Below are 65,578 nucleotides of genomic sequence, written 5' to 3'. Positions count from 1 at the left end.
TTAACTGCTCAAGTGAGAGCTAAAGCCTCCTCCCTCCTTCCTTCTAAGGTCTAAAGCTGCATCGATACTTGAGTGAATACCAACAGGAAACTTTGGTTCGTGCTTCATTTTCTTCCTACTATTATAAGGGGAAAGCGGCCATGCCGCTCGACCAGGGATTGACTGCCTACTAGTAACGAGAAAAAAATGCTTTCTACAAAATAAGTGGAATGGAAACTAGAGGAACCAATTCCTCTTCCAACTGTTCCCATCTACCGGTCTTTAGCACATAGTAAAACATTCATAACACTTAGATATTTAGACAATGATAATCCAATATTTGTAGAAAAAGATGGAAAGACATATTACTCAAATCATTGGTCTAGTATTGCACGTAGCTGACCTGAAATAATCAATTAGAGTTGTTAAATGACTGCTCGTTTAAAAAGGTGGTAGGTGTGGAGGCTTGCCTAGAAGCAGCCACCTTATAAGTTGTGCAAGCCCATTTGAATCGTATAAAGTATTATTTTTCTTTGGTAGTATTCAAACTCGTGTGCCAATCAAAGGATGGTGACATGATAAAAGGGTCATGTTTAGCTTATTTTTTTTACTTTTCCCAACAAAAAAAAAGTATAGTTTAAATTGATGCAAGAAGCGTTCAGTGAGATAACTAACTATATTAGGGTTGAACACTGGGCCGAGCTGAGATAGACCAGACAGGGGCCTAACAAGCTGAGATAGACCAGACAGGGGCCTAACAAGAGAGTGTGTGTATAACCAACAAGTTGGCAACAACCCTAACCTGAAAAAAATCATAGGAGGCATCCCTTGGACCTAACACTCTATCACCAATAAAAGAGTAACACACATGAGAATCAAACAAGAGATACAAGGGAGAGAAAAAGAGAGAGAGAGAGGGTTTTGGACGGTTTAATGTCATAGATATTGGAATACGGTGCTGTTTTCAGGGATGCAAGTTGATTGGATACAAGAGCGGAGCCAGGGTAGGACCCACAAGGGCCATGGACCTACATAAAAAAAAATCATTTGTCATATATAAAAAAAATTGAAAAATGATATTTTGGCTGAGGCCGAAACTTAGAAACTTTAATTCGGCTCCCCTCATGAAAAATTTATAGTTCTGCCCCTGATCAGGTATGCACAATTATTGATCAGATTCTCAATCGGTTGAGTCGACCCGGTGAGAGAATTTGAATGCGATTGCTTCTTTCATTGCATAAAATTTTATAATCGAATTCAAATCCAAGCTCAGATATTTGAAGATTGACTAACCTTCAACCCTATTACATATAAAACATCAGATCTTATGGTAGTAGGATCCAAATCCAGCTTTAGAAAAAGGTCATTATTTGATTACATAGGTAGGTCCGATTGAATCAAATTCCATGAGGGTAGATCTGACATGGACCGTTCATATCATCCTGTTCCTATATATATTGCATTTAAAAACAATTAAGCATTAATTTAAGTTAAGTAAGACACCAAGTAAATAAAGATGCTGTTTAAAAATGATATTGGTCACCATCGGTTCGGTAATGGTCTAATGGGTCAGTGCCCAAGGTGTCGGTTCTACAAACCCAAACCCACCGACACAGCACCAATATAATTTACTTATGACATTGGTTTTTACTCAAAGCTTTTTACGGGCTTTCACTCAATGCATTACACAGCTGCAATACCGTTATTAGAAAAGCATGGGGCAATACTGGGAGACAAATCTAAAGAGCCATAATGCAATTGGGTGGCTAGAGAGTTCATATCAAAGGTTAGTGTTTCTAATCCATAGTCGCTGTCATGCTCCGGTGTCTTACTCTTATAAGCTACAAACTGTGGCCAACACAACAATCGAGTTGAATGGTCATACAGTATACCATAAATTCATACATAACCGAAAGCAAACCAAAACTTTGGAGATATAAGAGTATAACTTGGGGAGTTTTATGTACAAAATTGTTTCCCCTAAGTAAACACATTAAAAAGCCTCCTGGGTGGCCATTGGGCAATATACTTGTGCTTTTTGATATGACATCAGTTTTTTAATCATATGTAAAGTGAGCAAGATGAATTAATCATATTGCTTGAGTGAGAGACCGGACCTCATCCCTTCCTTTTTTTTTCTGCATCGATGGTTCAGGACTGCATTGGTGGCTAGAGTAAAGTCTAAGCACATCAACTAGTGCATTACTTCTCCTATTATTGTCACAAAAGGCATGGGTGTTCATGCCATTTGAATGAGGGACCGGCTGCCAACCAGCCATTGGCCCAAGCCAGTGCACCAATAGCCCTCAACTATTGTTAATCATTTGTCATTAGGATAAAATGGTAGGTCTTCATACTGCTGTCTGGAAGTTCCAGGACTGTTTTCTCCATATCTTTGCATAACATATTAAAGTTTTTAAATAGTAAAGGATCTTTGTATATGCTAGTCAACTAGAAATTACAAGTATTGGGCTAGTCATGACCTTACATCAGAAGCAGAGATCCATAGGATTCATATGCAATTAAATACTTTTGATGACCATTTTTATGCAACCAAGTTTAAAGAGTACAAGAATTAAATACTTGATCAGATTCGCATCTCTTGAGATAATCTGTCCGAGTCATCTACCTAACCGTAGCTTGCGTATATTTAAAAGGAAAAAGAAAAAGATTGGTTGATCCATTGGGTCTTGGATGGAGAAAAGTTATTGCTAATTGGGAATTTAGCAAACACTTGGATTTGAAGATGTATCAGAATCAAGTAATATACCATTAAGCATGTTGGTGGATTATTTATCTTTTTGTGTGCAACGGCAAATGCTTGATCAAACAAATAAAGGTTAATAACTAATGGAAAGAATAAAAAAACTTAACCTCGAGGTACCTTCATGATTAAGAAATTAACAATGATTTAAGCAGAAAATCGAGAGCGATAACTTATGAATTAGTTAGCATGTCATTGTCACATATAGTTGCATTAGGCATTTAACTCATTCTAGATGTCAAAGTAGCATATGGCTTGCCTCTAGTTTCCAAGTAAAATATATGGTGGGGATTGAAAATGACTCACTGATCAAAGTTTTAGCAGAATCATGGGCAGTATTTCTGTCAAATGCAAACAAACTGGAGCTGGGAATAGCTAACTTGCAAGTTTAATTAGTTGGAGATTAAATCCAGTATGTGAAAACTCGAGAAAAACCGGAAAATTGGTCTTTCCCACTTGATGACTATAAAGCAGGGGTTTAAATCGATCTCAATTTTCACAAGTATTGAGAATCATAGGATATAAGCAGTTTCAGCAGGAAAAAGTGTAATATGACACATTGGGTAGTTCGTAACTGGTCTCTCACCGGCTCGGCAACCCGACCTGCTATACTACACCCTTTGAGGTAACAGATACTACAATGGTACCTATATTTATAACACAGTTAAAAATAATAGCAGGTGTGATTGGATTTAGCGTCCAAGACAATCTCATGACACATTGTCTCAGAGACTCAAACACGCTCTCAATGATCAGGACAGCCATGATAGAGGTAAAAACATGATAAGCATCGGTTTGTAACATGAATTTCACATGATCAGAACATCTAAAAGAAAATCAGAACACGCAACCCTCCAAAGTTGAAAGGATTCATAGTAGCCTTTCACAAGATAGCCCATAAGAAGGTTTTTTCGAAGTTTTAAAGAGCATTTGCCATGTTCGCATTTTTAGACTGGTAGAGAGATGACTAAGAGTGCAAACAATTTAAATGGCTCTTTCAGGTCAATTTGATCAGCTTGGCCGTATCCCACTTGACAAAACTCAAAGCTCTTTGAAAAGGAGATGAGCGAAAATTACTACGGCCATTTTAAGCATGAAATGCATGTCGTGGTATATGAAGCACCAAAGTTAATCTGCAGATGTCTCTACTTGGCCAAAGGGATTTTTTTTTCCAAGTGAAAATTTTCTGCTTTCGAAGAGGGCGGGTGACGAGGATGACAACTTACCTAATATCTCTAGGCAATTGTGTAACGCACACGAACTCCGTCCCCGGTTAGGTCCGGGACGCAAAAGCCCGTCCAAACAAGACACGCCAACGGCGCAATATTTCAACCTTATTTGTTTGCACTCGCATTATGGAGCCAAATTATTAACGTAGAACCAACACCCATTTTCTATCTTTATCTATTCTTGCGTTTCTTGATGATTTTTATTACTTTTGTTATCATTTTATTATTTCTAAAGTTTGAAGTTAGTATCCAAGTCAAACAAGGAAAATCGATCTACAGATGTCAATGTTATTTTATTATTTATAGGTTCAGATTTATGGTCAATTAGTGGGAACAAGGGAGATACTGTTTTATTGCCTTGCTGGTTAGATTTTTCTTCAACGGCTACGTATTTGTCAAAGAACAGTAGTGGCTCTTGGGGGTCATCTACTCTTGATCGATTGATCCTAGTTGCTTCCTTATCTCTTAGGTTGAACTAGAAGCAAATTCAATTGCATCTCCTTCGTGCCAGCGTAGTAGTCATTCAGGTTAATGCCCACATTCTTTCTTCCTCTTAGCACAGAAGCAAAGCAGCAAATGTCAATCACTTAAGATTTTTTTTTATGATGTTTTGATGAATTAAACCCTCTTGATCTGCACATTCCACCAATCGAACGGTTTGAGCTACCGGTTTGGACCAATTGCTGATTCGAGTGACATGAGCGTCAACTTCTAAACAAAGCCGCAACCCTGTTGGTTCTTTGTCAAACACCTCCTTTGAAAGGTTTCACCCGAGTTGGCGGAACCAGTGACAACTTTTTTGTGTTCCACTCCAAGGGGTTGTAACGCATTAAGCGGTAAGCTGGTCTGCCTTATAAAGAGACTTGGGCTTAAATCATGTAGTGGTTACTGTCACAACTCAGTACACTCTTTCCTAATAAGTCATGAAGAAAGATCTATAAACTCTTCCAATGGTGTGCATAAGAGAACAAGTGACCTTTTCTAGGGACCATGAAAAAAACCACTCACCCTTCATAAAATAAGAACTTCCACGCATGCCTCATGCACAAAAGGGACATTTTTGTTTGGGTAGCACGTGGGTTCCACTGTTTGCTGGAACATTGTTCCCCCGGAACGCAGTGTTCTGGCAATCAAACATGGCTTTTGTGGCGGCGGCTGGACGCAGAAGTTAGACTACATGAGGGCTTATGGGAACACTAACGGCGGGCCTTGTGTTCAATTCCTTCCTTCACAAGGGTTGGCGGTCAGAAAAGCTACATTGGAAAAATGTTTGATTTTCCGATCACCGAAGCTTCTCACAAGGTTCGTTTTCCAGCAAGCCAGATAAGATCTAGGGGTGACCGTTCTCACCTCTTCCCCGCGTTGTTTCTTCTTAATTCGGTCTAATCCAACGTGCTCTCTGGTATTACCTACGACTTTTGAATTCAAAATAATAACAAAAATTGAAGCGAAAGAACGGATCAAATTTTATACAAGTAAATAATATTATAAAATATCAAAAGGGCATTTTTTGCGATCCGTAAAATCTCGGAAAATATCTCGACAGAAGCAACACTTTCATTATCCAAATCATGAAACTCAAGCCACATAAGTAGTTTTTCCTGGGAAGCCCAACGATTGACTCAAGACTCTGCGGTGATGTGTCTCAGTAACGGATAATTTATTCGAGAAAGCGATTTGTCAGGGTACCATCCTCCTCAGAAGCTAGTCTAGAAAACTTATAATCAAAAGGAAAAAGGACGAAAAAGCAGGATTTGGTAGGAGGGTAAGGTTGGAAGCCTCTATCAATCTCCTTCCAATGACATAATACTGCTTTGAATTCTTCCTCTGGTTTCCACAGAGCTGTTTAGCACTCAAGCTTCGATTTTCTTTGCTATATATATGACTTCTCCCCAACGGAGCAGAGCAGAAAGGTCTATTACATATCAAGTTCAAAGCCCTCTGTTTCTCCTCCTCTTCTCATTCTCAATCTGCTTCATCTTAATTTCATTCAAATGGAAGGCCTGATTCCGTTCCTCTACAACGCAATCGTCCAGTCCAGGACCGGCAACTATGGTGGTGCTCTTGGTGCATCGTGGCTGGCTGAGTCTCCTTCGGCATCTTACATGAGGCTCCCCGGTGATTCCGGCCGGTTCCAAATAGAAGTCCCGCTTATTCGTCCGGATCTTGGCTCCACTTCTACGAGCACCGCAGTGCAGTCCCCTATTCGTCGATCTGCATCTCGTAGGACAGTTTCTGGCCATTAAGTTAAGAGCATATGGGCTGGGCTACGATAGTTGTTCAGTAATGGAGAAGGTGATAAATAAGTTTGGGCTGCTCAAAGGGGTGCCCTGCGGCTCAAGTGCAGAAGTTGTAATTTGTACATACCAATTTGCGTTGTATAAACAGGAAAAAGTTCCTGTTCTGTTCTCTGTCTTGTGGTCATAGTCATGTGGTACATAGAGAAGGAAGAAGTTCCTCTTTTTATTTGGTGTCTTTCTCATTTTAAACTCTAGAGTTTGAAGATCTTACTCTGGAGAATTATAGCATCTGGTGTAACAGCGTTGAAACTCCTTGGCAGAATTTAAAGCTCAGCCATTCGTTTTACTTTCTTTCCATTTCTTTTGCTTTGATGATCTTCAATGTTCTGCACGTAGTTGACAAAGAATTCTCTGTTTTAATTTGGTGTTGTTCCAGAAGACTTGTTTTTTCTCTTCTGATGGCAAGAAACAATCAGGGTTGAGGGTGTGCACATAGGAAGATAGACTGACACATGATTCTGCTTCATCTTTGTTGCAGAGCTTCTGGTTCTTTACCAATTCCTAGGAGTTTATAACAATGAAAGCACCGTAATTTGCCTTCAAAATTCATGGTTTGGTGCCGGAAAAATGCATGATTGGTTTCAGAAAAACAAGCCTGAATGCGTCGGCAGGCTGCCAGTCTGGAATTTTGCTAAATTTGGTTTTTGGTCCTGAAAGAGCTTCAATGTGCTCGTTTAAGCAGGCAAACAGAGTAACTAGGATTAAGACTCAAGAATCTCTTTGCTCCCTTGAAATAAATCGGTTGTGCTTAAGATTCTGAGATGGATAGAGCCGAACAGAACTCATCAAGATCTTACGGATGTTGCCATACGAAGAAAGTTTTCATTTACGAGCACTAAATTCCTGTACCCGGAAACTTATCAGGAAGAAATCGTCTAAACATTTGAATAGCCTTAACTTTCTGCAGAAAGTATATTTGAATGATAATGATATACATGAATAGAATGAAGTGAAACTTCTTTATGAGATCTCAAAGTTACAAACATCATATATATATATAGAGAGAGAGAGTGTCGCCAGAACATTTGAATAGTTTAAACTTTCTGCAGAAAATATCTATGAATGATAATGATCAGCATGAATAGAATGAAATGAAACTTCTTTATGAGATATCCATACAAACATCAGAGAGGGAAAGAGTCGTCTGAACATTTGAATAGTCTTGAATTTCTGCGGAAAATATCTATGAATGATAATGATATACATGAATAGAATGAAGTAAAACTTCTTATTGAGATATCTAAACAGACATCAGAGAAAGAGAGAGGGAGAGAATATCCTATGGTTGGCTTTTTTGTTTTTCAGAAGCATACCATGTCTGGAATTTGTCAAGAAAGTCCTGCCAATGCATCAATTGGGAGTGCATACATTCATTTCTTTATCATTTGAACAATATATAAAGTTCTTATTATTATTATAATTATTTTTAATAAAATATTCTCTAATTCAATGATGCTTGATTAGCATGATTGTCCTTTTGCAATTGCAATTAATTATGAATCAAGAATGGGTTTTCCAGAACCTCCAGATTTGTCGCATTACTCATTAAAGAAATCAAGGGAGCATGCAATCCTGCCAACTTGAGCGTAAGCTGGAACGCGAGATCTTCGCCTACTTTGTTTTTTCCTTAAAAGAAACATAAGTATGAATGGAAAAGTAAATATATTTTATTGATTTAAAAAACCGCTGCATAATCTTGTGACGAGACTGCTAACCTTGGGTTTTTATGCTTATGAGGGGGCCATGAAATCTCTCAGCTTTGGTGCGGTTTTCTTACAAAGAAGAACCAGAAAAAGCATATTTTGAGTAATTTTGATGATGTATTCACCTGCAAAAACGCTGTGATTCAGGATTCGGGAGAGATAAGAGATGGAATAGAATGGAAACTCAGATTGGTCTAAAGACACGAAGCCAAGTTTGACAAAAAAATGGCTAAATTGAAGCGTGAATGATTCACATATAGTCCGAGACTCAACACCAATCCAGACAAATTCGATAAGCAGATTGGCAATGATATTGGAAGTTGGTATATGATTTACTTATTAGATCTGATGTAAATTCAATTACTGAGTAGCAGGTACCTGATCAGTAAGATATTATGACTATTACATCCAAATCTTACCAAACGTATTCAGGCGATAGATGAACGTCTAATCAAAATCTCTCCTCCCCACTTTGATTCCACCTGTATGTAGTGTGTACACGGAAGATTCTTCCTCCCACTGAAAACAAACAAAGGCCCTTAATTCTCTCCCCTTTGTGCACAATATTAATTGTTTATTGGTTTGGCGTTCTGTTTTAATAAAATATCACAAGAATGTTTTGAATGCCAATGGATTGAATTAGGATTTTTCATATCCGACTAATTAGATATGCTTGTACTCAGGAGTTGGATATGAGTTCGAACTCAAAAGAAGGAAACCATATGCAAATGCTGACATCTCATGCCCGTCAAATTCAGTAACAACTCTATCTCATATACCAAACTGGAATTTGATTAATAAATTAATCATAATAAGAAGAAAAACTACAACATAGTTATAAAGTAATAACTAAAAACTTGAAGCCTTTGTATCTGTTTAGGGTCCGGAATCTATTTGCCACCTACCAGATCCAAATCCACCGATTCACAACACTGGATCTTAGCCCGGCAAGAATTCCGAACTGCCAATTAGCCTTGCAACTTGCAAGGGCAAGGCGATGAGAAGCTCAAGCTAAATGGTTAATGAGTTTTGCGCTTAATAAGAGGGTGCTTGATCAGAAAAACATTGTTCTCAAAAACACATATTCTTAAAACATTTATCCCGAAAGCACCATATATATGAAATATAGTCTTAGAACCAACACGCCACAGAAAAGGAGTTTTTACTGATTGAAAAAGAAAGGTCAGTAAAGGGGAGAAAAGTGTTGTACACTTGAAATCTTGGCATATTCACTCAGTGTTTCGAACAACAAAACTCTGATGCTTTTCAGAATGTATTAGCCACAAACATCGTACTCGGGGTCTTTATTGGAGAGGTTTTTCTAGAGTATTTTTTGTTAAGATTGTTTTTTAGGAAAAATCTTGGAGTTTGCAAAATCAAAACTTTAGGTAAAGGTACAAGAAATGAAAAACTAATAGATATTGTATTGCATTTAGCAGAACAAATTAAATATCTAAAACAAGAAGAAATCAAACAATGATACAGAAGTTGAAAAAAATAAAACAGAAAATGAAATAAAAAATAAAAGAAAAAAATCATGAAAAAATCGCAATGAATTGATTTTAACGTTTTAAAAGTATCGCGATGTTTTCACGCTTTTTTCGTTTTCTTCATTTTGTTTGGTTAATATCACGATATTTTTTAAAATACCGCTATATAAATATCGAAACATACCTTCTAATCTAAGAATACATAACAACGTTCTATCAGAAGTTCTCCACGAGTTAAGACCATGCGCGAGTTAGTCCTGATTACCATGCTTCAGGCGGATAACACCATGAAAAATATCAGGTTGAAGAACAACAGAAGTTTTGGGAGATCAGGCACTGTTGTCAATATATACGACATCATTATTTGCCATGCCTTGAAACGAAACTTGCCATTCAGTTGACCTTCATTTGGAAGGTCGACAGCGGTTCCTCCTTTTTTCTTTTTAATTGCATTAAAGCTGTAGTTGGTGAAATACCAATGTCACGAATTGTGCCTGCGGATTCATATGACGATGGTATTAGAGATGTCTGCGTGTTAAAATGTTTTAGTCATTACTGGTACTCCAATCTCAAGTGCGCATATGCTGGATAGCCATTGATTGAACTAATTTCTGCCTCCATCAAGTTTGCATCTTGGATTGGACAGTGGTGCTTAAAATATTCAAACTGAATCTTTATGAAAGGGAATTCGCATCCCTAACCTCCATTTGTTGCCTGCAGATGTTTCTATCATTCTATGAGTGGAATAGCTTTACTTACAGAAACGAATCAAGTGCATTTCCGTTGCATATTGAGTGGAGGTGTAGATTCTTTGTGGAAAATGCCAAAATATTCTTCTATTTTCCCCTTCGCTACTTTCCCTTTCACTCACAGGTCAGAATATAGTTCCTTGCAATTTCATGCACATAAACCTGAAATCTATCAAATGTTGCAGTCTAAAATGTGACAACTAGGATTTACTGATCGGAAGTGTTGTTTTTATGTCAAGAATTGCTAAGCTGCAGATCCAGTCGTTGATAAGCTTGTAACATTATTTGGCAAGCAGATTAATAGGTGATCTGCTTTTTCACGTTGTTATTGTTAAGACTGGGAATGAACTTACAGAGGGTAACCATTCTATAGTTGGTGCTCTAGTTTACTGCTTTAAGATCTGTTTTAGGTGCTTGTAGATAGTTTAATTTGGACAAGCTGCTTGCATCGATTTGTACCAAGGATTTCAAATGCAAGAACTGAGATTCTGAAATGCGATGGTTTTTCTTTTTGACAATGAAATAAGGTTCATCATTCATGCTTCAAACCTGACAAATATCACAAACTTTACAAGAATTTAATAACTTTAATGACAAAACAAAAAAAGGGCCAGAAACTCGTTCTGATTGGATTCTCATTTTGTTAAACTTCAGAAAACTCAATACTGGTAGAAAACTATTATTTGTATCAAATCAACACAAGAGTTAGGCATTTGGATACTTTCTTCTTTCAATTTGAATAGAATCTGCCCATGGAACTTTGACTCACTGCTAACAGAATGTTTTAAATCAATTTTTCAACAATCAAACGTACATGTTGCTTGAAACCAGCAAAGACCGTGCACGTACTTGCAATCCTGAGCCAAAAGGTTTAGAAAAAGCATAAAGGAAAAGTAAGTTTTGTTCTGCATTTGCTAAACATTCTTGTGAAGCAGTAACATATGTTCTTTTGAGCTTCATTTTGATGTAAAGGTTGGAGATTGCCCAAGACATTTTCATAATCCCTTTCATTACAGCATCTCAATCTGTACAAGCTGCCCTTATAAAAAATTGATCATATACACGTAACCACAGCTGAAATGTAAAAAAGAGAAAAAAAAAAGGCAAAACATAAAGGGACAAACTTCCAAAATTTTTCGCCAGACTAAAGAACTTGGTGAAAAGATGCCTCCCTAATTCGATCACTTGTTCTGTTTATCAGTCTTTGTAAGCTAGAGGAGCTTAAAAGGAGTCATTCTCTTGTACTGCGGCAGCAGCATTAACTACATCGTAAAGACCGACGATATAGCCTAACTCCTCTGTTACTTCTTTCATGGTCGGGCGATCTTGTCTCCTGTCCTCCAAGCAGCCCATTGCCAAAAACCCAAAATTCTGCATTGTCTCTAAGATCTGATCCGATGCTCCTGCCTTCAACTCCTTATCCACCATCTCCATCAATTTCCCTTCATTTGCTCTTTTCTGCACATACACAACCAAGTTGGCTTCTTCCAATCCTCTGTCAAAGTCAACAACCTTTTCGGAAGTTAAGAGCTCAAGCAGAAGTACTCCAAAGCTGTAAACATCACTTTTATCAGTTAGTTGGAAGTTCCTGTAATACTCTGGGTCCATGTATCCTAGTGTGCCCTGTGCACATGTGGATATATGTGAAAGTTCCGTATCAACAAGCCGTGAAATCCCGAAATCGGAGACCTTTGCATTGAGCTTCTCATCAAGAAGAATGTTGCTTGATTTGATATCCCTATGATAGATGGGTGGGTAGGCAGAGAAATGAAGATAAGCAAGTGCCTCTGCAGTCTGGTGGGCAATAGTTAGCCTTTGCTTCCAATTAAGGAAGTCGTACTTGCCATCATGAAGATGATCATAGAGGTTGCCGTTGGAGGCAAACTCATAAACCATCATTGGCTGCTCGAGCTCAACGCAGCAGCCGATAAGCCGGAGAAGGTGCCGATGATTGACCTGTGATAGGATTCGAACTTCATTGAGTACTTGCTCAGTGCTCTTGATGTTGCCAATTTTTGCTGTTTTGACGGCAATCACAGTCCCATCCTCAAGGGTACCCTTGTAAACTTCACCAAAGCCACCCGCCCCAACGAAATTTTCCTCAGAACATGAGTTTGTGGCTTTCTTGATCTCCTTGCCACTAAAGAGCTTGGCACACCTTCCATCCGTGCTGTTGGATAGCAATTCTTGCCTCTTTCTCGCCAAGCTCTCCTTAGCCTCCCTGACTTTCAGGTGTCTCTTGTATAACAAGAGGGCAGTCATTGTTGAGATCAACAGAATAAAGGCCGAGACTGTCAATCCTGTACCATGAAGTCAAATTTTCAGTACAAAACATTCAAGATTGATTTGTAAAAAACAAAACCAAACTCTGTGTTCGTAAGATGCTCTCTGGTTCCATATAACCGACCTGTAATGAGGCGAATGCGTCTGATCCGGCATATTCCAGACCTGTAGCATTCTTCTTTTACTGCACAACAGATCAAAACAATAATCAAACTCTAAAAATGAATATATGTATACTAAAATCCTATACACTTCAATATATAGGGATTTTTCAGAAGCTTTATTATTTTACTTAAGAAAAAACTGCATGCATTTGATATACATGATTATTTAACATCTACAGTTGGATCGCAGAGAAAGGGACTCAGCTCTAGGTTCAAGGTCGGCAAAACCCATGTTAGACCAATAACTTCTATTCAGAATTTGTATCCCCTAATTTATTACTGCCCACTTTCAGCCATAGGATTCGCCTGGCCTTCTTTTCCAAGGCAGATCAGGTCAGTTGTCTATGCCTCATCATAAATTCAATCCCTATAACATCTTACAATGTGATTACTGTGAAGGGGCCACAAACATCTTAATTAAGTTCCTGAACATATGGTCTCCCAGACCTTCACATGGCTGACTATTTTCTGATTTGTTCCACCATTAAGTATGATCTTCTGTCATTAACAACAAGATCAGACTCTGCATCAATTAATGCCGGGCTGGCCTGGATTTGCACCCCGATAATCAAAGTGACAAGTGGGTTAGTATTGAATATAACTAACCATATTTAATATGGCCTGCCATATGGCAGTGAACAGACCTAGTTGGTGACTTTCACTCTTCCATATCCATTAGCCTATTCAAATTTCAAACTCACAAACCAGAATCTAAAAGTTCAAAGGACACTTTTACATTTCAAGGAACAGCAAGTCGAAACCCAGAACTCTAGAAAATGATTGTGAATGGTGTTGAGGTGAAGATACCCTAGATCAAGTTATCACTTTTATAGTATTTGTGTCATACTGCATGATGGTCACGGCTAGCCAGAGGTTTTTACTTAAAAAGCAGACCAAGTTGTGGCCTTTGGATGGATCCTCATCACCTTCTTTACACACACACACCTCAGACTTCTATGAACAGTCTGTCGTTTGGCATGTTTTTAGGTGAGTTGGGAACAGAATACACCAATAGTTTTTGGTCAATGAACAGCAGAAGCCATGTGCTAGTTTAGTGGGCGGATGTGAATGCCCCTGTACATTCCAAACAGCTTAATTATCAATTTATCACCCTAAATTGTCAAAGCACAAAAGAGAAGACAATCGACTGTGGCTTCTGCTCTAATATTTTAAGGAACCCACTGTTGCACAAATAAGATAATGAACCAAAGGCACTTAAAAATTAAGAAAGATCAGCGCTGAAGAAGTCATTTTTATTATTTGTCATTTGGACTTTAGGAAGCCGTTGATACTCTTAATTTAAAAGCGATTGAACTATTCAAAGCAAAAAGATGCCTTGATAGTAAGGAGAAATTCTCATTTAGGTGCCAATTTCTGGATCCAATTCTAGAAATTGAATTTTCTGATATAGAAAGATACCCACGTTGGAACTGCAAAATAGTTGTTCTCCCTTATGCAGATATTTCACTTATGCTATTCAATCCAAGTAACCATGTGTCTAAAATCAGTAAGACTGTGAGTTGTATTAGAAAATTCACAAACTTTCTATGGTTCTCTCTCTCTCTCTCTCTCTCTGTGTGTCAGAGAGAGAGAGAGAGAAAGAGAGAAAATCGGGTCCAACCTGTCTTTGATAGAAAATGGTCCAATGTGCTTTCGACGCCGTCCATCTTGAAGATGAATGATCTTGAAAGATGTCAGAGACTTCACCTTTTAAAACTTGACTACTACGGATCCCCATGAATTACAAATTTGATTAAAAAAGTTAAGAACTTTTGGGTCTCATGTGCTGTTGTCAGTATTGGCTGGCATCTAATAGGTACATATCATATTTCCCGATCAAGAAGACAAACTGATATTCTCTTCTCCTATTTCTCTTATTTTGTAAGGTTTGCTAACTTAAGCTCAGTTTCTATTTATTTGTTCAATAAGAAAAAATAGCCTGATCCACAGAAAACTGATGCACCTAAATATCGCCGGATTCTGTGTCCCATTTTGTACAAAGAAATCACATACATGAAATTGGTCCATCGTATTCATAGTGTGAGTAAATAAATTCCTGTTTCCTCGTGTTCATTTTTCTTCTCTTTCTAGAGGATTTTCTCAGGTAGTTTTCCGGTGAAGTACTTTTCATATGGAAGGTTGCATGCCAAGAATGTTGAACATGAATCTGAGACAACGTAGCTGCAAAATTTTGTGCTATTCTACTCAAAATTATTTTTTACATTGTTCTTAGAAATCTGTAAATGTGAAATTTTCATGATACGAAAAACCTAAAGGCTAGTTTCGTTAGGCGTTTTTACTTAAATACATGCAGAGAATTTTATAAATATTAAAAAATCCAGCTGCCTAACTTTTTTTTCCTTGGAATTTTGATGCTCCTAACTTTTAAAAAAGAACTACAGATCCAAATATCGTGATCCAAGAAGAGCAGTAGAGTCGCATTAAGAAAAGTGGATGCGGTGCCAGTGCTCCCGCATTTTCCTTCCTGTTTTCACATAAAATTTCTTTCACAAACTTTCGATCAAAAAGGGGAAGATTGCTTGGAAACTCATGCCCTTTTTCAGATGAAAAGACAAAGGAAAGCGGGGAGATTAAGAAATGGATGTCTTCCAAACACGCAATTTTCCTATGAATCAGTACCAGCAATGAGGAAGAAATCCGAAACAAATTCCTACGGCTCTCGACTCATGGGAATTCATGTTCCACCAAACAGAGATCAAAGTAGGAATCGGGAACTCACAGTTTATGCAGGTTCCGGTTATGGGGTCCCAACGGAAGCCTGAGTTGCAGAAGCACCTCCTGATCCCACTCGCCGGCGCCAAAGGGTCAGCCGAACAATTGGAATTGGGTATCGCACCATCGCAGTCGCTCTGGTTCCTGCACTGCAACTCCCTGGGCAAACTCCACTGTAACTCCATCCCCCCCTGCGGCCACTGCGGCCACTGCTGCCCGGACGAAGGCGGGCTGAGGCTGACGAAGCTCTGGTACGCGGTGCATTGGCTCGCGTTCGACAACCGTACACCGGAGGCCGTCGCGGACCCTCCGGCCCTGAATGTGCAGCAGATGTTCATGCTCCGGCAGCTCTGGAACTCCGGAACCTGCCGGACATAGCTCCAGCACAGGCTGGTATTCGAGCAGTCGAGGGGAGTGGTCAGCAACCGAGGGGCGCAGTTAAAGTACATGATCGTGTTATCGCCGGACAGGTTGAACGGCCCGCTGCTGTTCAGCTTAATTCCACCTTGCGCGTAGTCGGTAGCGTAGCACGAAGTCGAGGAGACCGGCGGCGGCCTGACCACGAGCTTCTGGAATGCGGGGTTGATTTTCGAGATCGGGTACCGAAACCCATTTATGCTGGAGAAGTAGAGCTGCCCGGATGAGGAGTTGCAGAAGATTGAGTAGTTGGGGTCGCCGCAGTCCGTCGCCGTGCTCATGGGGTAAGGAACCACGGTGGAGCCGCAGGCCTGACATTGTTTTCCGGTGGATTTCCCGGCGAAAAGGGAAAGGAGGAGGAGGACAAAGAAGGTGGAAACTGAATCCATTGCAAGAAGAGCGAGGTCGAGCTGCACTTTGGGGCAAAAGGAAGTGGAGGAGGAAGGTTTGGGGTGGGGAGCTGCAGATAATGGCGGTGGCGGAGTTGTGGCCTGGCGGGCTTGACTTGTGCACTTCTTTTATGACTTTCGGAACCACTCGCAATAAATTTTCGACGCGTCATCTTGTCCCATTTTAGAGTGAAGGGAAAAAGAATCTTAGGGACAGGAGATCACATGCTGCTCAATCATTCATAAGTCTCGTCTCAAAGAGTAAAAAATTGCATATACGGGTTCTCGTTTGCGGGGCAGGTTATATTTGTCCTGCCCAAGTGAATGAATGGCATGAGAAGTCTCCCCTCGGATTGCAGGCAGCCTTTATTTGTGTATGTATAGAGAAAGAAGATTCGTGTATTTGGACTTTGAAGTGGATCCAGATCTGTCCGTCTTATCCAACTGTTTTAAATAAAAAATAAAATTCAAAATTCCATGATCCAACTAAGCTTCGATGCCGATGGTTATGGTTGAAAGTCTGATTTGACAGAGCATGGGTGAAATGTGGGAGCCAGATCGAAAGGTAGGTCACGAATGGGAGTGGGTACCGTGCTGGAGGCTTATCTTGTTTGAAAGCGGTGTGTTTGATCGGGGCCGCCGGATAAGTCGTCCAGGACTTACAGTCATTAGATAATTAAACCTGATTTGATATATAAAGGAATTCAAATCAATCGAGGTATGTGCATGCTGTCGAATGGTTAAAAATACAGTAAAACTGAGTTTTTACAAGTCAATATCCAGGTGAATAACAAACCCAGGAGAGCCAATACCGACTAAGTTTTTACAAGTTTTCAAGTTGTTGGATCACTTGAAAAATCTCCCAATGAAATTCAAAACATATCACGGACTCAACTTGAACGTGGTTTTGACTCGTCCCGTGACTTGTTTGATGCTCTTACACGGGACGTCACCATGAGATATTGCTGGCGTGTACGATTTTAACGTTTCTTTTCCAAGAAAACGTCAACTTCGGGTTCATATTGCCGGCGTGTACGATTTTAACGTTTCTTTTCCAAGAAAACGTCAACTTGGGGTTGGCGCGCGCAAGTGTGAACTGTGAAGCTACTTTTCCTGCCTTTTGGCATTCACACTTCACGGTCTCTTCAGAAAATATTTTTCCGTTTGATGGTCTTCCTTTTGACCAGAATTCCAAGCGACAGGTCATACGGTTGAAGCTTTTGGGAAGGCAAGGCTGAAAAACTTGGCCTCCACTATGGCAGTAATCAGCAAAAAGTAAAGCCTGCAACCGGAAAGATAAAAGGTTGCTAACCCATTTTGGAAAATACAACTAAATGGCAAGGCTTAAATAGATATTTTCGGTAAGAAGACAAGTAGGACAAAGCTTTGATAGCGATACACCGAGAAACAGCTGCCTTTACTCGAGAAATCGCCGTCTGAATGCTCATGGTATCGGCTGTCCGCTGATACAGATTTTAAAACATTGGAGTAATTTTTGTTCTATTAAATAATTGAAAATATTTATCAAATATGTTTTAATAAAAAATATAAAGAAAAGCTCAGTATGGGTCAACATGAGCTAATGTGTATCGGCTGAACTAATATATTAATGACCAAATCTTTAGGGGTTGTTTGAGAAAAAGAAAACATTGCGAGAGTGCTTCGTGAATTTGACCAAATCTCGTGTTATGTGAATTTAGCTTCATCTTTATGGTAGATTCATAACGACAAATAGAATTAGAAATTTGATTTGCTACCCAGTCTATTGTTGTTGAGTGTGTAATAGAATTGGATAAAGATTTCAACAGTCATGTTTTCTTGTTTGATAGCATGAGAAGCTATTTCCATAACCCTGAAATAATCAAACTATAGCCATTAATAAAAAAACCGGTACGGTTGAAGAGGAAATCCTTCAATCTTAATCAAAAGTCACTATCGAAACATGGAAAGAAGAAGGAGAGGGAAATCTTTTTGAAACAAAGCATGAAACAACCAAGAAATGAGCACAAAGCCCCGACCCATCAACACGAACAACACGAACCAAAACAACAAAAAACTTCAATCCATAGAAAAAATACATAAATATGAACTCATCAAGCCATCAAGTAAAATCAGCAATGATGCAGGTATTGCAAATATTTTGGGTGGGTGAGAGACAATAAAGTCGCGGAGTGAGTGAAGGCCAAAGTTTCTCCCTTTCTCCTAGGAACCACGGCTATTTTAGTGTAATAGGAGTTAGAAGTTTGAAACAGAGACTAACCGTCTATCAATCTTACCCTAGCCATTGGATGATCTTAAAAAAAAAAAAAAAAAAAAAAAAAAAAAAAAAAAAAAAAAAACTCTTAGCCTATGCTGCACTTCAATTGGGTCGGGTGAATTGATTACTTACAACTTTCCACATGGGCTCCCCCACCTTGATTGTGAGAACCGGAGCGACAAACCAAAGAAGGACAACCAAACCACTTTTAGAGAAAAGTCACCACTGCATAGCGTGACGGCCCATATAATACCATATCTGCTCACTATGATGTAAAGGCTTACTTTCAAAAATTAGTTTTTAAATTTATAAAAAATAGAGCAATGTGGGCTGATACTTATATGTGTCAACTGTGACTAGTGCCACCTGCTCCTTGCGAAAGCGGACATAGGCCGAGACCAAGAGAACGAGGAATGGATGTGAGAGAGCCAGGAATAGCCGTTAGAGTTTTACACCCAAAGCAAGCGACAAAATCTTTCAACCTGAGGCGGTTTTTTGAAGTAAAATACGAAAAAAAGAGTAGCCGTTAAGAGTTTTACACCCCAAGCAAGGTCTTTCGGCCTGGGCCCTGAAAGGTTTTCCCAAGTAAAATAGTAACAAGAAAAATAGCTTTGAGCTTCGATGGTGCTAATTTCTAAGTTAAAATTTGGCAGATCTCTAGATGCATGTTGAGGTTTGAAAGTCTATGGGGGTCCTTCTGCGCCTAAGACTTCAGTTCAGCCCCTTTTGGACTTGTGGATGGAACTCCAATTCGGCGACGCTGTACGTTTTTGTATCTTATCTCATTGTCGACATCAGCGTTACTTATTATTGCCTTTATCATTGTGGAAAGCAACGCTTTGTTTTGGGGACGTCAATGTGAAAGGACTAGCAATGGATCAAGTACTTTTCTTCCCTTTCTTTTTGGTTATCGGGATCGCAAAGAAGCTTGGTCTCGGATGTCGTCCAACCATAATAAAAGGTCATGTCTGCTCAGCTCTTTGCATGGTCGATCTATCTGTTCCGGCCGAAAGGTCTGGGAAATAGAGTCACGGGCACGGCTGAGCAAAGAAGTCAAGGAGCAGATGAGTTTGCAGCATCGAACGTGGAACTGCAAGGAGAAATGAATATCTGAGTAGAACAACTCATTCCAGGCTGAAAACTTTTCCACAAGAAGACAGAAGTTGCCATCAACGTCGCCAACTATATTGAGAAGCAAGGTCAGATATGGTTCCATTTTCAATTGGGTGGTTATGGGTGCGAATGGGCTGCAGATCAATCTGTAGTATATGAAAAGGAAAATCGACAAGTTCTTGAACGCGACAACCTTGTTGAAATGGGAAATGCGTGTTCAGAACCATTGTCTGTTTCAGATTTAGCTTCCATGTGGAACCACAACCTACACTTCTTCTGGGTCTTTCCATTGTTGGACCATGGATCGAGCCCTCTAGGAGCTGAGCCAGGGTAGAGCCTGCATGGACTTTGGCCAAATAATGCAAATTCGGCTGCATTTGGTGGTACCTGATGAAAAAAAAAAACAAAATCATTCAGATCTAATTACCAACCAGATTATGTTATGTAGTTTCATGGCCAAATCCAACTTTCAATCTTGTAGCAATATAAGAGTGGATTGCATAGGATCGATCCAAGTTTAGGGAAACAAGCATTCAAATTTACATCTCGTTATAGACAATACTTATTAAGTAAAATTTGATACCCGGCCTGACTTAAAACCATTTACATCACTAAATTTGTGTATAATCTAATTAAGTAGTATTCAATAAAGGCTGACCAATCCGACCCAAGTTCGAACCATTTACATCATTAATTTGGTGACCTTTCAAGCAAACAAAGGCATGAATTGAGGACTAGTTCAGTTAAAAGGAAGATGTGCGACGTTGGTAGTTAGGAAATCACATACATTTTCATTCATTATGCTGATATTTAGCTACCAAAGATGAAAGTTGTTCTCTGATAATATATGTTTCACATTCTCAAGTTCATTTCTGCTGTCCACTATGTCAAAGATCTTTCCTATTCTTTGATGCACATTTCAACTGATATCGTAATACAGTTTTGGCCTACATGGAAATTCTTGTTAAGCAGGCCCCAAAGACTTAATTGCATGTTGAAGTTGAGACTTCACATATTGATGGAAAGTTACTTGCCAGTAAAGCTAGTGCAAATGGAAAGTCGCAATCGATTTCAAAAATCGCCTAAAAAGTATTTCATTCATTTTTTTTTCCAGTGAAAATGATTATTTTAACTTATCACAATCTTTTTCTCTAATCAACCTGTGGCTGTGCAATCATTAATTACTTATTAAATTATACCAACAGAATAGTTTCTTTGTCTTAATGACCCTAAAATTGAACCCTTCTATTACTTAGGACTTTAGGTGAACAGAGTGCTTTCTGCTTTCTTTTTCAGTAGTAATTTGGCTATATGTATGTATAAATAAATAAATGTATGTATGTATTTATAGAGATTCAAATATGCTATACATGTATGTATGTATATATGTGTATAATGCTGCACAATGAGCCAAGACAGCTCGAGCTCGACTTGAACTTAAAACTCGACTCATTTATAAACGAGTCAAGCTTGAGTTCAAATGTATGCTCGAAGTGTTAAACAAGTCGAGTTCTAGTTGTAAGAACTCGAGTTGTTTAAACTCACTCATTTGGTTTTAAGAGTTTAAATTGAACAATCTTTGCACTTAGAGCAGCTGTTGAGCTAAAACCGAGGAGCGTCAGTTTAAAATTTTAAATTAGATGGAAGAAAGTTTTTCAAATTTAGTAATGTTTTGGCTGTCATTAAATGTTGATGAGCGTCTTGTTGTAAAACTTTCAGTTAAATTTACTTTAAATTACGTTTGCTCCTGTAATGTTATATATTAATTTCTTCATATATTCATATACCTCTATACAAAAAGAAAGTTATGCAAAGGGACGTGATCAGTTTGTTTGTACAATTTTTTACATCAATAATTATGTACCATAATTAAAGAACAAAAATAAAAACTAATCCAAGAAAAAACCTTGTGTCAGCCTAATACTCTAGAACTTAAGTAACATCCGTCGTGCCTTCAAGGGCTTACGTATGTTGAATCTTTTGCAAAAGGTTATCTGAACAACAAAACATTATCAAATTTTTATTCACACTTCAAAGCCAACATATAAGGCTGGTTCATAAGACCAATACCAAAAAATTGAGCAGTAGGTCGATCCAATCACTTACTTTTTTTTTTTGTTATTTTCTTGATTCGTATGTATATATATATTATAAATAAATTCATTTATACATGAATTTGTATTAATTCCAGTTTTGCCTTTATTACAGAGGTTTGTTGGTTTAATATCATTGTTATTTCTCAGGCGCTTATAACGCTTATACCGTTATAACGTATACCGTTATACTTACACGGTCTCATGTTAGTGGCCCGACGTATAACTTCACCCCACTTTATTGATTTTTGCCTCCATGTAACTGTTGCTAAACTGACCTCCGTGCTCTGTTTTAGTTGACGCCGATGTGTTTCCAACTTTTTGTAACTAAACTTTTAGTTAATATATATATATATATATTTAAAAAATAAATTATCTAACCCGAATCATGTTTATCGGGCTAACCCGATAATGAGTTGGGCCGGATTGGGTTCATTTTTTCTAGGCCCAAGTCGAATGGGATACCAAGTACTCAGAGGTGGCCCGACCTAGTGTCCAATCTTAAGGGGGAATGGCATTGGCGGCCGCCACTCTTCCTTCTACAACCCTCTCTTTTTCTTCCTTGGTTAAGATAAGATGGTTGGAGAGCCCCCAACGAGCCCACCAGTGTTATGAATAGCACTGGTGGCCACTAGCGTTGGTAAATAAAGTTGGAAGGATGGGGGAATTGAGAGAGGGAGGAAGGGAGTAACGGAAGATGAGTGCATGTGAGAAAATAAATAAATAAATAAACAAATGGACAGCGTGAGAGCCGTCTGATTTAGATCGAACGGCTTTGATTAGCCGTCCATTTGAGAAATAAATCATGCAGCCATGGTTTATGACATTTATTTGTCCAATACACACCTGACCGGAGCGGTCCGATCTTTATTGCTATCTATTTGTTGTTTTCCCCATCATTTATTTATCAAATGGCCAGCTGATCACACTGCCCATTTTTTTATATATTTTTCGGCGCTCTCCCCCTCCTATCCTATCCTCTCTCTCTCCCTCTCTCTCTCCCTCACTCTGCAGTCCCTTCCCTAACTCCTCCCTCTCTTCCCAACTTCCTTTACCAAAACTGGCGGCCGCCAGCGCCATTCCTCGACGCCGAGACTCAGCCATCCCGATGGAGGCCTGGCGGGCCTGCTGGCATCGAGGAATGGTGCTATAGATGAGTGGAAACTCCTGGCACCTCATCAACTGGACTGCCGGAGCTTCACCGGAGTCCTCTTGCCATTGTTGTGGTGCCAGGTTTCAGCGGCGAAAATGGGTGGAGTATTCTACCCATCAAGAGGGAGAAAATTAGAGCTATATTAAAATTTGGGGATAAGAAGTCCCAAATTACACTAACAAAAGTAAAACAGAAGCAAAAAGACAAAATATACAAAAAGACAAAATATACAATACAATACAGTAAAACAAAATAAGAGGTGTGAGGAGAGAATGAGAAGACGGAGCGACACAATCATCCAGCCGTAGTCAGAAGAATGACAAAATGTACATTTTCCTGTACAAGACGAGGCACAAAGCCCGACGAAAAAAAGGTGCCTATGTTAAGCTAAAAGAAAAAGAAAACGAGAGAGTTTTGATGAGCTATTTGACAAAGATATCTTTCAAAGTTAATTCACTATATATATGTATATATATAAGTTGCTGATATCCGATTGTCAAAAACAGTTTTGAAGGAAGCATTGGCAACAATTTATAGTGCACCAATCGTTCGTGACACTTTTAGCACAAACTATGCTCGTTTAAGGATTTTGATTTTTTAAAGCCATCTGGTAATATCCAGCATCTGGCAAATTGGAATTCCCCAAACGCACAGATATAAAAGGACCAATTCTTTCATCCTTATACTTTCTTTTAAAAAATTAATTGGGTAGATATCTCGGGTACGTGGGAACTGTATGTGAAAGTCATCTTAGACAAAATCATAATTGATAAAAAAGTCATTGATTACTAAACGTTTGTATAGATACTAAAACTTTCGTTTTCATATACATATATAAATATAAATATAAATTTATAGTGTTTTCCGCATCAAAATCATATACACATGGACGTGACAGATTTTACAAGAATAAAAATTTAAGAAACGGTTTCAAGGCGGACCTGATTATATGCGCTATAAGTTACTATGGTTAATGATTGAAAAAACTTTTTGTAAAAACAAAAATGAAAACGAAAAAAATAAAAAAGAGTATAGAAAACATTTTTTTATCAAATTACCAAACTTTCCTTCTTTTCTTTATTGAATGCTAGCGTTCGATCAACTATTCTCCATCATATAGAAATCCACAGTTTGTATAAACAGTGGGTCGTGCAAAAAAGAATTGAAATGGGAGGGGATCTCAAATCGACAGTTAAATAAATGCCTTCTATTTTTTATTAGATTTTGTCATACGGATTTACAAGCACTATAACAAAAAACCGAGAATGACATCCTAAAATATTTTCAAAACCCCTGCCCTTTAGCCTTGTAATTGCTTTCATGAGTGATTTTTTTTTTTTTTTTTCATTTTAAAGGAGCTCTCAGTTTGTGGTAAGAAATATGTAGCCATTGGATTCACAGACTTCCTTCTAAACTGGGCATCAGTTTGCTAACTGTGCACCCAGCCTTCCCAATTTCTCAATGGTAAGAAGTTCTCGTTTTAATGCCAAAAAAGCAGTCCAAATGGTTCTATGAATAGCGTTCATTTTCTAGAAAAACAGTTCAAATATGTCTAGGAACAGCTTTAAAGAAGCGTACAGTGCAGCCACAGCCTCACATTATTGGATTTCTGCAATCATCCAACAACCGGTGGAATGAGTGCCCATCGATCGGTAGCAAGAAATCAGCACATCTTTGTCATGCAGACATAATTAAATGGCCGTCTCCAACAGCATTAAAGCATCACCCCGATGGTCAACTTAATTGGGTGGGACGGCAAAAATTTAAGGAGTTTCAGGTTTGAATCTCATTCAGGAAACTTCAAACAATAACAAGTGCCATATAAAGGATATGTTAGGAACAAAACACAATAAACTCTCTTCTCGCACTCTCAAGAAAAGGTTAGAAGCAACAAAAAAGAAGACAACGATTTATGTGGTTCAGAGCAATAATCTCCTACGTCTACAGTCGCACAGATCTCTTGTATTCTCTCTCTCAGATGAACACACAGAACAGACACCCACAAGTACGACACTTGACTTGAAGGATATACCATAATGCAGAGGATCTGGTTTTGGGGGCTTGATAGGGAAGGTTGTTTTCTTAATGCAGTTAAACTCAGAGCAGGAAGGAGATAGAGATCGGCGTGACCAGATTATAAGTAAAACGGGGCCTTAGCAAGTCTCCGCACGCAACTTAATTTTCAAATGAATAGTGCCGAAACCGGATGAGAAGAAATGAGATACATGAACCCCCAAGACATCTTTAATTCACCTACCAAGGCATCTATCCGCCTTCAAGTGGACCTGTGGCTATTTATTGTGGCCTCCAAACTCAGCTTCGGGTTGAACAATTAAAAATTGTCTGCAGTTGGGCAGTCCTGGTTCCAACGTCTGTCTGGCTGGCACTCTGCGAATCTATCCAATTAGAGAACTCGACCGGACGCTTAAACTGTGATTTCCGTTGGATGCAATTTAACTGCCAAAAAATATTGGTTTCCGTTTTAAAAATGAACTTGGAAGGTATGTTTCGTCAAATTTATTGCGCGAACTCGATCCATAAACAGTATAATCGTCTCTTAGATTAGCTTAATTAAACCCATCGAGAAATGGGCTTCTATGATCTAAAGTTTGTTTTTCAAAGAAGAGATGCACTTAAGAGTTTGGAATATAGTAATCCTGAAGTTTGGGACATACGTTCAGCAATTGTTGGCATTTTACATGGCTGAAATCCGATGACTGCAGAAACGCAATTCAGGCACATGATCTTTAACATTAATTTAAATAAAAGAGTTTAGTTGGTAATCGAAAGAATAAGAGATCCTTTGGCAGCATAGATACTTTGTGATTGTTCCCTGAATCTGTTTGAAAGGTTCATGAGACACTAAACTATTGTTTTACGAATCTCCCTTTTCTTTGAGAAATAATAGAGTCCATGCTGCCAAACTACCACCCTTTTTTTTTTAAAGGGTGGACATAATTATTCATTTTGCACTCTCCTTTACAACTGAGTTTCAACCGAAACTTTCTCGCATTTGGTTATAATAATTCGTTATGATAATGAAAAAACGATAAATATTACTTTCATCCTGAGGTCATAGTAATTATGGGGCAGTTTTATGGAAGAGTCATCAATCACTCATCAGTAAATTAATGATACTTGGTGATCCCCCCAACCTAATTTTTTATTATTAACATTTATTTTGGCCTTCCCTTTGTTCAAAGTAGCTGGTGGCTCTTGCAATATACAACAAATCTCCTAGAAATTCTAATATGCCAAAAGTATGGTTAGTTAATTAAGACAAGCAGATGCATTTATCTTAACTTATTCTTGCACATCGCATATTAAATCAAGTTAATTAAAAAGTTGATAGCAATTTGTTCTCTTAAATATCTATAAAAAGGATACCAAAACGTTCGTTTCTCTCTGCCTGGGAGAAAGTTATCGGTAACATTCCCCCGGAAATAGTCACAGCTGCGATGAGAGAGCTGGCTGCGATAGCATAAACTGACTAGAGTTTGAAACTTTGAGTGCCGACCGGACGCCACCGCCATGGAAGTTGGTCATGCCTCTCTGATTCACTTACCGTCCACCGGAGTTTCAATCTTCTGCCTCACCATCCTCCTCCTTTTAAGCTGTTCCGCAGGAAAACAGTGCGGAAATTGCGGCTCGACCGCCGTTGCCTACCCCCTCAGCACATCACCAGGATGCGGCGATCCCAAGTACCCGGTCTTCTGCAACACATCCGCTGGTGCTCTGTTCTTGAAAAGCATAAACGGGACAGAATATCCCATTTCAAGCATCGATCCCCAGTCGCAGACATTCATCATTCAACCGGCAAGACTGATCGGAAATTCGTGCCGAACGACCGATTTCGTCTACGAGGGCGTTAAGCTGAACCATAGTCTGCCGTTCAATTTCACAACGGGTAACACGGTCTTCATGCTGAATTGCTCCGCTCAGTTTATGAGAAGAGAAATATACGACTGCTCCACTCAGAGCTCCAACGGAAGCAGTTGCTGGACCTATCTGAACCAGGCGCCGCCGGAGATGGCAAGCTGCCGGAGTTGGAACATTTGCTGCACCGCCAGAGTGGGAGGCACCGTATTATCATACAATATAATCGCCAGGAGTTGTACGGCATACAGGAGCTTCGTGAACCTGGACGATAAGTTGCCTGTACAAGAGTGGCAGGAAGGAGTGCAGGTGCAATGGGCATCCCCGCCTGAATTAGAGTGCCAGAACCAGACGGACTGCTCGGAGGCGGTGCCCAACTCAACATGCTTGAAGGATCAGAGCGCAGGCAATGGAACAAGGCGCTGTAAATGCAACGGTGGTCTACAGTGGGATCCGAAGACTGGGACGTGCATAAAGGGTGAGCTCCATTTGTGTTCTTTAATTTTTCTTTCTTCGGACGTGAGGTTATAATCAATATCTGCAAGCTTTAATACTTTGAAATGAGAAATAGATTGATAGATTGAGAAACTAACACAACTGCATCCACAAGTTGGTGCAGAACTCGACAACTATTGCTTGTTTTGGTACCAAAATATAGAGAAGATTATACAAATAATATCTATGATATACTCGTATATTATGTTGTATGCCGACAAAGATATATATGTTAAGTCTTCAGACATATTTGTGTATGCTGACCGTTTCATGCCGTTCCATTCTAATTCAATTTTCTTTGTCCCCCTCTTTCTTAGAGTCGTCTTCTACCATCATTGCTCTCTCTCGGAGTAGGTGGAAATAGAGAAGTAGAAAGGAAGAGATCGAAATAAATGTGGGGACAGAGAGAAGAGGTGGGAAAAACTAGTCCTAAAACAAGAGAAGATTTTCTCTTATTGGCCCTCGACTACTATACCTCTCTCCCACATTTCTTTTCTCTCTCTTTGTTTTTGTATTTAGGGGACCTCTTATTCTCAAATTTGTTATATATTCCCATTTTATCGGCTTTCTCTCTTTATTCCACTATCCTTTATCCTTACGTTCAATGTTTAGATGTGAAAAATAACAGAAAAATAGAGGGTAGCTCGTTTCGGAAATTGTTGTATGTTCGCCCCGAACAAGGGTGGTGGAAATTTGAGACCGAAATGACTAAGATGCCCTTGTATTTGAAAAGGAAGCCGTCCCATGTAAGGGCAAACTGGAGGAGACAAAAATATCAGTCGTGAAAAGACTATTAGATTTAAGGTGATTTAATGGAGTTTTAAATTAATGGTGCTTTTAGTTGTTAGGTTTTAGACATTAAGCATCTGACGACATCCGGTAGCCTGTTGATTTCAATTTTTCCTTATCAATATGCTTCCAACTGTAAAACACAATCTTACGATTTTGTTCAGTGAAAAGTTCTGAGCTTTTTCTTGCAACGAATGTAGGTTGTGAATTTTCCAAAATTTTAAGAGGATCTGTAAGTTTCCAAGGAAAGGTTTACAATAAATGTAATTTTATTTCTTGTAAATTTCGAAGGCGCCACCAGATAGGCTCCTCCTGTCCGCCAGTTTTCGTCTCTGTATCAAGTATCCTAAGTGACTGATTAATGTTCTTTTTCACAGAATAAAACATGATAAAGACATCCATTTGTTTAATTAATTGAACAAAATAATACATGGGCCTCACCAGTGGCCGGGTCAGGATGCACGAACCACACACAGGTTATTTGATGATCGCTTGATATTTTTCTCACTATCTGATGGTCTGTAAGCTTCCCTGCTTATTTCTTTCCCGTCATAAAGTTTTTACTTTCATTTTTCCCTGTGTTGCAGTCACCATAGTGTGTCGGAAAGGGTGGAGATGTCATAAAGCAGGGTATATCGCTCTTGTAACAGGTAAAGCGACGAAAGTACTCTTCTTAATTACAGGCAGAAAGATTTCTTTGAGTTTCAATTTTTTGTACAGTAATCCCGTTAATTATAACATACATGGACTGTTGGACAGCATGTTTTTGTGTGTTTATGTGACTGTATCCACTGTATCCAATTTATTTTTCTGGCCTTTACAGAATGAAAGGATTTCACTTTTTTTCTTTTTTTATTTGAATATGTATGATGAAATGATGCTTCAACCTCTCAGTAGACCGTGAAATCTTTTTGAGGGTTATCAAATGCCCCCGAATGCTTGTTTTAGAAATGCGTCTCTTTTCGGTTTCTGTTGTAAGATTTTTATTACAGATCGAAAAAGTTCTTCGACTACAAACTCTGAAGGCTTTCGCGTTCTCATTTTTTAGAGCCAATAGTCTGTTTGAACATATAGCATTTCACATAAGTAGTAGATACTTCCACTGGTCTTCATTCATCTCCCTGGGCATTGGCAACCATAGTTAGCCATCTCCTTCTGCCATCAAAATCATGCTGTTCTGAAAATGACAAGACAGAAACTTACATACATAGTGGAAAGTCAATAAATCAGAAGCTCAGAAAGTCCATAATATGCTTCATGAAAGTGTAGTTGCAGGCAGTTTCTCTTGTGTGGGTATTCACATGATTGTTTAATTTCTAGAATCAATCTTTGGCATTACTGAGCATTACCACGTTTAGAATAACGGGATGTTCTAGGAGAAGTTATTTAGGACCCACAAACTGGTCTCTGCACCTGCACATAAAGTTGACATAATTGAGCAAAAATATGGGAATGTTGTTGTTGCTTGAAGATTCCAGTAGAAATGATCTTTTTTTTTTTTATTACTGAAATCTTCTTTCATGATGCATTGGACAGGCTTAACAACTACAATAGCGCTTTCCTTGGTGTTCATCGCCTTCCGGTTACATACAAGGAAAAAGTTAGCCAAGGAAGCACTTGAGATGCTAAGAAAAGAGAGAGAACAGATTCTGTCAGCCAACAGCGGTGGGAGATCTTCCAAGCTCTTCAGTGGAAGAGAAATGAAGAAGGCCACAAACTCTTTCTCTAAGGATCGGCTTCTCGGCCAAGGCGGTTTTGGAGAAGTCTACAAGGGCTTTCTTGAAGATGGCACCCCAATTGCTGTCAAGATCGCCAAGGTTGATAGCACTAAGGGCACCGACCAGGTATTGAATGAAGTGAGCATCCTATCACAGGTGAACCACAGAAGCCTTGTCCGCCTGCTAGGCTGCTGTGTTGAGCTAGAACAGCCGGTCATGGTCTATGAGTTTATCTCCAATGGAAATCTTTATGAACACATCCACACTGATAGATATGGCTTCCTCAGTTGGCGCCAAAGACTGTCCATTGCTCATCAAACTGCAGAGGGCCTTGCCTACCTTCATTCCTCAGCAATGCCTCCGATCTATCACCGCGACGTCAAATCAAGCAACATTCTTCTCGATGATAAATGCAATGCCAAGGTCTCGGATTTCGGGCTATCTAGGCTGATCGAGCCCGAGCAGACACATGTATCGACATGTGTACAAGGTACAATTGGGTACTTAGATCCTGAGTACTATAGAAACTACCAGCTGACAGACAAGAGTGATGTGTATAGCTTTGGTGTGGTTCTGCTTGAGCTCTTGACATCCAAGAACGTCATAGACTATCACAGAGATCCAAAGGAAGTAAACTTATTTGTGTACGTTCAACACAGAGTGGATGAAGGGAAGTTCTTGGAAGTAGTGGATGAGAAGTTAAAATGGGGATCTTCATCAAGCAGTTTGGAGACGATGAAGGCGTTTCTGTCTCTGGCAATGGGTTGCCTTGAGGAGAGAAAGCAAGACAGACCATCGATGAGGGAAGTAGCAGAGGAGATTCAGTACATCATTATAAGCGAGCAAAATGCTACCCTTGCTGCATCCATAGAGACATAAGTCCAAGTAGAAAGAAGTTGTGGAGGAGAGTGAGTAGATCGTTAGCAGCAAACATGCTGATGGTAGCCTTAGAATTGGGTTTTCAAAGTAGTTCATGTTTCTGGGTAGTCATGTTCATAATCTTGTTAGCAATGTGCTTTCATATTTTATTCAAGTGTGACTTGTGGATTCAGAACGTTGTGTTGGGTTCACTATGCTCTTCCATCCCATATGGAGAATGCCATCTTTGCAAAGAGCAGCTTACCTCTCCTCATTAAGTTTTGCACAGGCAGAAGCAATGCCCGTGTAGCGGAGAACCAGGGGTATCTGAAGATGCTTGGGCCTGGCATTGGTTCCAATCTCGAATCCGCATCACAGAAAGGAAGCTTTGTTAGCTTGATCAATCTTGTGCTTTGATTATTATTTTGTTTATACTTTCTTTTTAATTTGCAGTCGAGATATCAAGGGGACATAACAAGTACGGACCTAAATTTTGGCTCAAGTATGTAGATCCTCGGATGAGCTTAATTTGGTGAAGGAATTGATTTAATGTCGAACAAATTAAATATGCAAAGAAATATATGAGTTTATTCATTTTAAGAGCTTCGCACGATTATTCCTTTGCAAGCTTTGTTGCTTCTATGAAAGGTACTGGGATATGATTTTGCAAAAATGTTGTACTGTTGAAATGCTAATATATATATATATATATATATATATATATATATATATATATTGAATGAGTAAATGGTAACTCTAGATGTTAGGAATCATGCAGCTCATTCATGATTTTGAATTTGAACCATTTACATCTCTAATTTTGTGTTCTTTCGAGCAAAGATTTTAAGGGGCAGTTTGACGACACACTGTTATTGTCCCACGAATCTACCCAAAAAATGAGGTAGATTCATGAAACACTATAAAAGCAAATTAATAGGACAATAACATGTTATTGTCACCAAGCTATCCTTAAACTGTAACAAGTTATTATTGTTTCATGAATTTGTCCTAAAAAATGGTGTAGATTTTTCAAAATTGTTCTACGAATCTACCTTAACCAGATTGTTTTATAAATGTACTCTAATTTTTTAGATAAGTTCATGCAATGATAACAGTTGTTATGATTGTCAAACAAACTCTAACTACTTAAACCCTAATTAAGTAGAGTTTGATGAAGGCCGAATTGGACCCAAATGCAAACCATTTTGTCCTCTCACGGAGATAATTAATGACATGAATGAGGCCAAGGTCCTCTAGTGGATGATGTACAATATTGGTAGCTTATAGGGGAGCACATTTTGTTCATTCATTGTTCTTTTCAATATTGTGGTGATCAGGGGAAGAGCCAAGGCAGGGAGGGCGCGCTTAGGCCATGGCCCCACTTCAATTTAAAAAAAAAATTATATGTAAAATTTATTAAATTTCAATTGTTCTATATAAAAATTTTGAAAAATGATATTTTGGTCATTGTCAAAATTTAAAAACTTTAATTCGGCCCCTGTCTAGAAAAATTTGTCTCCACCCTTGGTAGTGATGTTTAACAACTAGAGACCAAACATGGTGTTTGATAATATTTCACATTCATGATATCATTTCTTTACATCCACTAGGTCATACATCGTTCCTACTCCACATTCCACATTCCATCTGATGTCGTCTTACAGTTTTGGCCTACATGGAAAATCTGGTTAGCCCCAAAAGAAGTAGTTGCATGTAAAAATTGACTTGATTAACACACCTGATGGAAAGTTATATGCAACGGTTTAAGTGGATCGGCGCATTCGTACGTGCGCCTAACTTATTCATCAATTCATGAAAGAAAAGCTAAAGAAAATAACTTTGTTTCTATTAATTTTAGATTAATTTTATGACTCACATTTTCCGATGCAGCCAGGAACCTTTGACCTTCAGGCTTCTTTCCAACATCGTTGTTAATCACTTGTTCATCCAAAAACATACTAAACTTTTCTTCATTGGAACCGAACCTTCAGTTTGCAAGTAGCAAAGGGATTGAAGATATTGGATCAAATTAAGTCAAATTTTTATTTTCAAAGGAACCAATATTTTACATTTAAGAATTGTGAAAAAAGAACAAATCAAAACTAGTAATAAAAGAAAACAAGAAGTGTGTACATTCGTACAATATGTGAATACGGAAGGCTTCTATGCTTCAAATCAACTTATAAATTCGGCGCATTCATACGTACGTGGATCCACACCAAAATTAATACTCAAATTAGTCTCCGCAATGAGCTAATTTATTAATTAAATCCACATCAAGTTTGAGTTTGTCCAAGATCCGAGCACCAAAGAGACAAATATCTGACCAGACAAAAAAATCTGACTAGATTACGTACACCCAGGTCTTAGCTAGTCTCCCATTCTCCCACGTTAACGTAACATTTAAAAAACAAAAAAATGGTAAGGGCCAAATCTAAAACCGCGACCAACGAAGGTAGTGGTTGATAGATCTTGTTGCAAGAAAAGGTGTATATTATAAGATCGGATCTTAGTAACGTGAATCTTAAATCCACGTTACATATAAAAAAAAAAAATCGTGGATTTAAATTCATATTGTCTTTTTTTTTTTTTGGGGTGGTTGTGTCTAACTTTTAAATCGATAGACTTTAGATCCTAGTGTTCTCAAATCACTATGGATTTGAGATCCCCAGTGAAACAAACAAGTGAAATGGTAAACCCCCACTTTGGAAAGATTAATTCTACATCTTAGATTGTGAAAAATTTTGAGGAACCTATAAAGGGGTTGTTAAGTGATTGGTTGTTATGGTTCATATCTTTTTTGCGGCTGAAACTGGAATTGTTAAAGGGTAAGTTGAGATTCGTTAAATTAAGAGCCCAAGTCCAAGCTTGGTGAAATAGTAGATTTACAGTAGTATCAGAACCAGTTCAGCATTGGAACCTAGGCTTTCACACGCCCAGACGCATGTGCCTTCAGTGGTTTGGATAATAAGGCCTCATTTGAAAAGTTTAATCATGTATATAAGATTGTGAAGAATTTTGGAGGACTTATAGAAAAAATTGTTAAGTGATTAGTTGTTTTGGTTCTTTAACTTTTTTTTTGGATTAGAATCAAAATTGTTTGGGAGCGGGTTGCAATCATTCAGATGGGTCTGTGTGAGGTTGGGGTGTTACAGAAATACAATTAAGTGGCGTTGAGCCCAGGGTGGCTGGGTGCCAACAAGCACATATCCTTTACTGCTTTTAAGTGGATCCATGTCCATTTGTGATGCCACATTAACAATGAGCCTACTTGCCTGGCAACAATTAAAAGATTCTTAATTTGTAATCTGCGACTTCTAATCGGCTGTCGTGATTGCAAAGTCCGTGTTCCGCTGGCACTTTGCGGACCCAGTGGCCATGTGAAACGAGCCATTCCAACAGGAGAACTCAACCGTGTCTGCGTCAATGTTTAGTTAGTAATAAAACCACTCGTTCTTGATCGCCCACGGCATCGAATGAAGGAAGTGACCGAATTAAACTCAATTTCATTATGGAGGGTTGGTTGCATTAAATTAACTTTGAAGGTCAAATTTAATGTGCGGATGTAATCCATAGAACTTATAATTAATCCTCTCTTACATTAGTTTTAACTCATTCAACTTTAGAATCTACGAGATTTCTACTGTTTCACATCTTCGTGTTTTTTGTTTGGAAAATATCCATTTAGATAAGTGGATTTGTAGGTAAAGCTTAAATTCAGAAAGAAGAAGAAAGATATAAAAGCCAGATGACTAAGAGTTAGATGCGATCCTGAAGTTGATTTGTGACAGCTCCCAGGCAAGGCAAGGCCCCATTTCTTGGCATCCTTCATTCATGGCCGAAATCTGGCAATACCACACATTCAAACACTACCTTAATGTCGATTGTAGCTCTTGCACATGTATACCTCCTATAAATTCTTATCTGCCCAAAGTAATTGTAAATGTTTTTGTTAATTAACACAAGTAGATCCAGTTTGACTTAACTGTTTATGACACATCATATACTAAATGCGATCAACTAATTAAAAGTTCTCTCAATTTTTTTCCTTTGACGTTTTAGCATGAGCACCTTGTTTTTGGCTTGTTCCTTTTATAATGAGAGGAGTTTGAAGACCAAGGTTTAGGAGGACAACCAAATGAGAAAGTTCACACAACAACAAGACTTAAGTTGATTTCAGGTCGCGATCAACATGACTTACTTAAGGTCTTACATTTCACTAACTTAACTTTAAAATAGACTTTTCAAATCCACTTGCTTTTCTACCGTTTACACAATGAATGTGATCTATAGACTCTATATCAAAACTATTATAAATTTATGAAACATAAAAACTTGAAACATTCAAAGAAGATAATATATATATATATAATATGAGTGAACGATGACTTTAGTTATGTAGAGTCACTTATCCCTTTAACCAAAGCCGTCCATCTAAAACAAATAAATAGTTAAAAAAATAAGAAAAAAATGTGTAAGTCTAAATAACTAGAGTTACCATTCAATTTTTTTATATATATCTATAACTACGGTATAGAGTTAAGAGTAAGTTTATATGCTTATCCAATACTGCTGCAGCACGATCACCATGGAAGTTGGTCGTGCTTCGATACGTTGCTTGCCGTCCTTCGGAATTTCAATCTTCTGGCTTACCATCCTCCATCTCTTAATCTGTTCTGCCGGAAAACAGTGTGGAAATTGCGGCTCGTTCTCCGTTCCCTACCCGCTCAGCACATCACCAGGATGCGGCGACCCCAGTTACTCGGTTTTCTGCAACACATCCGCTGGAGCTCTGTTCTTGAGAAGCGAAGGAGGGGCGGACTATCCCATAACAAGCATCGATCCCCTGTCACAAACATTCATCCTTCAACCGGCGGAACTCATGGGAAATTCGTGCCGGACGTCCGATTTCATCTACAGTGGCATTAAGCTGAACCAAAGTTTGCCGTTCAATTTCACAGCAAATAACACGATCTTCCTGCTGAATTGCACCGCTGAAATGACCAAGATAGAAGTATACGACTGCTCCAATCAGAGCTCCAGTTCCAGCAGTTGCTGGACCTATCTGAAGAAGGGACCGCAGGAGGTGGCAACCTGCCGGAGTTGGAGCATTTGCTGCACACGCACTGGCGCCGTGCGAGCCCAATTACCATACAATATACTCTTACAGGTTTGTACAGCATACAAGAGCTACGTCAACCTGAACATGGCGTTGCCGATACAGGAGTGGCAGGAAGGAGTGGAGGTTCAATGGAGATCCCCACCGGAATTGGAGTGCCGGAACCAGGCGGACTGCTCGGTGGCGGTGCCCAACTCAACATGCACGATGGATCCTATTGCTGCAGGCAATGGGACGAGGCGCTGTATATGCAACGCTGGTTTTCAGTGGAAGCCGATGGAAGGGACGTGCAGAAAGGGTGAGCTCGATTTATGTTCTTTGACTTCCCGTTTTTTAGATACATATGAGGTTGAAAATGTGAACTTTCCAACGGTTAGTTGCATAATTACTAAATAATACATTTAGGGGACGCTTGAAAACTTTAAATTTTGATTTTATAACTAAAATTCTAGAAACAAAATTTTCACTCCAGAGTTAAATTGAAATGAGAGTTGGAGTTTGAATTTCCCTCTATCATTGATTGTTCAGAATTTTGATTTGAGAATTGAAAAATGACATATTTGACAGTACAATAATTAAAATTCTAAAATTCATGAATTTAAACATTTATGTTTTGTCCCTTAAAGAGATATAAAAAAAAATCTAAAATTTTTGCTCCATAATTCCACCCCGTAGAATAGAATCACAATTCTGGAATTTGATTCAGGAATGAACCTATAATTGCGAAAACAAAATTCTTTGACAATGCAATCCTGATTTCATAAAAAATGAGAATTTTAATCCTAGAATTTCACAATTCTAGTTTCATCAAACACCCCTTTAGTTTATTTGGAAGTTTTGGGCTTTTTCTTGCTGAACCATATAAACGTAGCAAAGCAAAAGAACTTGTTGCTTGTGATGTTTGTTTGTCCAAAATTTTAAGGGGAATCATAAAGAGCTTCCAAAGAGAAGTTTAAGTTAGGCCTTCATTTCTCGCAAGTATCAAAGAAGCCACAAGTTAGGCCCCACAGGGCCTCTGTTTCTACTATGTGTATCAAGTATCCAATATAACTGATTTAATGCATATTTTCCGCCAAATAAACCTTGATAAAGTCATGTATTCATTTAAATTTAACAAAATAACATAACATGAGGCATGACAAATGGGTCAGGAGCAATATTTCTAACTCATACACGTAAAAACATACATATTTGTGTATATATATATATATATATACACACACACACACAAAACAATGTGTATGGGTGATTCTCTTGATAATTTGTTTTCTAACTTGTTGGACTAACTGAAGATCATTATGCTTCCCTTGCTTTCCGTAAACAAAGTTTTCACCTGTTTCTCTGCATTGCAGTTGTCCAAGAGTGTCGGAAATGGTGGAGATGTCACAAAATATGGTACATCGCCCCTGTAGCAGGTATAACGGCGCAATTCTTCTCAATATATTTTTGGGTATCATTTTTTATAGCACAATAATGCCGTCTACGATATATGTTGTCTGTATACTTAAATGTGTCTGATGAAACGAAACTTGAATTCCGTCAAGTATATCCCATGAAATCTCTTTGAGAGTTGTCAGAAGCTACCAATTAAAACATGTTTGATTTGTAAGACTCTTCTCACATTACAAAAATGGTTTTCTACTTGAAACTTATTTCTCCAACCAAATAGGCCCTCCAGGTGTGCAATTTGGCCAATTATTCCAGTTGACAAAGACTTCCCAGGTTGGAAGATTTTCTGAACTAAAAACAAGGCAGTGTAAATTCAATACATCATATACAGAAAGATCATTTTAGTCAAAAACATGATCGATGGGTTTGATTTTAAACAAATCCAGCATTATTGACATCTCTGAATAGTGATATAAAATAAAAGTATCACAAGATTCAAGGACTCTGTTTTGCTAAAAGTATCCTAACATTTCTAACGAAGTATCCTAACAGTATATAAATGTCTCACAAGGTTCAAGGGCTTTGATTTGCTAAAATTATCCCAACATTTTTAGCAAAAGAGCAAGTAAAAATTATATAGAAAAATTTTGAAAAAAGAAAATTTTCAAAATATCTAAGAAAATGAATGGTTTACGACATGTGGCTCCCCTGTATAGACTGATAAAGTGAATCGATTTGCAATCAACTGGATTTGAACGGGCCCATTTAGCCTGATTTCATAACACTATCTCTGAAATTTACTTGGTATGAACATTTATATGATTCTGTTTGGCTTCTTCCTGAGGATAATAACGTTACTAATGGCAAGATGGTCTAGGAGATTAGGTGATTAGGGTCCACAAATTAAAGTAATTCTGTAAACCTGCTCATAAAATTGATATAATTCGAGCGAAATTTACAAACATTGTTGTTACTTGAAGCCTCCACTGTTTCTGTTCGTGCACTAGAAATGACAAATTTAATTACAGAGATTTTTTCATCGACAGGGTTTACATCTGCTTTGGCACTTTCTTTGATGTTTATCGGCTCCCTGTTATATAGAAGGCGAATGCTGGCCAAGGAGGCACATGAGAGGCTAACAAAAGAGAGAGAAGAGATTCTGTCAGCCAACAGCGGGGGGAGATCTGCCAAGCTCTTCAGTGGAAGAGATATGATGAAGGCCACAAACTCTTTCTCCAAAGACCGGCTTCTTGGCCAAGGCGGTTTTGGAGCAGTCTACAAAGGCTTTCTTGAAAATGGAACTCCAATTGCTGTCAAGATTGCCAAGGTTGATAACACCAAGGGCACAGACCAGGTACTGAATGAGGTGAGCATCCTCTCACAGGTCAACCACAGAAGCCTTGTCCGCCTGCTAGGCTGCTGTGTTGAGTTAGAGCTACCGGTCATGGTCTATGAGTTCATTCCCAATGGAACTCTACATGAACACATCTACACTGATCGATATGGCTTCCTCAATTGGCATCAAAGACTCAAGATTGCTCATCAAACTGCAGAAGGCCTTGCTTACCTTCATTCCTCGGCAATGCCCCCGATCTATCACCGCGACGTCAAATCAAGCAACATTCTTCTTGACGATAAATGCAATGCCAAGGTCTCTGATTTCGGGCTATCTAGGCTGATTGATCCTGAGCAGACGCACGTATCAACATGTGTACAGGGTACAATTGGTTATTTGGATCCTGAGTACTATAGGAACTACCAGCTAACAGACAAGAGTGATGTGTACAGCTTTGGTGTGGTTCTACTTGAGCTCTTGACATCTAAGAAGGTCATAGACTATCAGAGAGATCCAAGGGAAGTAAACTTGTTTGTGTATGTTCAACACAGGGTGAATGTAGGGAATGTTACGGAAGTAGTGGATGAAGAGTTGAGATGGGGAGCTTCACCAAGAAGTTTGGAGTCGATGAAGGCCTTGTGCTCTCTTGCAATGGGTTGCCTTGAGGAGAGAAGGCAGGACCGACCATCGATGAAGGATGTTGCAGAAGAGATTCAGTACATCATTGCAAACCAGTAAACTGCTTCTCCCTTTGCATCCCTCCAAGCGTAGAATTTGTTTGTTTAGGTAGCAAGTTGTGAAGGAGATTGAGTAGACCGTTAGCAGCAAGCAAACTGACGCTACAATTGTCCCTATGAAAGCGTAGAATAATGTTTCAAAAGTAGGCCTATTTTGGGTAGTCATTTTGATGATTTGTTAGGAATGTACTTTCATCTTTTATTCAAGTGTGATTTGTTGAACCAGGACCATGTGCAGGGTCCTATATGTTCTTTCCTCCTATATTGAGGACGCCATATCTGCCTAGAGAAATGAACCTACCTCTCTTCATTAGTTTTGGACAAGCATAACCAATGTACATGTGGCGTTGGCTCAGAAGGTCAGAGTATGCATGAAGTGGCGCTAAATTCAGTCTGTAATTCATGACACAGAAATGAACATTTGTTAGTTTGTTCAATCTTTCACTTTGATACTTGTCCAGATTTTCCTTGCACTGAACATTAAAACCATTGGAGGACGATGAACTACTATGAGCTCCTTCATCATCAGCTGAGGAACTATTCGAAGAACCCCTACATTTTCCTCATCTAACACTTGCAATCCCTTCTCAAATGTATTAATCAGATCTGTAACCCATGTTCAATTTCTTGCTAGAAATCTCCCCCAACACCCAACACCTCTTCCTTCGAGGTCTTCCTTGGTACAAGCTCATATTCATCCCAAATTTCGCATGTCCCACTCTAATACACAACAAAAACCTCGACGAACCCCTGCCCTTGTCCTCCTTCAATGCCTTCAACGTCCTAAGCCTTCAACTCATCCCCAAACCCCAGTGAGTAACTAGGAGGGCAAAGATCCTCCACTCCATCCCAACATAAAGCTAATCCCCTTGCGACCATAACAATCCATACCATAAAAAGGATCCAAAGATGTAGATTTACTAAGACATGAAACCACAGATACTGGAATCCGTTACACATCGTTTAGATTAATAGACAAATCCACCAGTTCTTCCGTCGCACAAATGTTCGCATCTTGATCAGCACCTGTATCAAGATTCCCTTCCCTCGCAAAAGAAGAAGGTTGGGACGATAGCCATCTTCCACATCCACTCCCTTATCAATAAAAACGGTGCATCCCTATTTACCATTTTGCTGCAAATCACCTCAACATCCAAGCCTTCTCGAAACCTTGATCAACACCCACCATCCAAGTTTAGGGGTAGGTTTCCTTCCACATACTGTAGTTGTAAGGTGCCCGTTAACCTCATAGAAGGTGCAGAACTTTGTTTAACTCACATTCCTTCAACCTGCTTCGTAGCTCATTGAATCATGTTCTCACAAACCAAAATAACCACCGTTCGACCTGAGGTTTGAACTAATAAACCTTGTAGAATGCATTAATTTACGTTGCTAGAGTCATAAGTTGCAACTTGGATCTGAATATAATGATACTGTCGTCAACTTGGGTTAATATGAATGAACAGATTAAAAAATTAATAACTTTGCTTCTACTACTTTTAAGAGTAGGTTCTTGTATATGTAGCTCCGTATCTAACAACTAAAATTTCTTTGTATTATGCAGCTTATGCGCTGTCCTCATCAGAAAGTTTGTTCTCCGCCAAACTCTCGCCGACTCAGTTCTCAAGAGGAGACAACCCAATCACGGAACTGATCAACCATGTTCATGTGAGTCCATTTCTCCAAGTTGAAACATAACGGGGCATCAACCCCAGACACCATAAACCAGTCTTAGACCTTTTAGACCAAAAAAAGGGAGGACTCGACCTTCATTTGTAGTCTGCAACTATGGGCTCCGCTGATGACAGTTTGTGTTCCGTTGGCATTTTGCCAATGCAGTCACGACTAGGGGCCTACGTACCTAATAGAGAACCCAAGCATGTTCGAATCAATTATGTTAGGTCAGCAAAAAATAATCTCTCCTTTTCTTAGATGAAAGTGAACCGTACATGGACAAACACAAAAGCCAGATTAAGAGTTAGAATGAATACAATCCTGAAGTTGGCAACAGCAATTTCCAGGCAACTGAGAGCATGTTGGTATTCATCCTGGGGGACCGGCAATTTCAAATGCAGGCAAATATGCAATATTTTAGTACCGATTCGAACTAAAGAATTTGGTGGCTGAAAGGAAACTTAAAACTTCATATTTAAAGTGTAGTTCCCCACTTCCTTTGTCATTGGGTTTCAAAGGGCTTCTTCTTTAATTTATTTGGTTGCACTAATGAATCAATGAGAAATATCTCTTTTTCTTCTAATGGTTATAATGTTGGTTGAGTCTAATTTGTTAATGTCAAACGGCTACTAAGCAGTCATTATATAGTCGACATGGCACATTATCACTAGCTCGGTGATCCCTACCTTGCTTTTCACTAATTTTTAAAATTTATTTTGGTCTCCCTTTTATTGAAAGCCACTAGCTCCTAGAAATCCTAATCTGCTCGAAATAACTGCAAGCGATTTTAGTTATTTAATTAAAGATAACAAGTACATGCATTTACCTTAACTGTTTATTATATATCATATATTTAAATCAAACCAACTGAAAAACTTAGAAGAGTTCGTTCTACCATTTTTCCAGTGGAGTATGCAAACGTTGATTGCTCTTACATTAAAAACCTTCTCAACTACTTAACAGTTATGGAAATCGACACTAATGAATTACTTAAATTAAAAGTTATGCGTATAAGCACTAGCGCTCATCGATCATCTGCTTTCATAGTAAACAAACATGCACAACAACTGAACAAGTACAAGGAAAAACATACTATATATATATAATAATATATAATATTGTATATATTATTACATTATACAATATGTAGTTTATATGCAATTATATATATGAATATGTTATGTGCATCAACATATAATTATATGTATATAACGTTATACTTATGTCATAACAATATTATTATATATGATATAGGTATAATAAGTATATATTATAATATGTTATGTACATATGTATATAAACAATAATTGCTTATATATATATAACATTTAGAATGGGGGAAGGTTCTCGGTCGCTGTCTTATTGACTATCCAGTACAAGGTCATTGTTTTTAATATATTTTTCTTAACCACCCTGGTTCGGAATAAGAAGCTTACAAACAACAAAACAACAAGGTTTGATTAAATCTTCTTCAACTAGACTTATTTAAAATTTTCAACCTGAGAACTTCACAAGTTCATTTGATTATTTTTATTTCATTTAGGATATGATTTTCTGCATCCTTTCATTTGTGATATTTTTCTACGATGTTACATATAACATAAGAAAACAATTCATTATAGGATTATCCTGACCCCCTATGGAGTAATTTAGTTAAAGTTAGACGTCTTGAAAAAGTCATTCCGTTTCTAAACAATTCTTAGTGCTACGCTATATATATATATATATATATTGGCGCCAAGTATATTAAAAATGAGAACCATCAAATATGTAGTGTGAATGGTTAAAGGCACCAAGCAAGCAAATGTTGAAGACATTAGTATGTAGATAAGTTTCTTGGACCAGACTGGCGGTAGAATCTCAGTAGTACAAAATTCCCTCCGGAGCGCCTGCAAACCAGCCAACATGGAAGTTGCTCATGCTCCTCTGTTTCACTTGCCGTCCACCGGAATTTCGATCTGCCTTTTCATCCTCCTCCTCTTATATGGTTCCGCCGGAAAACAATGCGGAAACTGCGGGTCGACCGCCGTTCCCTACCCGCTCAGCACATCACCAGGATGCGGCGACCCCAGCTACTCCGTTTTCTGCAACACATCCGCTGGAGCTCTGTTCTTGAGAAGCGAAGGAGGGGCGGACTATCCCATAACAAGCATCGATCCCCTCACAAACATTCATCCTTCAACCGGCGGAACTCATCGGAAATTCGTGCCGGACGTCCGATTTCATCTACAATGGCATTAAGCTGAACCAAAGCCTGCCGTTCAATTTCACAACAAATAACACGATCTTCCTGCTGAATTGCACCGCTGAGATGATCACGCTAGGATTATACGAGTGTTCGACTCAGAGCTCCAATTCGAGCCGTTGCTGGACCTATCTGAAGCAGGGACCGCAGGAGGTGGCAACCTGCCGGAGTTGGAGCATTTGCTGCACACGCACTGGCGCCGTGCGAGCCCAATTACCATACAATATACTCTTAAAGGTTTGTACAGCATACAAGAGCTACGTCAACCTGAACATGGCGTTGCCGATACAGGAGTGGCAGGAAGGAGTGGAGGTTCAATGGAGATCCCCACCGGAATTGGAGTGCCGGAACCAGGCGGACTGCTCGGTGGCTGTGTCCAACTCAACATGCTCGATGGATCCGAGTGCTGCAGGCAATGGGACGAGGCGCTGTATATGCAACGCTGGTTTCCAGTGGGAGCCGATGGAAGGGATGTGCAGAAAGAGTGAGCTCGATTTATGTTCTTTAACTCCGAGTTTTTCAGATATATATGAGGTTGAACATGTGTGAATGTTTTTCCAATGGTTAGTTGCATAGTTATTGAAGAAAGGGCTTTTGAGGGCTTTGAATTTTGATTCTAGAATTAAAATTTTAAAAACAAAATTTCACCTTAAACTTGAATTGAAACGAGAATTCCAGATTTAGTTTATTTTGTCTTTGATAGTCCTGAATTTTGATTCCAGAATTCAAAATCATATATTTGATGGAACATAAATTACAGTTATATTTTCATGAATTAAAACCTTCATGATTTGTGCCTTAATGAGATGTGAAAAAAATAAAAAATTTAGGAACATAATCCACCCCTTAATGTACAATCTCAATTCTGAAATTCTCATTCAAGAATGAACCTATAATTTTAGAATCAAAATTCTTTGTTTGACAACATTTCATCAAAAAAATGAAAATTTTCATTCCAGAATTTAACAATTCCGGCTAGATGTTTTCTAACTCGTTTCCCGATGGACCCGAATTGCAGTAACTGAAGGTCATTGTGCTTCCCATGCTTTTCCGTAAATAAAGTTTTCACCTGTTTCTTTGCATTGCAGTCGTCCAAGAGTGTCGGAAATGGTGGAGATGTCACAAAGTATGGTATATCGCTCCTGTAACAGGTAGAACGACGAAACTCTTCTCAATATATCTTTGGCTGTCATTTTTTATTACATAATAATCCCATCTACCGCATATGTTGTCTGCATGCTTAAATGTATACGATGAAATGAAAATTGAAACCCGTCAAGTACGTCCGATGAGATCTTTTTGAGGGCTATCAAATGCTTCCAAATGCATGTTTGATTACATATAATTTCTACTCACCTTCAGAACACCTTTTCACCTCAATCAAACACAAGTAAAATTTTCAGCTTAAGACTATTCGCTTTGCAAGTTTTTCTGAACTAAAGGTAAAGCGCTGTAAATTCAATATATTTCATAGTACAGAAAGTTAATTTTAGTCAAAAACTTGCTCGAAATCAAATCCATCGTTATTGACATAAAAAATCGGGTCAAATTGAAGAGGCGGCCTGCTCATTGTATCAGCCAATTCAAGAATTTTGAATCCCTAAAAGTATTGTAACAGTTCTAACAAAAGTTAAAGTGAAATTTATATAGAAATAAGTAGAAAAGATTTTTTTTTCTTTTAAATATCAAAGAAAATGTCTCCAATGTATAGACTGAGAAACTGAATCTATTTGCCATCAACTGGATTGGAAGGGGCCCATTCAGCCTGATTTCATGACGCTATCTCTCAAATTTTTATCAAGGAAAGAAGTGTGGAGGTTATGAAGTTGACTTGGAAACATGTTTCAACAATATTGGTAGCAGAATCAAGCATTTGGAGCCATATACTCCATCTGAACATACCATTACAAGTTGTAGATATTTCCCACAGTACTTGATGGATTAAAACTTGTACCAGTTTTCCATTCATCGCCGTAGGAACCATAATTAATCTCCTTCTATCGCCAAAATCATGGCAGCAAACACACACCTTGAGGAAAATCAATAATTCAGAAGCTCAAAGAGTCCAGAATGCTTCATAAAATTATAGTAGAGGCAGATTACATAGCCTGGATATTTATCTGATTGTCTGTTTGGCTTTGTTCTGATCATAACAGCGTTAATAATGGCAGGATGGTCTAGGAGATCAGGTGATTATGGTCCACAAATTAAATTGGTTTCTAAACTTGCAAATAAAATTGAAATAATTGGAGCAAAATTTACAGGAACATTGTTGTTACTTGAAGTCTCCATTGTTCCTGTTCGTGCACTAGAACTGATAAATTAATTACAGAGATTTTTTCGTCGACAGGGTTCACATCTGCTCTGGCACTTTCCTTGATGTTTATCGGCTCCCTGATATATAGAAGGCGAATGCTGGCCAAGGAGGCACATGAGAGGCTGACAAAAGAGAGAGAAGAGATTCTGTCAGCCAACAGCGGTGGGAGATCTGCCAAGCTCTTCAGTGGAAGAGAAATAAAGAAGGCCACAAACTCTTTCTCCAAAGACCGGCTTCTTGGCGAAGGCGGTTTTGGAGCAGTCTACAAAGGCTTTCTTGAAAATGGCACTCCAATTGCTGTCAAGATTGCCAAGGTTGATAACACCAAGGGCACAGACCAGGTACTGAATGAGGTGAACATCCTCTCACAGGTCAACCACAGAAGCCTTGTCCGCCTGCTAGGCTGCTGCGTTGAGCTAGAACTACCGGTCATGGTCTATGAGTTCATTCCCAATGGAACTCTATATGAACACATCTACACTGATCGATATGGCTTCCTCAATTGGCATCAAAGACTCAAGATTGCTCATCAAACTGCAGAAGGACTTGCTTACCTTCATTCCTCGGCAATGCCCCCGATCTATCACCGCGACGTCAAATCAAGCAACATTCTTCTTGACGATAAATGCAATGCCAAGGTCTCTGATTTCGGGCTATCTAGGCTGATTGATCCTGAGCAGACGCACGTATCAACATGTGTACAGGGTACAATTGGTTATTTGGATCCTGAGTACTATAGGAACTACCAGCTAACAGACAAGAGTGATGTGTACAGCTTTGGTGTGGTTCTACTTGAGCTCTTGACATCCAAGAGGGTCATAGACTATCAGAGAGATCCAAGGGAAGTGAACTTGTTTGTGTACGTTCAACACAGAGTGAATGAAGGAAAGGTTATGGAAGTAGTGGATGAAGAGTTAAGAAGGGGAGCTTCACCAAGAATTTCGGATTCGATGAAGGCCTTGTGCTCTCTTGCGATGGGTTGCCTCGAGGAGAGAAGGCAGGACAGACCATCAATGAAGGATGTTGCAGAGGAGATTCAGTACCTCATTACAAGCGAAAAAACTGCTGCTCCCTTTGCATCCGTCCAAGCATAGAATCTGTTTGTCCAGATGGAAAGAAACTGTTAAAGAGATTGAGTTGAGTATTAGCAGCAAGCAGACTAATGCTACCTTTGCATCTAGAAAAGTGTAGAACTGGGTTTCCAAAGTAGGTCTATTTTGGGTGGTCAGTTTCATGATTTGTTAGGAATGTACTTTCATCTTTTATTCAGGTGTGACCTGTAGAATCAGGACCATGTGTTGGGTCCTATATGTTCTTTCCTCCTATATAGTGGAAGCCACTTGTGCCAAGAGAAACCTACCTCTCTTAGTTTTTTTTGCATAACCAGAATCAATGCACATGTGGCGAAGGCCCAGGAGATCATCTGAGTATGCACGAACCGGTACCCGATTCAGTCTGTAATCCATGACACAGAAAGTAACAGTTGTTAGATTGTCCAATCTTTTACTTTGATTCTTGTCCAGATTTTCCTTGCACTCCACATTAAAACCATTGAGCCTGATAAACTGCTATGAGCTCCTCCAACCTCAGCTGAAGAACTATTCGAAGCACACCCTACATCGTCATCTAACACTTACAATCCCTTCTCAAATGTACATGAATCAGATCTATTTCCCATGTTCAATTTCTTTCTAGAAATCTCCCCCTACACCGAACACCTCTTCCATGGAGGTCTTCCCTGCTACACGCTCATATTGACCCCCATTTTCACATGCCCCAGCCTAATACTTAGAGCTAGATTATATTGGTACCAGGTGAAATGCTAGAGCTAGGATGCAAAGGGGGAGAGGGAAAGACATGGGGCTGATGTGGAGTAGATAGACTGGATAAGGAAATTGTGGAGGGGATTTTGGCAAATGGGATAAAACTTTCTAAAGGGAGAAATTGCATTGTTGTGTGCCAAAACTAATTCTTCTCATTTATAAAATTTAAAACAATACATTCTCAAAGGTTGGATTAAAAGGCATGACTGCAAGCTAAAATCCTATGGCCTTTAATGAGCATGCACTTAATGTCATCCAATCAAAATAGGCACTACAGAACATGCTTTTTGTACTCAGTATGGACGAGGCAGCTTGATGAAGTTAATCAGAAAGCGTTGGCTGGATGAATCCAGATCAAGAACTGACCAGATGGCATGTAATTCCCGGGTCTTACCTAGTGGCACATGTAGCTTGATTTTCAAAAACAGTATGGATCAGCAAGTCCAAAGCGAGAGCCAAATTAGAACAAATTGACGAGATACAACTATACCGGGCATCCAATTGCTTCTTCTAAGTAAGGATATGCCACATTAGCGTTAAAAATGAACCCACTTGCCTGGTGATCAGTACTCAAACTCACCTCCGTTCAGAACAATTAAAATTTCTTTGTATTCTGCAGCTTATAGCTGTCCTGATTAAAAAAGTCTGTCCGCTGGCAACTCTGCTGATGCAGCTTATGGCTGTCCCGATTAAAAAAAAGTGTGTTCGCTGGCAAACTCTGCCGACCCTGTTATGAAAACGAGTCATGAGCCCATATATCCAATCACGGAATGATCAACTCCGAGCCCATTTGCCTGGTGATGAAGTTCAGGTCAATGTATAACAATTGAAAGCTTTTCGTAGTCTGCAACTTGTGGCCTCTCTTGATCACGGAGTCTGTGCTTCGTTGGCACTTTGCCGATGCAGTCATGAGTAGGAGAGAACTCAAAAATGTTTGCGTCAATTATGTTAGGTCAACATAAAATAACTCTTCTTTTACTATATGTAAGTGAACCGTACATGGAAAAAAAAATACAAAAACCGGATCAATAATTAGACTTAACAAGATCTTGAAGTTGGCAACAGCAATATCCAGGTAGCTGGGAGCGTGCCCTAATTAATGTTGGCACTCTTCATGGCTGAAATCCGGCCGTAACGTGGCAGACAGAAAGTTTCAAATGCAGGCAAATATGTGACATTTAATACCGATTCAAAATAAAGAGTTTGGTAGTTGAAAGGAAACTTTAAAAACTTGATATTTAAAATGTAGCTCCCCTACCTTTCTGGATGAGTTTCGAAGGGTTGCCTCTTTTACTTAGCTGCAATAATTTGGTTATAATAATAAATCTGTGTGAATAGGAAAAGTATTTCATTTTACAGCTTAGTTAAGAACCGAAGCATCCAACCCCCCCTTATGGTCCTAATGTATAGGGTTATAATAATGAATCAATGAGAAATGTCCCTTCTTCTTCTAAAGGTTACACTACTGATGGGGTCTAATTTGTTAATGTCAAACGGTTTCTATGCAGTCATTATACAGTCGACTTATTTGGTCCATTATCACTCGGTGATCCCTACCTTATTTTTGACTAATTTTTTTTTATTTATTTTGGTCTCCCTTTTACTCAAGATGATAATTGATATCTTTGGCACAGTGTAGCTCCTAGAAATCCTAATTTGCCCAAAATAATTAACTGTAAGCGATTTTAATTCCTTAATTAAAATTGACAAGTACATGCATTTACCATAACTGTTTACTATATATCATATATTTTAAATGAAATCAACTAAAAAAAAAGTATAACAGCTCGTTTGATCATTTTCCCTATGGAGTATGCAAACGTTGATTGCTCTCACATTTTTAAGTACTCTAATTTGCTGGGAACTGGGGAAGATTCTCGATCACTCTGCTCTATTGACTACCTAGTAGTAGGCCATTGTTTTTAATATGTTCTTTTTATAATGAAGAGAGCTGGATGCACCATGCTTCGGGGGACAACGCAATAAGGAAGCTTATACATAACATGACAACAAGTTTTAATTAAATCTTCTTCTTCAACTAGTCTTATTTAACATCTTCAACCTGACAACCTGACAAATACATTTCATTATTTTTAGTTTGGGATTTGATTGTTTTTATCCTTTTATTTGTGATATTATCGTAAAAGTAAATTTAAAAAAAAAAGAAAAAAAAATAAAACCTTCAAATATGTAGTAGAATGGTTCTTCATCAGGGCACAAAGCAAACGGTTGAAGACATTTAATATGTAGTTAAATACGTTTCGTGGGATCATATGGGCATGCAATAGTCTGAATTGTCGATAGAATCTCACTGTACATATTCCTCCCCCGGAGTGCCTCCAACTTGAGCAGAATGGAAGGCGCCCAAGCTCCTCTGCATCAATGGCCGTCCACCGGGATTTCGATCTTCTGCGTTGCCGTCCTCCTCCTCCTAAGCTGTTCCGCCGCAAAACAATGCGGAAACTGCGGCTCGACACCCGTTCCCTATCCCCTCAGCACATCACCAGGATGCGGCGATCCCAACTACCCCGTCATCTGCAACACATCCACCGGAGCTCTGTTCTTGAGAAGCATAAGCGGGACAGAATATCCCATAACAAGCATCGATCCCCAGTCGCAGACATTCATCTTGCAACCGGCAAGACTGATCGGAAATTCGTGCCAAACGACCGATTTCGTCTACGAGGGCGTCAAGCTGAACCATAGTCTGCCGTTCAATTTCACGACGGACAACACGGTCTTCTTGCTGAATTGCTCCGTTCAGTTTATGAACAGAGGACTCTTAGACTGCTCCACTCAGAGCTCCAACCCGGGCAGTTGCTGGGCCTATCTGAAGCAGGCGCCGCCAGAGATGGCAAGCTGCCGGAGTTCGAACATTTGCTGCTCCGGCAGAATAGGAGGCACCGTATCATCATACAATATAATCGCCAGGAGTTGTACGGCATACAGGAGCTTCGTGAACCTGGATGATAAGTTGCCGGTACAAGAGTGGCAGGAAGGAGTGCAGGTGCAATGGGCATCCCCGCCTGAATTAGAGTGCCAGAACCAGACGGACTGCTGGGAGGCGGTGCCCAACTCAAGATGCTTAATGGATCGGACAGCTGCAGGCGATAGGATAACCCGCTGTATATGCAACGCTGGTTTACAGTGGGATCCAAAGACAGGGACTTGCACAAAGAGTGAGCTCGATTTCTGTTCATTATTTTCAAGTTTCAACTCTTCCTCTCTCTCTCATATATATATATATATATATTCAAAGGCCTGGGATGGCCCAAAGACGGCTCCACACACTAGATATCATGAGATTCCCATATTTTTGGCAAAGACATGTCAAGTTGCGAGCATCAGTAGAGTGGAGCTGGGTATTAGGCTGGGCTGGGCTGGCTGGATTCAAAGTCAGTTTCAGGCTGGCCCCGGTTTCGTGTTGACAGCGCGTCATACATGAATGAGAGAATGTGGTATACAAATGTAGAGAGAGAAACAGTCCTGGTGCCAAACTGAGACTGAATGTGGTTATTGTTTCCTCTGCTTACTTTTTTTTTGCCTGCATTGCAGGCGCCTGCCGGGAAAGGTGGAGATGTCACGAAGCACTGTATATCGCACTTGTAGCAGGTAAAACAGCAGAGCTCCTCTTAACCACCGAAAAAAGAATCCCATGTACTCTATGTTTCCGTGTTCGTGTGTGCGCGCGCCTGTTTGCGTACATGTTTATATTTTTGCCAAGCATCATGAAGTAATCTTTGTGTTGTCTTTTGGGGTACCACAAGAAGCTTAATTTTGGGATAAAAGCCGAACCCTTTTGGACCTACTTTTTCCTCTAATCTTTGCCTTGACAACATAAACAATTTCTCTCTGTTTGTTTTGAATGTGTATTATTTAACTATACTTGCTCTGAAATCATTTTTAGGGATATCAAGTGCCCCCAATCCAGTCCATCTTCGCTTTAGAACAACTTATCCCCTCAATAAGCCATAGCATGTACTGCTTTTCATTCATCGCTATGAGCAACAATAGTGCTTCACAAATCACATAATTGTTATTTGAATATTCTTTTTGATTCACTGCTTCTGTTAGCGCAATAGAAATGACAAGTTTGATGACTGAAAGTTTTTGGACTTTTTTTATTGGCAGGGTTAGCATCCACGCTGACAATTTTCTTGATGTTCATTGGCTTCTGCCTATATAACAAGAAAATATTAGCCAAGGAGGGGCGTGAGAGGCTGAGAAAAGAGAGAGAGGAGATTCTGTCACTTAATAGTGGAGGAAGATCTGCAAAGCTCTTTAGTGGAAAAGATATGAAAAAGGCCACAAACTCTTTCTCTCCAGACCGGCTTCTCGGCGAGGGTGGCTTTGGAGAAGTCTACAAGGGCTTTCTTGAAGATGGCACTCCAATTGCCGCCAAGATTGCCAAGGTTGATAACACGAAGGGCACAGACCAGGTATTGAATGAGGTGAGCATCCTCTCACAGGTGAACCATAGAAGCCTTGTCCGCCTACTAGGCTGCTGTGTCGAGCTAGAACAACCGGTCATGGTCTATGAGTTCATTCCCAATGGAACTCTACATGAACACATCCACACTGATAGATATGCATTCCTCAGTTGGCATCAAAGACTCAGGATTGCTTCTCAAACTGCTGAAGGCCTTGCTTACCTTCATTCCTCAGCAATGCCCCCGATCTATCACCGCGACGTCAAGTCAAGCAACATTCTTCTTGATGATAAATGCAATGCCAAGGTCTCGGATTTCGGGCTATCTAGGCTGATTGATCCTGAGCAGACGCACGTATCAACATGTGTACAGGGTACAATTGGGTACTTAGATCCTGAGTACTACAGAAACTACCAGCTAACAGACAAGAGTGATGTGTATAGCTTCGGTGTGGTTCTACTTGAGCTCTTGACATCCAAGAAAGTCATAGACAGACAGAGAGATTCAAAGGAAGTAAACCTGTTCAATTATGTTCAACACCGAGTGGATGAAGGGAAGGCTATGGAAGTAGTGGATGAGAAGTTAAAATGCGGAGCTTCACCAAGAAGTTTGGAGTCGATGAAGACCTTCTGCTCTCTAGCGATGGGTTGCCTTGAGGAGAGAAGGCAGGACAGACCATCAATGAAGGAAGTTGCAGAGGAGATTCAGTACCTCATTATAAGCGAGCAAGCTGCTGCCCCCTTTGCATCCATGAATTCATAGAATTTGTTTGTCCAAGTGGAAAGAGTTCGATTGAGTAGATTATTGGCAGCTAAGAAAGCATAGAACTCGGTTTTCCAAGTAGGTCATGTTTGTGGTAGTCGTTTTCATGACATTGCTAGGTTTGTGCTTTTTTTCTTTCAGTCAAGTGTGGCCTGTGCAATCAGGACCCTATGCTGCGTTTGGCACGCTCTTCCCTCCCATTTAGAAAATGCATTTGGGCCAAGAGAAGTCTATCCAAGGAGATGTTTGTATTCTAGAACCGGTGCTGGATCCAGTCTCTAATTAATGAGGCAGAAAGGAACTTTTGTTAGACTGATCAATATTTTTATTTGATTCTTGATGCATTTTCTTCTGCTTATAGTTCCTTTACAACCTATTTCTTATATTTTAGATATCAAGGGAAGTACCTCAAATTTGACTGGATCGAGCATATGATTACTTGAACGAGCTTCGGTGAAGGAACTGATTTGATTAGGAACAAAAAGGATTACTCGGTCTTGACCTCCTTTTTTAGAGCTTCCTATCTACTAAATACCAACATCAGAAGTCGGATTTGGTACTTTAGTATGGCTGCAGCCACAACTTCAAAGATGCAACTTGCACATCATATCGACTTATTGCACTGATCGTGGTTTATATACTAATATCAAACACTTAACATAGAGATTTTTGTTGAGAATATGACTTTAGTCAACTTAATTTTGAAATGTTTGGTCTATCGAGTCTCAAAGTGCTTGGGAAGCCTAGTCATTGATTCAAAGTTCGTCATCACCAAGGGCACGTTGTTTTCACTACCCAGGCCCCAAGCTACATCACATGGATATGCATAAAAAGGCACATGTCACGCGAATTTTTGCTACTTTTCCTAAACTAATGTACGAGCGACATGACCGAAAAGCAAACAGGAGGAAATCCTTGTGACACAACCCCACAAAAAACATAATTAAATTGTAGTTTTAGAATTAAAGGGCATCCGAATAACACCTCAAAAACTCAATTCTATGAAAACTTGACTTTGTGGTAACGAATTATTTTAATGGTATTGGGTTACACACACACACACACATATATATATATATATATATATATACTGCTGCAATAGTTCATACTATTTATGAATCATAAAAACAACGCATTAAGTATAAGTCAAAATAGCAGGGCCACCTGAACCCCAACTTAGAGGGGTGAACCAAGTGGTCGGTTGCTTGTCTAAGCCGAACCACAAGTTGGCTTTGACTCACCAGACCTACTGCCTAGACCCCTGAGAAGAGTCAGAGACAACCTTCATCTTCAGCTATTGCCTTTCCTGGTCAGAGAAACTACGCTCTGTCACGCGTCTTCCCCAACCTACTAACCTGTCATGTCTTTAATCTGAAAAGGCAACTCCTCCTCCCCCTTCTTCTTTCCCCTATTCCTCACCCTCTTCCCTCGTCTTGCCCACCTCACCGAGATGGATCATCGTTCCCTCCTCCTTCCTATGGCGTCCGTACTCCTCCTCCTCTTTCTCTTCGCCAGGCCATCCTCCGCCACCCGGTGTCCCAACTGCGGTTCCACCGCCGTCCCCTACCCGCTGAGTACTTCTTCCAGCTGCGGCGACCCCAACTACCAGGTGATCTGTAATGTCAGCACCGGCTCCCTTATCTTCCCCACCCTCAACGGCTCCTCCTACCAGGTCACCAGCGTCGCTCCCCAACAGCAGAGGTTCGTCATCCGGCCGTCGAGCTTCATCCCTGGGACCTGCATCACCACCGATATAGCCAGCGAAGGGGTTTGGCTCAACCAGAGCCTCCCCTTCAACATAGCCGCCGGCAACAACATCTTCTACCTCAACTGCTCCAACGCCCTCCTCAACTCGCCCCTCAACTGCTCCTCCTCCAGCCTCTGCCACACCTACGCTGACGCCTCCTCGGAGGCCGCGTCCTGCCGGAACGCCGGCATATGCTGCTCCTTCACCTCCGGCAGCTCCGCCAGCAACTACACCATCAGGGTGCGGCCCACGGGGTGCCGGGCGTACCGGACCTTCGTGGTGGGGACGGACACGTCGCTGCCGTTGGCGCAGTGGCAGGAAGGCTTGGTGATTCAGTGGCAGTCGCCGCCGGAGCTGCAGTGCCGGAGCCAGGCGGACTGCGACGCCGCCGTCGCCAGCTCGACGTGCTCGACGGACCCGGCGAGTGCTGCTGGGGTTAGGAGGTGCCTCTGCAACGTTGACTTCCTATGGGACCCGTTCACGGGGACCTGCACCAAGAGTGAGTTCATTCCCATCTCACTATTACTTAGTTACAGTGACCGAGAAAATAATCCTCTCTCTTTTTGTCGTCGGATTTTCATACACCAACCTAAAAAATTGCCGTTCTTATCTCGAGATTTGTCTCGTAAAAACATTTATTTCCTTTAGTAGCTTATGTTCATACATATTTTATCTCTATATCTTACGTAGTTTCGGCCATTTATTGGGATTATAGGGAATAATGAGAACACCAAAATATCCCGACATTTTCTCTCCAAAGATTTTTTTTCCTCTTGCGAGTTCTTGAGGTCGCCGGTTTACGACCCCACGGCCCACTGCCAACAGAGGTCAGGTGCAATGGCGTCGCACGCGATGCTTCTCCTGACTAGACGACTCGTCGAGCCTCGATTGGCTCTTTCCTGGAAGAATTAGATATGGGGCCCACGCGTTAGACGCAACGTTTGAGTATGGGATGTGATGGCACGGACAAATTATCCAGTGTAATCCAGTTTTTGCGACCTTTAGGGCGATGTAGTGCACCTCGGGATTTTTTTCACCAGAATATCCCGCGAAAATGCTGCAGAGCTGCCTGTTTGATTCTTGACTTTTGCCGTGTTTTTACTTGTCTTTTGTCTTTTTAGTTGAGCCATACGATTTCCGACACCATCCACACAGGGACGCCCGCAATATGAGTCGCAGGAAGTGCCAATTTTGAAGTACCGTTCATTCACATAACCTGACTCTTAAAATGAAGCCCTCCTAGTTCACACGTGATATTTCTCCTTCTATTGTCATCTGCACTTACTATTTTATTGATTCTTCAAGAAAAATTGAACTTTAGAAGGCATCATTAAACACTATCAACTTTCATCTTTTATTGACTAAATGTGAAAAGAATATCGCGTCCTCGCTTTGAAGATGTTGGTCATTTCTCTAATTTTCTATTCTTACCTAACCTCTAAATGCATCAGAAGTTTGAAAATCAAATCAGATAGACACGAACACGAAAAAAAATACAAGGAAGATAAGGTGGCCACGTTACATCCCTTCAACGGAGAAGCAAATTATTGCTAGTTCACATGTCTACTCGACGATTAATCTTATCATTATTAATATCGCTCCTTGCTGTACGGACGGCTTTTTCTAGAATTGTTTCTCTTGTTGATGAGCATATATCTGACTAGGCGACTTTGTTGCAGAGAAGACAAGCCGTCGCAATCTGAAACCCCTCATCGCAGGTGAGATTTTCCTTTCCTTTCGTTTCTTCTCTTCTCCTTATCAAGAATTTGAGATGATTCCTGAGAAATCAATGAAGTTCATTTTTATTGATCGATGGCCACAAGTCACGAGACAGCGTTGGCCTTCGTCGCTAGTCCCACAACCGGACGATGCAAACGTCGGGCTGTGTAGTGCCGTGCCGTGCCGTGCCGTGCCGTGACTTTCATGGCAACCGCTTTTTTAATTGTGCATCAGCCAAGTTGGGGTTAGCACTTAGGCAGCTTCTTTGGTTCATTACATTACTTTTGGCTATTGAAATTTGTTATTTTTTAAACTTAAGTCTTCTGTCCAATCCTTTCAATGAAGAAAATGATGTGCCCGCGTCTAGCACTTACTGTTGACTTGAAACCCTTCTCCTTTTCCACCACTATATCGCCATAAGGCATCAATATACAAGAAGGCATCGATATGGTTTGTCATAGATCTTTGTCTTAAACCTTTTGGTGGAGAATTGGGTAATGTTTGATGGGTGGCACACTGTCCATATTGGTTTTGAAGAATATGAAAATCCTTTTGGCCCAAAACAACTTGATTTGACAAGAATCTAAATAACATGTTCAGTTCGGTTTTAATCTTTGCTTAAGTATTAAGTTTCTTAAAATTTGACGATTGTCGAGTCAACAGGTTTGGCTGCTGGGCTGTCTGCATGCATGATTGCAGTTTTTGCTGGACTTCTACTGTACAAAAGGCACAAGAAAGCCAAGGAAGAAAGAGACAGAATAACCCGTGAACGGGAAGAGATCTTAAACAGTGGTGGGAAAACAGCTAAGCTCTTCACAGGGAGGGAGATGAAGAGGGCCACCAACTCTTTCTCCGGCGACTGCATCTTAGGATCAGGAGGCTACGGCGACGTGTACAAAGGTCTTCTTGACGATGGCACAGTCGTTGCAATCAAGTCTGCTAAGGTTGGCAACATAAAGAGCACAGAGCAGGTTCTCAATGAAGTCCGCATCCTCTCACAGGTGAACCACCGTAGCCTCGTCCGCCTTCTTGGCTGCTGCGTAGAGCTCCAACAGCCTCTAATGGTGTATGAATTCATTCCCAACGGTACCCTGTATGACCATTTGCACGGAAGCTACGATTTCCTCCCATGGCGGCAAAGGCTGACAATTGCTTATCAGACAGCAGAGGGCCTCGCCTACCTTCATTCATCAGCGTATGCTCCTATTTACCACAGAGATGTGAAGTCAACTAACATTCTTCTTGACGAGAAGCTCAACGCAAAAGTCTCTGATTTCGGACTCTCTAGGCTTGCTGAGCCTGATCTCTCCCATGTATCTACCTGTGCACAAGGCACGCTTGGGTATCTGGACCCTGAGTACTACAGGAACTATCAGTTGACGGACAAGAGTGATGTTTATAGCTTTGGTGTGGTGTTGCTCGAGCTATTGACATCAAAGAAGGCTATCGATTTCAATAGAGGAGCCGATGATGTGAACTTGGCAATGTACGTTCAGCAGCGGGCAGAGGAGGGCAAGTTGATGGAGACAGTGGACGACGAGTTGAAATCAGGAGCTACACAGGAGGCATTGGACACAATGAGGGCACTTGGATTTCTTGCACTGGGATGCCTAGAGGAGAAGAGGCAGAACAGGCCTTCCATGAAGGAGATTGCAGAGGAGATTGACTACATCATGAACATCGAAGAAGCTGGTGGCATGGCACGCTCTTATATGGACTCAAGCGGATGCCCCAAGACCTGAGACCATGAGTTTTCGCTGTGATTGATAATCGTGAGAGTACTATTAATATTACCAGGTTAGGGATTTCATTTGTTCTGAACTTAGTGGTTTAGAACTTTAGAAGCAGTATTTTAATTTATGAGTAGCGTGTAAAAATTATCTATTTTCCCCGATGAATAACAAAAGGAGATAGTCAAATGAAGATGATACTGGATTTCGCTAAATAATCAGGCAAGCATTGCACAGACGATATTGTCATTATTATAAAAAAGACGTAATAGATTTTCTACGACCCTCTTGACAAGATTTTCATCTTTCAGCACACTAAATCATATTAATGTGCGTTAATAATTTTCTTGGACTACTTTGATAAAAGTACAGATTAACATCGCAGGAGATTTTCCTTGCCAAGGCCTATGACTGGTTCTGATTGGCAGAGAATCCCAAAAAGTTGGATGTTCCTTCAAGTATTTAATCGTTGAGTAAAAGACACAAGTAATCCTATGGCGCAAGTAATTCTAGAAATACCAGTGCAAGCTTTTCCAAATGCAATAGCAAATTTATTGTTTCTGTTGTTGTACCTAATGCTAACCTTTTCGGAATCCATTATTTAAATTCATCAGTCTCCTTCTGCACAAAGCGTCTACGTTCTCTTAGTTCCTTGCCATTGTATGAAAACAAGCTGGAAGATATTTCCGCACTCCATGGTCTTTAGACTTGCCCACCGAAAATTACAGGATTCACACTTCGATTCTGACACTTTCGAATGCTTTGTTAACGACTTAGCACCGGGAAGAAATATTCCGTGAGCCATCCATAGATACAAACTTCAATGTTCTAGAAGTCTACCACCTGCAGCCCACTCTCCGTGTCAAGGATCACCACTGTAAAGGCAAAAGTTAATAGTGCCAACAACACAGCCAAGACACGAAAATTGATGTTACACCGTTTATCAGCAGGAATGTTGCAACTAATATGTCGATAACATCACTTGGATTTTTTTTTTATATGCATTCTGAATTCCAAACAGCAACCAAAGGGTCTAAAATTGGGCCTTCAATAAGCGTGATAGTCCAAAAAATGGTGAAAGGATATCTTACTATAAAGATTAATAGACCATGTCAAGTGAATAAAACATGCAAAACTTATGCAACTGATCTGATAAATATCATATAACTTGGAATTTCTTTTTATGCATTCTGAATTCAAAACAGAGGAGAACCAAAAGGTGTGTAGAATCTGGCCCACATTGTTCAACATGATAACAAACTTGTTCCCATTACTCTCCAATACTATTCCCTAGTCAAGACAGAACAGAAAGGCCTTTCAAGACCTAATCAAACAAATTGCCATCCACAACCTTGGCTAAAAAGGAGTGCATAAGGCTCACTAAAAGGTACAATAACACGTCTTGAGGTGTGAATACGAAACAAAGAAAAATGTTTTTACGGGAAATGGCAACAACCATCATGGATCTTTTTTTGTGCAGCCTGGGCCATGTTTCTTATTAGCTGATAATCTCGAAAGATGCTATTTATTGATGAAAAGTCTTTTCCTCTCTGTGGAAACAAAAAAAAGGAAGGAAAAGAAGGGTCCCAAAGCAGGTCAGAATTGCCTCTCCATTTGACCACTCCTCCACCTAAAGTGCATAGTGACCAGGTCAATTCTCAGCCTAATGAGAATCGTGTTTCGAATATCTAGAACCAACAACCTCAATCAAAGACAACCTAGGTCCTGTTCCTGTCCAACCTCAAAGAAGTCGTCTCATGATTATGCATGCCAAAGATGGAACATAGTAAACCTTCATTTCCATTGCTTCTGTTGCTGATCTAAGTAATCAAATTGAAGCTACTAATTTCTCCCAAGGTGCCTTGGATCCCATATGGAAACATGCCATGAAGGAAGAAATAGAAAGAAACAGAAACAGACTTTTAGTTCTCCCTAGCTGGAGCCTTATCCCAGTAAGATACAAGTAGGTCCACAAAATTAAGAAAAAGGCAGACAAATCTATCTAAAGGTTCAAAACCCACCTTGTTCCTACGACCAAGGAAGTCAACTTTTTTGAGACATTTAGTCCTGTTGTTAGGCCTACCATTATTAAGCTGTTTTATGCTTTGCATCTAGTCAAGGTTGGTTGGTCAAACAGATGGATGTCAGCACCAAATTCCTATATGGTAAAACTTTAAGAAGACATGTTCATTGCCCAACCAACAGGAATCGTCAATCTCAAATGCCTCATTAAGTGTCTAAATTCAAAAAGGCTCCATTTGAGCTCAACCAGGCCCCTGGTGCATAGAACAAAGAACCTGATACTACTCTAACCTATACATGACGTCTTCTCCTAACGAGAATTAAAGCTCTTGTCCAGTTGTCCTCCTAATGTTGACTACCAAGGGGATCATCGATCTTAAGTCTAAATGTTAAAAAACCATCTATGCAACCAATGGTATTGCAAATATAAAAAATTATAGTTGAGAATGGGTGCTGACACAGAAATATGCATGTTTCGCTCTATGGGATGCTCAACATGTTGACGCCAAGACGTGAGGTGGTGCAACTTGTGGATGCAGGCCCTAATGGATCGAATCATGCGTGGTCTCTTGCTCTGTGTGGTGTTCTTTTCAGCATAGTAGATTAGTTTCAAACTTTGGGGTAGATAATTAGCTGGATCAGGTTCTTGTTTGGTTGTATTTTCCGGTTTAGCTTCTTTCATTTTCTGAAAAACTGTAGTGTTTGGAAAACCTTGAATATCTAGAAATTAAAGTCAGATTTTTATTATTCTTAAGTTTGGATGAACCTATAGAATTTAAAAATAAATATCTCTCTTTCTCTCTCTCTCTCTCTTCTTGAAATAGTTTTCATATGTGCAAATGAAACTTATTAATGGACTATTAATAGTGTTATAGCATTTTATTGAAATTATAAATTACAACCAAATGTTTTCATGAAGACACAATTTTGCAAAAGCATCTAGCTTGTTGTACTTGCACAGAAAATAAAACGAAAGGGCCGTTGCCAATTAAGACAGATGCACATCTACCCTCTTTCTGACATTTTGATGCGTAGGTGATGAGGATTGGCAGCAACATTATAAATTTGAATATAAAAATACTTCATGGTGCAATTTTATCTTTGCTCTAACATGGGGTCTCACACACACACACACACACACACAAAGGAAGAGAGAGAGAGGGAGAGAGAGAGGGAGAGAGAGAGAAAGAGATCTTACCATTTCCACTAACCACAAGAAGACTCATGGCCATCAGAAAAAGAGTTTGGTCATCATTTGATTTTGCATCATGACCAACTGCACCAAAGGCATGCAGAATCTATAAGTTTCAAGGCACATAACATTGGTCAAGAGCAGACTAGACCAAGTTCAAGATTTCCAAATCCGCAAACGAAAGACAGTTACAGGCATGGCAGCCATCAAAGTTTACATCTTCTTGGGGTAACCACCAACTTGAATGTAATAAAACAAAACAATCCATGTTTGTGCGAAATCAGCACCACTTCCGTTTGACATACCACATAAAAATAGATGCAGAATACGAGCAAACAACAGAACGGCAGACAAAATATGGTCATATAATAGCTCCAAGTTCACCTGCTTCCATATGCAGAAGCTGTCAGAGATATTGCAGCAACAACTGCTTATATAACAGAAAAAAAAAAACACAAGATTCTCTAAGCTAGGCATGTCCTATAAAATGAATGGCATTCAACGCATGGCTGAGAAAAGACATAATGCTTAGCATCAAAGGCCATCCCAAGCTTAGGCTGTTAAGAGTTCCATAAACCTAGAACAAGCTTACTCAAAATTGCAAAGACGTGTTCACAATCCATAAGGATGGCCTGTGCTCAACTTGACCCAACCTGTAAAGCTCCTTAGCCATTGATGATAGTTTCAAATATATTGAAAGACAATATGTGTAAGAAAACAATATATTGAAGGATAATATGTATAGAAAAACCAATTAAACAGATTTATTTCCACACAGAAATCAAATGATATAACCATCTTAGAAAGCAGCTCACAATTGGTTTAAACGACTTATTGTTGTTATTATAAGATTGAGTTCAACTGCTCAAACAATCCAGAGCTCAAACACCCAAAGCTCTGTAGGTTGGTTCAACTCAGTTTACCAGCCCCATCCTGCACATAGTGCATAGGACATGACCCATAGCTTGATCGAATCAATGATGACATGTGAATTGAGGCATCCATGAATAAAGGCAGTCACATGTCACACCTGTTCATGTACATATGCAGGAGTATGCACATGCACATACTTTCTGATCATCAAAGGTGGCAAAGGCCAGTTTGGATGTATGCTGCCGATGTTGAAAGGACAAATGACAGCATATTTGGCAGTTTCTGAAGGGATGTAGATGTGAATTTTTGTTTTCTTACAGAAGACAATGGTAGAGACAACTGTTAAGCTCCAGCTGAAACATTAACATGTATACTCTAAGGAAGAACATAAATAGAAGCAGCAGAAAATAAAAGAAATCTTTCAAGTTTATCTAAGACAGCATTCTGTTTCAGTCAAGACGAAATGTAAGAATAGACTACGAACTTAGGATCATGAACTGTTTCACTATGAGGTATCCTGTTCCTACAGAAGATGCTGTGGTGCTCAACATCCTATTGGTGTTAAAAGTGTTGCATAAAGAAAGGATCAAACGCATGAATGCATTGCATAGCATTGAAAGAGAAATTCTAACAAAGCAGTCACATTGTCAACGATACATTAACAAACCAACCGACATTTAGACAACTACTGTTGTGGTGGGAGAAATGGCCTCTAGGGCCCAATCGGTAATAGCACAGTTGCCTTCACAACCGTATGAAATTCCGGGGTGAACTTTGAGGTGCAAGCATGTTAATCCCAAGAACCATCACGTTGGCAAGCACAATGGGGGAAGTCATAGTGAGATACCTATGACTAGCCACCTACTAGTCATCCCACCCCAGTTGTGCTAAGTTCTAGCAACAATGAGGCTACTAACAACATGTTGACAACCTGTGTAGTTAGGACAACTCTTTCGACAGCATACTTAACTTTCAAAATGTGTTTTAGTGGTATATACTGTAGGTTTTAAACTCATGACATTTGATCATGATGGCAACTCTCATGAGTTACATCCATGAATAAAAGCATTATGGGGAGCATCAGGCAATGTACACAGACAATCAGAGTTGAGTTACTGAGAATCTTGTCTCTAGCATCAGTGCCTAATGAATTGGCAGTTTTCTAGCAAAAGTTGCGGCACAGACAACAACAGCTTCCACGAAGAAATTATTCATTTGTAGAAAGCATCCAAAAATGCACGTGTACAATGGAGATAAGAGTACTCAGTTTGGCTGTGGGAGAAGAAATCCAATGAGCCGTGATGCCTAAAGGCCTAAATTAAGGGTCACAAAGATCGCACCGCCTATAACAGGTCATGGACTGTCCATTCTCTTTTCAGTCCTATTTGCTCTGCTTATTATTTGAAAAAGAAAGAAAGAACAAAGCGGGGCCTACATAAGCAGAGCAAATAAGACTGAAAAGAGAATGGACAGTCCATGACGTGTTCTAGGCTGTGCGATCTTTGTGGCCCTTATTTTAGGCCTTTAGGCATCACGGCTCATTGGATTTCTTCTCCCACAGCCAAACTGAGTACTCTTATCTCCATTGTACATGCGCATCTGTGGATGCTTTCTGCAAATGAATAATTTCTTCGTGGAAGCCGCTGTTGTCCGTGCCTCAACTTTTGCGAGAAAACTTCCAATTCAATAGGCACTGATGCCAAAGACAAGATTCTCAGTAACTCAACTCTGATCGTCTAACACACAGTTATTTCGAATGTACACAGACACCCAGAATCACTTGCCTAAATAAATTATCTTATTCAATGAGCATTTTCCCTCAATATGCAATAGACAAAAATGTAGCTATCGTTCTATCCAAGTAGTGCATGATTCATTCGTTTGATTGTTGAAACCATGCCCATTCGGTTCATACATCCAAAACAGCAACTAGACAAATGAAATAGGGACGAAGCCCATCAAACAGGTCACTATTTCAGTCGTTTAAGCTCCCAGACGGCCATGAGAAAACAAAGCAAAAGTTAAAACACAACTTGCAAAAAAAAACCAAGCAAAAGCATACCAGCAAAACCCGAAACACAAGATTACAAGAAAAAAAAGACAACCGCGAGAACCTGTGAAGAAGTTCGAGGTCAGAGCGTGGTGCCGTCAGTCGCCGGAGAGCTGAAGGTCATGTCGGGTAGGAAGACAGAAATACCCCTCAGGAAAAGGCTTTGTCACCACCACCAGAAACGCTATATATAATTTTGTGCGCCATATTAAAGATAATAAAAAATGTTCCTGATTAAAACAAAGGAGAAATTTTTTGTACGGATAAAAACGAAAACAACAAAAAAAAAAGTGAAAATTTGATAAAAATAGAATTTATGAGTTCGTATATATATATATATATATATATATATATATATATATATATATATATAATTAGTTAGTTATGATCAATACTTTTTTTTAACGAATAAAAAAAACATTTTTGTTTTCCTCTTTTGTATATAATATTATTTTATTATTTTATAAATATTTTAATATCTCAAAAATATTATCATATATTTATGTATAATGTTATCTTATGTATTTGTCTGCTATATCATTATATATGAAGTTATCTCATACATTTGATCATTCATTATCTCATAAATATTATCTTGTAATTAAGTAGTCGTTCGTCTATTTATTATTTCATTATCTCATAAATCTTTTGTTATTTAATAAAGTTTATCTCATACTTGTTCGTTATTTTATACATATTTGTTGTTCCACACACACGACACATACATGCATATATAATATTTAGACATTAAAATAAATATACATGATGTCACCTCTAACATATATTCATTACAGTGGTGTATGCTTCTTGCATATGTTGAAGTGGCATGCATAACTCGGTCTCTCTTCACAATAAGTTGTACTATCCTCAATGGACAAAGTGCAGGAATTTTGGCATAACGGTCTACAAGAGATGGTAGGCAACTTCTGTTTTAAATTTCTATCACTCATATAAAAGTTGAAGCATGACAACATCAACACCTTAAAGCACTGTAACAAGCCTTGTATGCTAATGCAATAAGGAGCTGAATGAAACCTTCAAATGTTTTCTGCATGTTCAAAAGTTGTGGTGACTCCGAACAATGATACTTATCACGTTTAAGGTCTACCTTAGGGCTTGTTTGATTGTCGGGTGAAATTTAACGTGGTAAATTTACCATGATAAATTTTTTTGAAAAAAATTACAAGATGAAATTTCTCCTCCTTTTAATCTAAGACCCTGTTTGATGCACAAACTTAAACCTACCATTCAGAAAACAACAATAGTTGGCAGTTGCCTTTCACCTATATGTGTAGATCACACGGCTATTGGCATATATAGAAAAGAACATGTAATGGTTTTATTTCCTCAAGTATTTATAAGACACACCACAACCAAATGCTAAAAATTAAATTAAAGCCATTTTCAATGCAAGAAGCCATGGAAGAATGCATCGACATATCATCTTTCACCCTTGCACCTTCAATGGCCATGACTAAACCAACAACACTTCCACCCAGAGTCATCCCCATCCCTTTTACTGTAAGCCCACCATAACAAGTTGGTCCTGCAGCGCGCTCTCTTTGTCATAGATAGCATTCATGGCATATGCAAATCCCTTCCACCCTTCACCAACACCATCCCTGCCCAAAACATGCACGACCCAGTTCACCAATTGCTTCACAAAATCAGCACTACTGTACAACATCTCTGTAATTGGCAACATTTGGATGCCGAGCTGGCATTCCCTCCACTCTGCCGATGCAAACCAGAGGCCACTGTCTCTCTTGTTTGACCATAGAACACCAACCACTCTGTTGCCCTTGTTGAATTCTTCTTCCTACATTACATGCAGAGGGAGGAATTTGTTTCGATATGCGAA

At 39.5% G+C, this 65,578-nt stretch overlaps 6 protein-coding genes and 1 pseudogene across 6 annotated transcripts; 5 read left to right on the top strand and 2 right to left on the bottom strand.

The window, feature by feature from the left end:
• Positions 1 to 11,147: 11,147 nt before the first annotated feature.
• On the bottom strand, positions 11,148 to 16,324 carry LOC116266138 (wall-associated receptor kinase-like 20). Its single transcript, XM_031647244.2, has 3 exons — positions 15,402 to 16,324; positions 12,622 to 12,681; positions 11,148 to 12,514 (listed from the first exon to the last, which is right to left on the bottom strand). The coding sequence occupies exons 1-3, from the start codon at positions 16,198 to 16,200 to the stop codon at positions 11,436 to 11,438; spliced, it is 1,938 nt and encodes a 645-aa protein (XP_031503104.1). The 5' UTR covers positions 16,201 to 16,324; the 3' UTR covers positions 11,148 to 11,435.
• A 9,905-nt stretch (positions 16,325 to 26,229) lies between these two features.
• LOC116246361 (wall-associated receptor kinase-like 20) lies at positions 26,230 to 31,152 on the top strand. The gene is made up of 3 exons (XM_031618212.2): positions 26,230 to 27,170; positions 28,564 to 28,626; positions 29,513 to 31,152. Exons 1-3 carry the CDS (start codon positions 26,348 to 26,350, stop codon positions 30,571 to 30,573), a joined length of 1,947 nt encoding a protein of 648 aa, XP_031474072.1. The 5' UTR covers positions 26,230 to 26,347; the 3' UTR covers positions 30,574 to 31,152.
• A 3,988-nt stretch (positions 31,153 to 35,140) lies between these two features.
• On the top strand, positions 35,141 to 39,276 carry LOC116260367 (wall-associated receptor kinase-like 20). Its single transcript, XM_031638705.1, has 3 exons — positions 35,141 to 35,969; positions 37,024 to 37,086; positions 38,107 to 39,276. Exons 1-3 carry the CDS (start codon positions 35,141 to 35,143, stop codon positions 39,132 to 39,134), a joined length of 1,920 nt encoding a protein of 639 aa, XP_031494565.1. The 3' UTR covers positions 39,135 to 39,276.
• A 3,436-nt stretch (positions 39,277 to 42,712) lies between these two features.
• LOC116260307 (wall-associated receptor kinase-like 20) lies at positions 42,713 to 46,463 on the top strand (annotated as a pseudogene).
• A 3,034-nt stretch (positions 46,464 to 49,497) lies between these two features.
• LOC116260253 (wall-associated receptor kinase-like 20) lies at positions 49,498 to 52,589 on the top strand. The gene is made up of 3 exons (XM_031638466.2): positions 49,498 to 50,371; positions 50,748 to 50,804; positions 51,324 to 52,589. Exons 1-3 carry the CDS (start codon positions 49,546 to 49,548, stop codon positions 52,382 to 52,384), a joined length of 1,944 nt encoding a protein of 647 aa, XP_031494326.1. The 5' UTR covers positions 49,498 to 49,545; the 3' UTR covers positions 52,385 to 52,589.
• Positions 52,590 to 53,630: 1,041 nt separating this feature from the next.
• LOC116262246 (wall-associated receptor kinase-like 20) lies at positions 53,631 to 57,798 on the top strand. Its single transcript, XM_031641420.2, has 3 exons — positions 53,631 to 54,630; positions 55,811 to 55,849; positions 56,514 to 57,798. Exons 1-3 carry the CDS (start codon positions 53,835 to 53,837, stop codon positions 57,590 to 57,592), a joined length of 1,914 nt encoding a protein of 637 aa, XP_031497280.1. The 5' UTR covers positions 53,631 to 53,834; the 3' UTR covers positions 57,593 to 57,798.
• An 87-nt stretch (positions 57,799 to 57,885) lies between these two features.
• LOC126410328 (uncharacterized) lies at positions 57,886 to 65,228 on the bottom strand. Its single transcript, XM_050079349.1, has 5 exons — positions 65,177 to 65,228; positions 63,730 to 63,830; positions 61,100 to 61,178; positions 60,801 to 60,878; positions 57,886 to 58,455 (listed from the first exon to the last, which is right to left on the bottom strand). The coding sequence occupies exons 1-5, from the start codon at positions 65,226 to 65,228 to the stop codon at positions 58,409 to 58,411; spliced, it is 357 nt and encodes a 118-aa protein (XP_049935306.1). The 3' UTR covers positions 57,886 to 58,408.
• Between the last annotated feature and the right edge of the window lie 350 nt (positions 65,229 to 65,578).

This window comes from Nymphaea colorata, chromosome 1 (genome assembly GCF_008831285.2).
Source record: "Nymphaea colorata isolate Beijing-Zhang1983 chromosome 1, ASM883128v2, whole genome shotgun sequence".
Taxonomy (NCBI): Eukaryota; Viridiplantae; Streptophyta; class Magnoliopsida; order Nymphaeales; family Nymphaeaceae; genus Nymphaea; species Nymphaea colorata.
Note: the sequence above shows the minus strand (reverse complement) of the source record. Positions and strands in the feature narration are given on the sequence as shown.

Coding starts and splice junctions, on each gene's coding strand:
- LOC116266138 (XM_031647244.2), bottom strand. CDS start 16,200: ATGGATTCAGTTTCCACCTTCTTTGTCCTCCTCCTCCTTTCCCTTTTC. Junction 12,682..15,401: donor AACCGGAACCTGCATAAACT/GTGAGTTCCCGA, acceptor TCTGTTGTGCAG/TAAAAGAAGAATGCTACAGG. Junction 12,515..12,621: donor ACGCATTCGCCTCATTACAG/GTCGGTTATATG, acceptor TTCATGGTACAG/GATTGACAGTCTCGGCCTTT.
- LOC116246361 (XM_031618212.2), top strand. CDS start 26,348: ATGGAAGTTGGTCATGCCTCTCTGATTCACTTACCGTCCACCGGAGTT. Junction 27,171..28,563: donor GACTGGGACGTGCATAAAGG/GTGAGCTCCATT, acceptor CCTGTGTTGCAG/TCACCATAGTGTGTCGGAAA. Junction 28,627..29,512: donor GTATATCGCTCTTGTAACAG/GTAAAGCGACGA, acceptor TGCATTGGACAG/GCTTAACAACTACAATAGCG.
- LOC116260367 (XM_031638705.1), top strand. CDS start 35,141: ATGGAAGTTGGTCGTGCTTCGATACGTTGCTTGCCGTCCTTCGGAATT. Junction 35,970..37,023: donor GGAAGGGACGTGCAGAAAGG/GTGAGCTCGATT, acceptor TCTGCATTGCAG/TTGTCCAAGAGTGTCGGAAA. Junction 37,087..38,106: donor GTACATCGCCCCTGTAGCAG/GTATAACGGCGC, acceptor TTTCATCGACAG/GGTTTACATCTGCTTTGGCA.
- LOC116260253 (XM_031638466.2), top strand. CDS start 49,546: ATGGAAGGCGCCCAAGCTCCTCTGCATCAATGGCCGTCCACCGGGATT. Junction 50,372..50,747: donor GACAGGGACTTGCACAAAGA/GTGAGCTCGATT, acceptor CCTGCATTGCAG/GCGCCTGCCGGGAAAGGTGG. Junction 50,805..51,323: donor GTATATCGCACTTGTAGCAG/GTAAAACAGCAG, acceptor TTTTATTGGCAG/GGTTAGCATCCACGCTGACA.
- LOC116262246 (XM_031641420.2), top strand. CDS start 53,835: ATGGATCATCGTTCCCTCCTCCTTCCTATGGCGTCCGTACTCCTCCTC. Junction 54,631..55,810: donor CACGGGGACCTGCACCAAGA/GTGAGTTCATTC, acceptor ACTTTGTTGCAG/AGAAGACAAGCCGTCGCAAT. Junction 55,850..56,513: donor TCTGAAACCCCTCATCGCAG/GTGAGATTTTCC, acceptor TCGAGTCAACAG/GTTTGGCTGCTGGGCTGTCT.
- LOC126410328 (XM_050079349.1), bottom strand. CDS start 65,228: ATGGGGATGACTCTGGGTGGAAGTGTTGTTGGTTTAGTCATGGCCATT. Junction 63,831..65,176: donor TTTAGTCATGGCCATTGAAG/GTGCAAGGGTGA, acceptor CATGACCTTCAG/CTCTCCGGCGACTGACGGCA. Junction 60,879..61,099: donor TCTGCATCTATTTTTATGTG/GTATGTCAAACG, acceptor CCTTTGGTGCAG/TTGGTCATGATGCAAAATCA.